Below are 72,089 nucleotides of genomic sequence, written 5' to 3'. Positions count from 1 at the left end.
TGTCTTTGGAAATGCTCTCAGCAATTTCCCTTTTTCTGGGTTGGGTTTCTGGTGCCAAAGTTTTGTCTCAGAAGCACAAACTGTCAATTATACCTTGTGCTAGAAACAAAAAGCCTTCACTGTGATTGATCTGATATTCAGGCGTTACGCTTTCCTTGTGTATTTTACAAGGGGGCAGTCATGAGAACATTTATCATGGCCAATAAAGACCTGTGTAGAAAATAATCATAGTTTTTTTAATGGGACCTCCTCCATCCCTCCACACACAAATGTATTTTGGGGTAAAAGATTTATTGCAACCCCATCCACAACCAGTTCAGGTTCATAGCAGAAGTAACCACAGGTAGTCCTCAACATGCAACCATAAAGGAACCTGCCATTATAGTCGTATGTCATAAAACAAGACTGACCTAATTTTACAACCTCTTTTATAGCAGTCATTAAGAAATGAGATTCTTAAGGAGCCAATTGTAAGTCAAGGACAACCTGTATTGCCAAATATCACAAAACCAGCCTAAAGCCCTCTGCTTCCAATAACACAGCCATTCTCTCTTTTTACTGAGGTCTCAGAAAGGTCAAGGAAAAAAAAAGAGTCTTTCCTCCCACTTCAGGGGATTGCAATTATAGAGCGAACTACAGTACCAGACCAAGTAGAAATCACAACTCAGCAAGATACATTCTATGTCTGGAAACTGCAGCTGCTATGGAAAGTAGCAATCATTTGGCTGAGGCAGCAGGATGAAGAATATCATTTCTGCGTTGTAATGGTTCAGAATTTTATTAGTACTTTTCCCCCTTTGTGGAAGAAATCAAGACCAGTACATTCATCTGTTCAGGCAGGGAACTTGTGGAATTCTTCCAGGTTGAATCTGAAGTCCCAAATATTCAGAAATATGGTTTCAGTGCCTAATTGGAGTTCTTTCCCCCCCCCCAAAACAGGCTACATTCCCAGGAGCCTCCATTGCTGGGAATAGTTGGGACTTTTTTTATTTCACCGATGCAGAAAGATAGGGATTTTCCAGGTGTTGGGTATCAGTTTTAAATGATTAGGGATGAAATAAATGATCATCTTGTAATTTTTTCTGTCAGATTTTAATTTTATGAATTCAAGTCAGTGTTTGACTTCTGGTGACTGCCTGGACAAGTCCCTGCAGTCTTCTTTGCAAAGTTTTCAGAAGTGGTTTGCCATTGCATCCTTCCTGAGAGAGAGTGACTGGCTTGAGATTACTCAGCTGGGTTGGTGCCTATGATGGAACTCATGGTCTCCTGATTTCTCACTTGGTGTCTTAAACCATTACGTTAAACTGGACATTCATATTTTTATGGTATATTTATCATCAGGAAATTTGTTTCCTTTATCCTCAGAGCCTTGATGGATTAGAAATCATAAGAGGGTCTTCACCAAAGTGTCACCAAAGTTATGGCTTTCATATAAGATAGACATTCTCAGTTTGCTTTGTATTATCTTTGTCTTTTTAAACTTCTTCACCCTAATTCCTTAGAGCCAAAACAGTAAATATTTGGAACTGGTGGCCATGCTGGAAGATGCACTCATGATTCATCTGAAGGACAGGTTGGAAGAGTATGTTCCCCCTGGACACATATGTATCATTCCAGAATCAGTTCTGTGATTTCTGAAGCCATGATAAGCAGCTGGGCCCATTTATTTCCAACTCAGGTACAGCATAATGAAAAAAGGTTGCAAGTCTCATTTTTCAGCCAAAACAATGTAGCTCCACAGAACTTAAAAGTAGACCATTTTCTTGCCTCTTCTTCCCCTAATTGAGATTTAGCCAAGGAGGTATTCTAACAAGGCACTGACATTTCACTATTCTTTTAAACTTGTGGGGGTGAAAGTATCAAGGTAATTTTCCCTCATTTTAGAACTGTGGTGACTATAAATCATTAAAGAACAGCAGAGATTTAGATGGGACAGTTGCCACTCTTTAATGGTCTCTCACTGGTCAGCTGGAGGATTCATGTGCAATTCCCAAATTTTCAAGACTGAGTACAGTGGGGAACATTGTGGGTCTGTTTGAAAGTTGGCTGGCTAATTTTGGGCTAGTCACTCTCTCTCAGTCCAACCGATTTCACAGGATGTTGGTATAGGAAACATATAAAGTTATAGAGGCAAGATGTCAACTTAATAAATAAATATGTCTACCAGCTCATCATTAATGTAATAAATATGAATTGGTTTCTCTAAAGACAAAAAAAATGTTTATTAATGGAATGGGATAACCATATACTTATTTAATTACAAGATGGGCAAGCTGTGTTCAAATGTCTGATTAATTGTAATAATCTCTCCATAGTCTATAGCCTCTCTGCCTTCTTATCCTCCCTTTGACTCACTAGGAAAAATACCATGAAGGAAGGTCTACAATTGAGCTTTTCAAGTTACAAATATGGGCAGCCAAAGAGACTCCAACGTAATGGAAAGATGTGCAACTATAACTATTATAATTGCAAGATTCCTATTGCCTTCTCCAGCAATAAAATAAGCTCACCAATGAAAATTCCAAAGAAATTCTCAAGCACTGGAAATAAAATAAAAAACCACATGCCTTTTGAGCATGTGAAAAACATTTCTGAGAAATTGCCAGGCAGGTTCATAAAAATTCTAATTCTGCTACAGTCAGAGAGCCCTATGGTGGTCTAGAAACAGAAACCTTCAGTGTAAAACCTCTTTCTCATTATCCCCAGTAAGGAGATACAAAATTCTGGCCAGAACTCACTTCATTTAATTTTTTTTTCTTGCCAGGGCTCCTAGGCTGAATTGCATTCTTCCACTAACTCTTGCTCACTGCTGCTATTTGTCTAATAGAAAATAATAATTAGGATAGTGATTCCAGAAAGGGGGTAATTGTTTCTGAATCAGAGCAGCCTTTGGTCTAATCTGGCACTGAATTAATTCACTTTCATGTGTTGTGAAAGTAGTTTGTTAAATATATTCTTAACCCTGTTGCTCCCCTAACTGGAGAACAGTGCAAAATGCAGCTTAACTCATTTTCCCTAACATTTAGGCTGCACTGCCCCCTGGTGGTGATGCATGGAACAATTTTCAGCCAGACAATATGGCTAGTTCTGTTTCTTGTGCTCACATTACTAACTTGGCAATTGATGTGAACCAAGATGATTAGGGGATTGGAGGCTAAAACATATAAGGAAAGGTTGCTGGAGTTGGGTATGTCTAGTTTAATGAAGAGAAGGATGAGGGGGGACAGGATAGCAGTGTTCCAATATCTCAGGGGCTGCCACAAAGAAGAGGGAGTCAAGCTATTCTCCAAAGTGCCTGAAGGCAGGACAAGAAGCAACGGATGGAAACTAGTCAAGGAGACAAGCAACCTAGAACTAAGGAGAAACTTCCTGACAGTTAGAACAACTAACCAGTGGAACAACCTGCCTCCAGAGGTGGTGAATGCTCCAACACTGGAAGTTTTTAAGAAGAGACTGGACAGCCATTTGTCTGAAATGGTATAGGGTTTCCTGCCCGAGCAGGGGGTTGGACTAGATGACCTCCCATTCCATCATCATCATCATCATCATCATCATCATCATCATCATCATCATCATCATCATTATTATTATTATTTCTAATTTCCTCTTCTGAGATCAGGTTTTATTTCACAGTTTTGAGAAGAAATAAAAATCCTTCAATACCCTTGCATATGATTATGGTCTTCAAGAATAATTTAGATTTAACTTAAGGCTACAAATAAATTCATAGAAAGACTGTACAGCTGCAAGGGTTAATTTTAACAATTTAAATTATCTTGATATTTAAAGCGTCAGCATTTAAGTACCAAAGATGATCTGATTATACAGCCTCTACTGACATCTTGTGGCTGGAAGTGGTTAGATGTAGGGAAGTTTATATCAGTTGACTTGCCCAGGTTTGAAGAGAAATGCATGTGATTATGTTGTTTTTTATTTTTATTTTCTTTAATTTTAATCACATTTATATCCCGCCCTTCTCCAAAGACTCAGGGCGGCTTACACTCTAAGCACAAATCAATGTGCTTAGCAATAGCCTTCATTCTATGTATATGCCTGCTTATTAGGGCTTTCGCCCCCCCCCCCAGCGGCATTATTACAAAGTCAGCTTAATTGCCCCCAACAATCTGGGTCCTCATTTTACCTACCTTGGAAGGATGGAAGGCTGAGTCAACCTTGAGCCTGGTGGGATGCGAACCTGCACTAATTGCAGGCAGCTGGTGTTACTTAAGAAGGCATTAGCCCACTGCTCCACCAAGGCTCTTTTGTTGTTATTAGCTGCGAAGTTGTGTCCTACCCATCGTGACCCCATGGACAATGTTCCTCCAGGCCTTCCTGTCCTCTATCACCTGACTGTCCTCTACCATCTGACTCTACCGCAAACCTAATTTGACTCTAAAACACATTAAGCATAAAATGGCCTCCTAGAAGTGTAGATTGCACAACCAAAAATTGTTTTCAAAGTTTGTGCTTTGAAGGTGTAGAAGGTGGATAGAAATATCGGAAATACCAAGTCAGACAATTAATCTATCCAGTCTAATATGTATTATATCCTTTTTTAACAGTGTCCCCTCCATATATAGTGAAAACACAATTCCCAGAAATACAGCAAGCAGCTGTAATTCAATTACAATAGGGAAAAGCCATTTGAAAAGTCTGGTGTAGTCAGAATGCAGTGACTCTCTTATCATGAGGCAAACCATCTTTCCTGTCACCTACATCCTGAGATCTTTTTAGCCAGGATACCAAAAATTACAGCTGGGATTTTCTGCATGCACCTAACTCCTGAGCTACAGACCTCCCAAATAAATGCACAGTGGTAAATGTACATAAGAGTCAATGGGTTAAAATAAATAGTAATATAGCAAACAGATCTTTCTCACATTCTTGTTACATGTGCATTCCTCCAGTTGTTCAGTTGGCAGAAAATCGTGGCAGATACTACTCTGGCTTATTTACAGGCTTGTGAGAGGTCCTATTCTTAGAGCTTTACTACAGGACAATTTAACGGCAGAGTCAGTAGATTTCCATGACTTCCTCTCCCACATAGCATCACCCAGAAAAAAAAAACAACCTTCTACATAACAGAATAACAGAGTTGGAAGGGACCTTGGAGGTCTTCTAGTCCAACCTCCTGCCCAGGCAGAAAACCCTAAAACATTGCAGACAAATGATTGTCCTATCTCTTCTTAAAAACCTCCAGTGTTGGAGCACCCACAACTTCTGTTTGTTCCACTGATTAATTGTTCTGTCAGGAATTTTCTCCTTAGTTTTAATTTGCTTCTGTACTTCTATCCTCTCTTCTTAACATGTGGAAAGTTTGGACTTGAACAAGGATAGGTGAGTTTGACTCATATTCATATTGCCCAGAAGATGGGTTGCCTATGCAGTGGTGTTTAGCTTTGATAAACTGTTACTTGGGCTATTGCTGAACACAGATCTATTGGTTTTCTGGAAGTCTTTTAGACTTGTATCCAAATTTAACCCAGCTGATAGGTATATGAGGTAAAGCAAAGAGATTACATTTCATCCTGGCCCATCCCATTTGTAGGTAAGATTTATTCATCTTCCCATCCCTTGATTTAGTAGTGGATATTAGCACGGCTTTTTTTCTCATAGAATGCTCAGAATGGCGTTCTCGTGGACTTTAACTCCCAGAAATCCTGAGCCAGCCATGCTGAGGGGAAAGGGAGAGGTTTCCAAGCTGAGCCATGCTGGCTCAGGAATTCTGGGACTTGAAGTCCTTGAGTCATAAAGAGCCTGCACTAGAGGAGGACATTAAAATTATTTACAGGATTACTTCTTTAGGAACTAAACTTTTAGAATCTAAAACAGCTAATTCAGAAAAGCCAACAGGAAAGAACCTCATATTTTTCATCTGCTTCTGTCTTTTGGAAGGTAAAATTAGATAACAAAATAATCTATTTCTTATGTTAACATCTCTGCAATGAAATCAAAGGTAACAGGAAAGAAATGAGAAACATTTTTCTCAATGTAATATGTCTAATATAGCTGATTCTAGAAAAAATAGTATCTTTTGTACACTCTTGAAAACTATTTTGAATCTAAACAATTCTTAAGAATGAAATATTCTTAATTTGGACTTTACTTTTACTGTTTGGACTGTTGTGTGTTTTGAAAAATAGATTATTTAAAATATAGTTATGTTGCACTTCAGTCTTTAAATAATTAACCTAGTATATACATAACAATATATGATGTTTTCCCTGGTGAGCTTAACATCAATAACAACATTTATTAAAAAGGCTAAAATAATTTCTGGGGGTATTATCTGTATAGTAAAATTTTGGACAAGCAGTGATCATGTTACATATGTGCATAAGCGTAGTCAGTAGCATATGCCTTTTTAAAAATATCAAACATGCAAAGAAACAAAAATAAGTCCAAAATATCTGTATTACATCCAGAAATGCCAACTTTGCAACCAGTATTTCTCATCCATAACTATGGCACCCTAAGGATACCTGCATACATGCAAATGTTTCTCTGGGATCAGTAACGCAACAGGGATTGCTTTTTCCTTCCAGTAATATATACCTAAAACCAGTTTATTGCATTTGGCAATTGTACTAAAAAAATCTCATTCATTTAATTTGAAATCAAGTGAAAAATTGATTTAAATTATTTTATTAAAACAAATTAATGGCAATTCTTTTATAAAAAGTTGCCTCAAACAAAATGAGTTTGACATGCCTGCTCTAGATAGTTGAATGCTCCAAAATAAATTATAGACCAGGCCGGTACATGCAGCCTACCAAGCACCCTTGGACAGAGCACAGACTTTTTTTTAAGTAATAAAATCACCACCACTGCCCTGAAAGTCATGTTGCCTAGTGCCTCCATGGCTTACCATGACCACAAGCTCCAACACTGTAGATGCTCCACTAGTCACCAAATCATTGATTAGCCCACCAGCATTCCTTTGCAGACAACAAAGATTTTTAATTTATCAGTGTGGGCCTTTCATTTCTACAAGATAATAATAATAATAATAATAATAATAATAATAATAATAAGAAGAAGAAGAAGAAGAAGAAGAAGAAGAAGAAGAAGAAGAAGAAGAAGAAGAAGAAGAAGAAGAAGAAGAAGAAGAAGAAGAAGAAGAAGAAGTTGTTGGAAGGGACCTTGGAGGTCATCTAGTCCAACCCCCTGCTCAGGCAGGAAACCCTATACCATTTCAGACAAATGGCTGGCCAGTCTCTTCTAAAAAACTTCCAGTATTGGAGCATTCACCACTTCTGGAGGCAGGTTGTTCCACTAGTTAGTTGTTCTGTCAGGAAATTTCTCCTTAGTTCTAGGTTGCTTCTCTCCTTGACTAGTTTCCATCCGTTGCTTCTTGTCCTGCTTTCAGATGCTTTGGAGAATAGCTTGACTCCCTCTTCTTTGTGGCAGCCCCTGAGATATTGGAACACTGCTATCCTGTCACCCCTCACCCTTCTCTTCATTAAACTACACATACCCAATTCCAGCAACCGTTCCCTATATGTTTTAGCCTCCAGTCCCCCAATCATCTTTGTTGCTCTTCTCTGTACTCTTTCTAGAGTCTCGACATCTTTTTTACATCGTGGTGACCAAAACTGGATGCAATATTCTAGGTGTGGCCTTACCAAGGCATTGTAAAGTGGTATTAGTACTTCACGTGATCTTGATTCTATCCCTCTGTTAATGCAGCCTAGCATTGTGTTGGCTTTTTTGGCAGCTGCAGCACACTGCTGGCTCATATTTAAGTGATTGTCCACTAGGACTCCGAGATCTCTCTCACAGTTACTACTATTGAGCAAGGTACCACCTATACTATACCTGTGCATTTGATTTTTCCTGCCTAAATGTAGAACCTTACTTTTTTCACCATTGAATTTCATTTTGTTGGATAGTGCCCAGTGTTCGAGTCTGTCCAGATCCTCCTGTATCTTAAGCCTATCTTCTGGAGTATTGACTATTCCTGCCAGCTTGGTGTTGTCTGCAAATTTGATGAGTTCCCCATCTATCCCCTCATCCAAATCGTTGATGAAGATGTTGAAGAGCTGCACAGACCTCTTCTAGATTTTCCTCTTGCCTTTCTGAGTTAACTCCTTGGTCTGTCATTGAGCAAGAATTGACTTTGTAGGGAAGCATATTATCATTTGATGTATATATAACATATGTTCTACCTAGTTCCGGTGGCTCCGTGGCGCCGGAGACAGCCTTCCCAGGCTGCCCGCGGCTCAGCTGTGTGATTTTTCACCCGAAACAGCGCCGATCAGCTGTTCGGGCGAATTTGAAGCCCCCTCCTTGGGAGAAGAGGAGGGGGTGAGCCCCCAGGTAGGGGTCGAGTTCTCCGGGGCCGCGTGAGCTTGGAGCTTGGGCGGCTGAAGGATTGAACTCCCCCGTAGCCTGGGCTGCTCCCAGCTGGCTAGCGTCTCTGCTCCGGACTTCATGGAGCAGAGCCAGGCGTCTGCGACCATCCCTGCTTGAAGGAGAGACTATGAAAGGAAAAGAGCAGGCAGAGCAGTACAAGAGGGAAAGATGAAGAGATGAAGAGGATTATTTTATTTTACTCTCGAGCTTGATGGACTTTGCTTAAAACTTAAAGTGAAAGTGCGTCACAATTGTAAGTAAAAGATGGCGGCTAAACCTCCCCCTAGAACTTTTCGGAGTGCTGGAAATTCTCCGGTGCAACAACAATCATTACTGCAGGCGTTGCATTCTCCCGATGTATTGACATCGAAGGACCTTGAAAAACATACCCAGTTAATTTTGGAGTCAATGGGTGTTAAATTTGTACAGATGGAGGAGAAATTGGAGAAATTGGAGCAGAGAATGGAAGAAAGGATGGAACAGAAATTCAGAGAGATGAAGGTAGACATTTTGTCCTCAGTGCATAAAGTAGCTAAATGTGTGGAGGTGCTGGATGACAAAGTGGAAGATCTGACTCAAAAGAATGCTATATTAGAAGCAAAAGTATTGGAAATTGAAGATTTAAAAGACAAAATGGATAGCGAACTGAGTCTGGCTCAATTTTACCAGATGCAGTTTGCCGTTAGAATTAGAGGCCTAAAAGAGAATATTAAGGAAGATTTAAAGCAGCTGGTTTCTGAGGCTTTTGAGGGGGTATTGAACCATCCAGCATCTGAAATAAAACAAGGCATGGACAAAGTGTTTCGTGTGAACTCGTGGATTGCTAAACAGAGAAAGTTGCCTAGAGATGTGGTGGTTTATTTTGTAAAAAGGGAAATTAGAGATGAAGTTATACAAGCTGCCTATGATACTAAAGTTGTGATTGCTGGTCAAGAAGTTTTGGTTCTAAAAGAAATTCCTCCAAAGATTTTAAAGAGAAGGAAGGACTTTATATTTCTTGTGCAAGAGCTCAAGCAAAGAGATATAAGGTTCAGATGGGAGATCCCAGCTGGGTTGAGCTTCATGTATGAAGGCAAAAGGTACTGTTTGGGTACTGTGAAGCAAGCGCAGGATTTTTACAACAATGTCTTAAAAGCAACCCCATCAACACTTTTGGAAGCTGCGGAGGGATCTGGAGAAGGAGAACATCAAGAGGATGAAGATGGACAGATAGACGAGAATGGTACAGGAGGAGATCAAGCTGCAACTCTTTTGGATGATCCTAGAGAACAGAGGGTGACGCGTGCTGCCTTAAAACGCTCAAAAAAGATAAAAAAATAAGACTAGTAGAAATCTATGGAACTTCCACAACATACTTACAGTCAAGTGGTAGTTGTGTTTTTAAGAGTTTTGGGATGATATGTATGGTAACAGAATCTTCAATTTGGAATTAATGGACAATTTACTACAGAGGAAGAGGTAGAAAGTTTTGTGGGTTAATGTGGGTTAATTTGTGTAAGAACTATCTATTATAGCCTATTTTGGCTAGAGAGGTTAATAGGGATAGGTGCTTGTGATGTGTAAATGAGAATTTGTTTAGGAAATAGTGAATTGTGGAAGAACATAGATGGGAATGACGCTAGTTTTTTTATTTTAGTTCTTTATACATATTTAGTATTATTAAGGATTGGTTTACTCTATATAAGCTAGAGAGTGATGGATTTTAGAGTTTATAATTGTTAGTATATGATTGTTTATGATTGCTTTTTAGATATATACCTTGTATTTTGCTCTGGGAAGTCGGGGGGGGGGGGGAGGGGGGGAGGAGGGGAAGTAGGGGGGGAGGCAGGGGAGGGAGGAGGGAGAGGGGGAGGGGGGGAGATAGGGGGGAGGTAGGGAGGGGAGGAAGGAGGGGGAAGGGGGGTTTTTTAAAGGAAAACTGTATTTTAAAACTTTTCAATAAAAAAAAAAAACATATGTTCTACCTTTATTTACCAATTATATAATATTTGTATACAATCCACATGGCGAGGTTTGGGGAAACTTACAATAGAAAAAATATATTTTTAAAATCATAAGATTAAAACATTGCCTGGCCCGCACCGCCTCCACTGCCCGCATTGCGCAGCCCTGCCATATAGAGTGGGCTCTGCTGCTCCCACAGCACCAGCTGCGCCGGCTCCGGCCCCAGGGAGGGGAGCCTGCACCCTTCGCACCTGTGACTGCAGCAGCACCGCCCCCCACCCCCACCCCACCCCTCGCCTCCTGCGCCTGCCAAGATGAGAGTTCCCGCACCTTTTTTTTTTAGAAAAAAAGCACTGGATATTAGCAAAACTTTGTCACTTTCACCCCAGCTCCTATTAAGTGTAGGAAGAAAATGGCACATGCAGCAGTGAATGACTGTAATCAGCAGTACATGGATGCACTCCACAGAATATACAACATTGTGTTAGAGCAGGGGTGTCAAACTCAATTTCATTGAGGGCCGCATCAGCATTGCGGTTGCCCTCAGGGGGCCGGGTGGGTGTGGCCAGGGTGGGCGTGGCCTACTGGGTGGGCGTGGCTAGAGTGCGTATGGCCTACTGGCTGGGCATGGCCAGCTCTACATCGTTCGCATCAAGGGTGCCTATGGGGGCCTGGGCAGGAGTGGGACAGATCTGAGGGTCTCTGGCAGAAGGAAGGTCTCTGGGCCAGGGCCAAGGCAGTGGGGGCCGTTCCCTCACTGTTTCCAGGATGGCTTCGCGGGCCGCATGAAACCACTTCGCGGGCCAGATCCGGCCCCCGGGCCTTGTGTTTGACATGTCTGTGTTAGAGTAAGCAAAGTCAAACTGCTCCTCTCCCAAAGTAACAAACGCAGCAGAAAGAACAACTGTACAAAACTCCCTGTTGGCAGAATCAACAACAGAAAATCTGCAATCCCTTATTTAGAACATTTTTCCCAGTTTAAAAAAAAAACACTAGCAGCTTTTTTTTCCCCAGACAAAACAACACAATTGGTTTTTGAAGACAATTGTTTTAAACAATTTATTTTTAAAGAGAGAAATAAAAAATAATCATACTGTACATCACCAACAGAAGAAAAAACCCCCAAACATTCTGTAGTGACTAAAATTAACTAAATATGACAAAATAGACAAAAAAACCAAATAATTCAAAACAGATCTATATAATTGCTGTAAATAATATAAAATTAATCAAACATCATTAAATCTTGTCAATACAGAAATGTGTCCCGAGTCATCTCATTTTTAGGAGGCAGAGATTTCTCAAAAAGCAGCTTATATCCTGGAGCCTCTTCTTAAAATAAGGAGGGTAAATTACTTTCCAAATATGCAAAATCATCCTCTTTGCCATAGCTCATATTTGGTAAACCAAAGCTTTTCATGAAATAAAATATGTTTTAGTAATATAGTTCAGAATACAATGATGTTCTTAACTATCTTTTCCCATAATTGTAGTAACATAGATAGTAATCTGAAGACAAAACAAAGATATAAGTAGAAAGACCAAATCATTGATTTTCAAATTTCTTCTGACACCAACATAAAAATGTTAATCCCTTTTTAAGCAGAATCCAAGGTAGGTGTGGAAATTAAAATGTAAAGATTTCAAACCCACTAATTCCGAAAGTCATAATCAACAGTTACCTAGGCAAAAAATGAAAGGCTCATTTATTTGCCAGCCAACAAAAAAAAACCTCATATAGAGCTTCTATTCCCTTCCCCTCTTCTTCACCATCACCATCACCATCATCATTGTGCTGACAGAACTGCTACAGGGAAGGCCGCATCTTTCAAAGCTGGTGCTCCACCTCCTCCATGCGGGACGATACCACCTTGCCATCCACCAGTTCTTCAATGACAGTCTTCACCCGTCGGCTTACAGAAGGTTCTGCAAGGAGTGACACAAGACACTATGTCAGGGATGGAAAGAGAGAGAGAGCATGGAGTATCTAAGAGAGAATGGATAAATCACAAAGGACACCTTTCAGGATTGCTAATATATGCAACTGATATTTCAGCTAAACATATGATTTATTTATTTATATTTCACATTTTTGAACTACCTATATCCCTCACAGAGGTAGTCTTTTTTATACCTTTTATGTTTTCAACTTGAACCACTGGGATTTTTAAATGAATAATACTTATTAAGAATCACATTTTGTACAGAGTCTGCTTTATACCGCTTCAGTCTTGTTAAACATAGTATATCGCATCTTTATTCTACTAGAAAAGGGCTTTTTAACCGGTGGTACACATACCACCTGTGGTACATTGGCACCTGGCAGGTGGTACGTGACCATCCTAGAAGTGGTAGCGGGGGAAGGGAATGAGCTGAACCGGTGGCAGCACCACACAAGCCTGAGCGAAAGACAACTGGAGCTGCAGGGCTCAGCAGAAGCGCCAGGATCAGCTCCAAACTCCAGCTGATCGGCGCTTCTTCTGGGCTCAGTGAAAGCGCTCAGATTGGCGCAGTGTTTGGGGGGTTGAAGCTGTCCCCTTTCCCCCCCCAAGCCACCAGCCGAGCAAGACACCCGCCTGCCTGCACTCTTCCCCATCTGAGGTTTTTGTTGTCATGAGCATTTTTGTTGAGAATTTTTCATGGGAGTGGGCTGTTTGGTTTTTATTCCCCACCCCCGTCTTCTGGGTGGTTTGTCACTTCTGTCATGCTGGGTGGTTACCCACGAAGCACGATTTTTTTGGGGGGGATCCCCACTCCAGTTGCTAAACTTGCTTAAACTCTCTTCTTCCTCCTTCTCATTGGAGCCTCCCTTTGTCTGCAACGGTGGGGCAGGAAGACCGCTGCCGGGCCGGGGATAATGGGGATCTGCCCTCTGCAAAGTGGGGGAAGGGTTACTATCCTCCCTGTCAATCAGGTTTGATTTCCTTTCTTTGCCCCCCCTCCCTCCCTGCCTCCCCTGCTTGTAGCTGCCTCTGAGCCCCTCATTTTTGGGAGTTAGCATTGCCGGCATCTCTTTCTCCTGAGCCCCGCGTGCTGGGTAACTGTTGACACCCAAGAGCTGTTTTAAAGTTAGGGAACCTTTGGTGGATAGCCATCTAGCACCCCAACACATACCCCATGCCCCCACTTCAATTGCAGAAGCCACACCACCCCCATCCAAAGCCCCTACAATCACCTATCAGCTTCTTTGAGACAACCAGGAGAGAAAGGGATAGAACAGTGCAAAGATTAATGCCAGAGAAACAGGCACAAGTTTCCCATTAAAAGTGTGGTAATTGGGTGTACAGATAGTCCTCAACCTACAACCACAATTGTGCCCAAGTGAGAAATTTGTTAAATGAGTTTTGTCCCATTTTATTACTTTTCTTGCCACATTTGTTAAGTGAATCACTGTAGTTGTTAAATTAGTAACGTGGTTGTTTAGTGAATCTGGCTTCCCCCATGGACTTTGCTTGTCAGAAGGTCACACAAGGGACACTGTGTGACACTGTGACCATCATAACTGACCATCAATTGCCAAGCATCCGAATGTAAATCACATGACCCTGGGGATGCTGCAACAGTCATAAGTATGAAAAATGGTTATAAGACACTTTTTTCAGTGCTGTTGTAACTTCAAACAGTCACTAAGCGAACTGTTGTAAGTCAAGGACTACCTGTACTTTATCACTTTTTCCCCCCTTTTCTTTTGGTCATCAAGTTTTTGACACCTTGCTAGGCAACTGGTGGTACTCGGATGTTGCCATATCCTAAAAGTGGTACAATGGGTGAAAAGGTTGAAAAGCCCTGTTCTAGAGAGCCTTAACCTTTCCTGAAACCAAATCAGTCCAAATATTCACCATCCACAGCCCCCATAATCATCCTATTGAATTTCCCCATTAGTAACTCAGTATTCTCAGCCCAGTTGAAAAGAGATACCAGCCTCTTTCCCAAAGAATCTCTATATGTGTACCTGCTGCTGAGCCCCAACTTTTTCCATACAGCTGTCAATCCAAATTTTTGATAGCCTGCAGCAGGATGCAAAAACTATATTGTACAGGTAACAGGTGATAGGCATTACCAGCTATCCATTTGCTGGACATGACTAGAGTTACCTACGCAGATCTCTATTATAGCCATCCACTGAAGGTCTTTTGAGAATCAATCCACTGTGACTTATTCATGTTCAAACAGTCTTTAGAAGAAATTTTCTCTTAGTTCAAACTGTAAAAAATCACTTATTATTTCATTGAATGACCCACTTCCTCAACATATAATCTGTATCAAAGGTAGATACAAATCTTTTTATATATCCCTTGGGAAATTTGCAATGATTTCTGACTTTTTTAAACACATCATTTTCTTTAATAAGAATAATAATCTCTTCTCATCTAAATTAAGGAAAAAAGGAATTTTAGCGCAGGGTTAATAATTGAAAGACTTCAAATAAAAAAATTGTAGAGAGTGGTTGTACTGCTCCAATAAATTTTGTCATCAAAATTTATTCTATATCCATGTTTTTTGCACCCAGTTCTCCTAATTTAAAAAAAATCCTACAAATTGAAATCTGTTATCTTTATGAGGATCTAGTAAAACAAATGGCCAAGATCCTTCCGTGTTATAATGGTTCTATGATAGTCAAAGACAATATGATAATGATAGAAACTATATTCCACAGTTAAAATTATCACATTATAATGTCTTTGAAGACTGACACAGCCTGGGATGCTTTATTTATGTCCCCTACTGATTTTTTTTCCAGTGGTTTGAAGAACATGTTTGATTATTCCACATATAGCATACATACTATACATTCATTTAGTATATTCCAATTTAACTTCCTTTCAGAGATGGAGCCCCTTCATGGATTACTGCCTTGTCGTGGCGAAGGGGCTTGCGTAATTTAATGAAGCTATGAGCTATGCCGTGCAGGGCCACCCAAGATGGACAGGTCATAGCTGAGAGTTCTGACAAAACGTGATCCACTGGAGAAGGAAATGGCAACCCACTCCAGTATCTTTGCCATGAAAACCCTATGGACAGTATCAAAAGGCAAAACGATATGACGCTGGAAGATGAGCCCCTCAGGTCAGAAGGTGTCCAATATGCTACTGGGGAAGAGCAGAGGGCTAGTACTAGTAGCGCCAGAAAGAATGAAGTGACTGGGCCAAAGCCGAAAGGACGCTCAGCTGTGGATGTGTCTGGTGGTGAAAGGAAAGTCCAATGCTGTAAAGATTTTTTCTCCATAGGAACCTGGAATGTAAGATCCATGAATCAAGGAAAGCTGGACGTGGTCAAACAAGAGATGACAAGACTGAACATCGACATCTTAGGTATCAGCGAACTAAAATGGACAGGAATGGGTGAATTTAATTCAGATGACCATCAGGTATACTACTGCGGGCAAGAATCCCTCAGAAGAAATGGAGTAGCCTTCATAGTCAATAAAAGAGTAGGAAAAGCAATACTGGGATACAATCCTCAAAATGACAGAATGATCTCAGTTCGAATCCAAGGCAAACCATTCAATATCACAGTAGTCCAAGTCTATGCCCCAACCACCAGTGCTGAAGAGGATGAAATTGACCGGTTCTATGAAGCCCTACAGCACCTTATAGAACTAACACCCAAAAATGATGTCCTTATCATCATGGGGGATTGGAATGCTAAAGTAGGAAGCCAAAAGATAACTGGAATAACAGGCAAGTTTGGCCTTGGAGTACAAAATGAAGCAGGGCACAGGCTGATAGAATTTTGTCAAGAGAATATGATGGTCATAGCAAACACTCTTTTCCAACAACCCAAGAGACGGCTCTACACATGGACATCACCAGACGGTCAACACAGAAATCAGATTGACTATATGCTCTGCAGCCAAAGATGGAGAAGCTCTATACAGTCAGTAAAAACAAGACCAGGAGCTGACTGTGGCTCAGACCATGAGCTTCTCCTTGCAAAGTTTAGGCTTAAACTGAAAAAAGTAGGGAAAAGCACTAGGCCACTCAGGTATGAATTAAATCATATCCCTGTTGAATATACAGTAGAGGTGACAAATAGATTTAAGGAATTAGATCTGATAGACAGAGTGCCTGAAGAACTATGGACAGAGGTTCGCGACATTGTACAAGAGGTAGCAAACAAAACCATCCCAAAGAAAAAGAAATGCAAGAAAGCAAAATGGCTGTCTGAGGAAGCTTTGCAAATAGCTGAGGAAAGGAGGGAAGCGAAAGGCAAGGGAGAAAAACATAGATATGCCCAATTGAATGCAGAATTCCAGAGAATAGCTAGAAGAGATAAGAATGCCTTCTTAAATGAACAGTGCAAAGAAATAGAAGAAAACAATAGAATAGGGAGGACCAGAGATCTTTTCAAGAAAATTGGAGAGATGAAGGGAAAGTTTAATGCAAAAATGGGCATGATAAAGGACCAAAATGGCAGGGACCTAACAGAGGCAGAAGAGATTAAGAAGAGGTGGAAAAATTACACAGAAGAACTATACAAGAATGAGCTTAACATCCCAGATAATCATAATGAGGTGGTAACTCACCTTGAGCCAGACATCGTAGAATGTGAAGTGAAGTGGGCCTTAGAAAAGCTGAGCAACAACAAAGCTAGTGGAGGTGACAGTATTCCAGCTGAGCTATTCAAAATCTTAAAAGACAATGCAGTAAAAGTGCTACACTCAATTTGCCAGCAAATTTGGAAAACTCAACAGTGGCCACAGGATTGGAAAAGATCAGTTTACATTCCAATTCCAAAGAAAGGCAGTGCCAAAGAATGTTCAAACTATCGCACCATTGCACTCATTTCTCATGCTAGTAAAGTCATGCTTAAAATCTTACAAGCTAGACTTCAGCAGTATGTGGATCGAGAACTACCAGAAGTACAGGCAGGATTTCGAAGAGGCAGAGGAACTAGAGATACTTTGGCCACCTAATGAGAAGGAAGGACTCACTGGAGAAGAGCCTAATGCTGGGAAAGATCGAGGGCAATAGAAGAAGGGGACGACAGAGAATGAGGTGGCTGGATGGAGTCACTGAAGCAGTAGGCGTGAGCTTAAATGGACTCCAGAAGATGGTAGAGGACAGGAAGGCCTGGAGGAATGTTGTCCATAGGGTTGCGATGGGTCGGACACGACTTCGCAGCTAACAACAACAGAGATGGAGCCTGCCCTGCACACCATTGAGGATGGAATACTGATCCATACAACATATGTTAACATTGCAGTTCATCAAACAAATACCGTATTTATCAAACAATTTGCTATAATAGCAATAGCACTTAGATTTATATACTGCTTCACAGTGTGGTTTACAATCCTCTCTAAACAGTTTACAGAATCAACATATTGCCCACAACAATCTGAGTCCTCATTTTACCGACCTCACAAGGATGGAAGGCTGAGACAACCTTGAGCCGGTGAGAATCAAACTGCTGGCAGTCAGCAGAATTAGCCTGCAATACTGCATTCTAATCACTGCGCCACCACAGCTAATAATCAGCATCACTAGCAAATAATCATGGGAAATGGAATTTTGTGTCAATGCTGAAGTCTTTATTCTTTCTTTAGGAGACATGATAATTAAGTTAAACTCAAACTAATTTAAATTTAGAATGTAAGTATATTCATTAATCTGCAGGATCTGCTAAAGATGAGTTGAGCATAACAACGTCCAGTAAAAATCATTGTAATTTTTACAGTGTGTGATGTAAAAACAATGCTGAATAAAAGTGTTAAACTTGAAGTCCAACACATCTGGAGGACAGCAAGTTAAGGAATGCTGGAATAAAATCTGAGAAATGCAGATGTGGAAACTGAAAGTATAACTTGAACCACTGATCATGCTAACTGGGTTTGATGGCAACTTAAGTACAACTTTGGAAGACTATAGGTTTCCTGCCTATGGTTAAGGGAAGGTAAACAGGGATATCCAAATCATTCCAAGACCCATTCAACTCTAGAAAAGATTCGGAGAATAAGTGAAATTTTCTTGTTAACAGTTTTCTTGTTATAGGCCTCCATAAGAGTCTCTGTCTAAAATTGCTGCAAAATTATGAACTGATTTTCATTTTGCAGATTCCCTAAAAAGCAGCCTGAATATCAAATTATTTAGCATACCTGGAGTAGTCAGTGGTTCAGATTCAGACCTAAAAAAAAAACAAGAACACCAGGTCTGTGAGCAAGATTCATGATTTTCCAAATTGCCTAATACAGAGTTCATGTGAAATATTCAATTCCTACTTGAATCCTGATCCATAGCACAAAGAAATAGCTCATCCTGGCTTAGTATTTTGGGAGTTTCAATACAAATGAAAGGTTGGGAAAAGTTTGAAAAGGTTGCTTTACATTCACATTACAATCAATTAGTCTCTTCACACGATGCCTCTAGTAAACCTTTTTTTTTTTTTGCTTTATGCCTTAGTGCAGGGGTCCCCAACCTATGGGCCATGGCCCAGGATTGGGCTGCAGGCTCTTGGCCAGCAAGCCATGGAAATAGCTGGCCAGTGCGCGCACACATGGGTGTGTATTCCTCCCCACTTATGCTAGCGCCTGTGGCCCTGTTTGCGTATGCACATGGGCCCGAATGGGGACGCTAGCACAGGGTGGGTATCCGCTAGCCTGGTTGGGTTGTGTGCCAGTTTGCACATGTGCAAGCGAGGCTGCTAGCCACCGTGGGGGGTGCATGGCCATTTCCACATGTACATGGTGCCAGCACATGCCACATGCGTGAATGGGGCCTCTAGTGCCGCACCAGTGTGCATAGCCTAGTGTGCGCATGTGTGCACACACACACACCAATTTTGAAGCTGCTCTCCTTCCCTCCAGTCCACAAGCCCAGAAAGGTTGGAGATCTCTGCGTTAGTGTATGTAGAAAACACTAATTTTTTTCATTGCAAGATTTTTTTTGCTAATGAACTCAATATGCACCAATGTGCTTACAGAGCAATTGTCACTTATTTTCATGGATAAGATAGTAATGATTTGCACAGTATTTTCTTTATTAGCAAAAATGTACACTTGAATGTAAAACAAGATCAGGAATGTATGTATCTAAATCAAGGAACGGTTTTATAGTCCTACATCAGATTCCAAAGACATACCATGCAGCATCTCATAAGAGTGTTAGCCATATATGTGCTGCACAGTAAAGGCACATCTTCCTTCCCCTGTTCTTACCACTTTCTACAGAGGGATGATTGAGAGCATCCTGTCATACAGCATTACAGTCTGGTTTGGAAGCATCACTGCTTCAGACAGGAAGGCAGTGCAGAGAGTGTTGCTTGAGCAGCGTCCACAAGATTGTCTGGGACACTACACATCCTCTTCACAATCTGTTTTCCTTGTTACCTTCTGGGAAGAGGATTTGGGGTATCCGAGGCAGAACATCCAGATTTAGTCAGTTTTGTTCCATACAGTATTAACTTTGTAAACTCTAAACTTCCTTTTTCCACAGTGTATTTGTTTGGTTCTGATAGACGAGGACTCAGAGTAGTTTAACAATGAACGAGTTTATTGAATACACAAAAGTCAACTGTCAACTGTCAAATGTTGCAACCTTTTATAGGGGTAGTGTTTGAACTGTAACCAATCAACGGAGTCTATTTTCCCGCTTCTAGTTTATTGCATCCAATGATTGCACCTGAATCTCCCGCTCAAAACCCTGCTATAATGCAATCTGCTAATTCCCTTGTTAGCAACTATTTACATACACAACACCCCTTACCCCCCAGTTGTTATTTCTGTATAAAATCCTTTAAATATTTTGGTGGCCTATGTATTCTAGTAGGGTATCTATTACTCTGGCTGCTAGGGACCCCTCTTTCTGATTGACTGCTTGGCTGATTGTCTCTGTTGGACCTGGGCTCTTGGTTACCAGACTCTGATGTTTCCCTGTTGCTGTTTTGTGTATTAGTTTGTGTTTGAAGATCAGCGGTCACTGGCCTACTTCGCAGGGGTACCTCCCAGTCAATTTGACTAAATTGTTGTTGTTGGGTACCAGGGGATGAGTTATTTTGCCTTTCCTCTACCTCACTCTCTGGCATGTTGTTATCACTGAACCTGGATGTACTGTTTCCCCCAAATATACTTTGGTCCCCATCTACTGGCAAGCATCCACTAGATCTCTTCCTCAGCTGATCTATGTGTCTTTTGCTGATCCTATTCCCTTCCCCCTCAATAGTGTACGACAGGGGACCTAATATTTCAGTAACCACCCCTGGAATCCATTTGTCCCCTTGGGCATAGTTCCTGGCCCAGATTAAATCCCCCACTTTAAATGTTCTATTTGGAATGTCCAATTCAGCACTTGGTAGAAGTCTGTCAGGGTGTAATCTGTCCAATTTGGTGGTTAGTCTCCTTCCCCACCTCATTTCAGCTGGACTTTTGCCTGTAGCAGAACATGGGGTCGTATGTTGGGCCAGCAAGAATTCGGCCAGTCTTTGATGCCAGTCGCCCCGAATGATTCTTTTTAAGGCGTCTTTCGTGGTCCTCACATTTCGTTCAGCCAAGCCCTTGGTGGATGGGTGGAAGGGTGCTAATGTCTTGTGTTTAATCGAGTTGGCCTTGAGGAAATCCTGAAATTCAATAGATGTGAATTGTGGCCCATTATCAGACACGATTACATCCGGTAACCCATGAGTGGCAAAGAGGCCCCTTAATACCTGTATTGTTCTTCCTGAAGTTACTGAACTGACTGGTACTACCTCTAGCCATCTAGAGAAGCTGTCAACCACTACCAGAAATGTTAACCCTTGGAAAGGTCCAGCAAAGTCAATATGAATCCTGGACCAAGGATTTCTAGCTAACTCCCACTTATGCGTACGGATGTGTTGTTGTTCTGGCCTAGAACATTGGCACAAATGGCAATTGGCAACACATTCCTCAATGTCGTTGTCCAGTCCTGGCCACCACAAGTGACTCCTAGCCAACGCCTTCATCCGTACTATTCCTGGGTGTCCTTCATGTAATTCTAATAAAATAGCTGATCTGTGGATTCCAGGAATAACCACACGATTTCCCCACAGTAAGCATCCCAAATGAACTGACAGTTCATCTCTTCTTCTAAAATAGGGAATGTATTTTGCATCCGGGTTGGCGTTTGGCCACCCACTCAGGACCCAGGCCATTATTCTCTTTAAAGTGTGGTCATTATTTGTTGCCACAGCTATGTCTTTAGCAATTAGAGGCCAATCAGGAATGTCCTGTAGGGACATTATTTGTCCCACAGGGGCAGGGTCTTCCTCCGTGATGTTTAAGGGCAGTCTGCTAAGGGCGTCAGCATGTCCCATGTCCTTGCCCGGTCTGTATTGGAGGGAAAATGAGTATGCTGAGAGGAAAATGGACGACCTCAGCATTCTGGGCGACATGATTTGGGGAGTCTGTTTATCCGTGGTAAACAGTCCCAACAGGGGTTTGTGGTCAGTCAGTATGGTAAAGTTCCTACCATAAAGGTAGTCATGGAACTTCTTTACTCCTGCCACAATTGCTAATGCCTCCCTGTCTATCTGAGCATAATTCCGCTCTGCCTTGGTTAGTGTCCGGGAATAATATGCGATTGGTCTTTGTATACCTTGGTTGTCTAAGTGGCTGATCACAGCCCCTACACCATAAGGCGAAGCATCGCACGCTAGGTAAATTGGTTTATTTTCTATAAAGTGGGTTACAGTTGATTGGCTGGAAAGAATGTCCTTTAAAGTTTGGAAACTAACTCTATGTTTGTTCAGCCACTGCCAAGGAGTCTTCTTATCTAAGAGTCTGTGGAGGGGTTCTGCAATGGCAGCCTTGTGTGGCACAAACGTATGGTAGAGGTTTACCAAGCCAAGGAAGGCCTGTAGTTCAGCCTTGTTCCTTGGTTCAGGGGCCCATTTAATTGCTTTAATTTTGTCAGGGGTAGGGTGGATTCCATTTTTGTCAATCCTGAACCCCAAAAAATCAGTGGACTTAACCCCAATGCTACATTTTTCCTTTTTTAGTTTCAATCCAGCCCTCCTAAATCTGCCCAATACCTGTTCCAGCCGCTCTACTAACATTTCCTCATTTTTTCCAGCTATCAAGACATCATCAAAGTAAGGGCATACTCCAGGTATGCCCTTTAAGGTCCTCTCCATCACTTCTTGAAAGATGCCTGGAGCTGTTGCAATACCAAATTGCAGTCTGTGGACTCGGAACGCCCCCTTGTGGGTAACAATCGTCTGTGCTTCTGCAGCCTCTTCAGAAACAGTCAATTGTAAGTACGCATGCGCCAAGTCTAGCTTGGCAAACATGGCGCCGTCCTGGATCGTGGCGAGGACCTGCTTCACCGTCGGGACCGGGTAAGCATGCTTTTTCATTCCAATGTTCAGGGTGGCCTTGTAGTCAGCGCAGATTCTCACATCCCCATTGGGTTTGAGGGGTGTGACAATCGGCGTTTCCCACAAACCACCCTCAACAGGTTCTAATACGCCTTGGCCTACAAGCCTGTCGAGCTCGGCCTCGATTTTTTCCTTCAGGGCGAAAGGTACCCTTCGGGCCTTAAGCCTGATTGGTTTTACTGAGGGGTCTAGATTAAATTTAATTGGGGGCCCTTTGTATTTACCCAGAGATCCATCGAATACGTCTGCAAATTCATTGCAGACTGATTCGAGGGTCTTATTTTTAATTACTGAATTTATTCCCCCGATCCAAATGCCCAGGGCAGGGAACCAGTTAAGGCCAATTAGACTAGTCCTATGTCCCTCAGTAACTATTAATTCTAAGACCCCCTTAAATCCCTTGAATTTAACGCTAAGGCTAATCTTTCCTTTTATTTTTATGGGGCTTTTTTGGAAGTCAGTTAATTGAATGTTTGTTGAACTAAGTGGAATTTTTCTTCCACTTATTTGTTCAATCCTCTCAAGGGTTTCACTGGAAATTATTGACACTGAAGCCCCTGAGTCTATTTCCATTCTGCAAGGAACCCCTTGCAGATGGACTATGATTTTTAATTTTCCTTCTGGAAAATTGCAACCTTTCCCATTTCTCCTGCGGTTGACACGCGCCACCTCCCCTAGATTTGGAATTTTAACCCAGGGTTTAGGGGTCTCCTTGCCACTGAAATAAGGGGTTACCTTACCCTCGGGCCACACATCGACTTCGTGAAGGCGGTTGTCGCGAGCACGGCTCCTACAGATGGCCTGGATGTGGCCGGTCTTTCCACACGCCCTGCACTTTGCGGTACGGAATCGGCAAGAGGCGCGGGGATGGTTGCCTCCGCAGCTGCCACACCGGTTCTGGTTGTCGTTGTCGCGCGGTCTGGTTGCGGTGTCCCTCCATGGTCGTTGTGCCCCCGTCGCTTGTCTTTGCGGAGTTGCGGGTTGTTGACGGCGGTTAGGTTCAGGCCCTTCACTTCTGGGTGGTCTTGGCGTCAATTTCCCGAATCGCCTAGAGACTTCAGCAATATCTTCTACCCACTGCTGGTCCGCCTCCCCGCAGTCCACATAGCCCTCTTGGTTGATCTCGGACGGCGCTACCATGCTGCTGCGGGGGGGGGGTCGCGATACCCGGTGGATTCGTACGTTAAAAGTTCATCGATCACTTCCTGCAGATCGCCAGTGGGTTTGGCGATTATTCTGTTTTGTAGCTGCTCGTCACGCAAGCCCAGTACTACTCGGTCCCGAATTCTTATTTCTAAATTGTCGTATTTACATCGTACTGCGGCTTCCCTGACGGCAGCGACAAATTTTTGTATGGATTCTCCCGGTCTCTGGTTCCTCTTCTCAAAGATGCGCCGCCAGAAGAGTTCGGATCTCCTAGGTGTAAAGTGGACCTTTAGTTTGGCTAGGAGGTCGGCATAAGGCACGCTTGAGACCGGTTGCGGTTGACACAGTCCGACAGCGATTCGATAGACCGGTGTGCCGCAAATCGTCAATAATGCTGCCGCCTTTTTCCGGTCGTCTGTGATTCCGTTCACTAACAGGAACCCTTCGACTTGTCCGATGTATTCTTCCCAATCCTCGGGGAAGTTTGGGTCGAATTCCTTCAGTGACCCAATTTGCGCCATTCGGAGAATTTTTCTTATTCTGCCGCAGCCGCTCGGTTGACTGTGACTCGTTTCTGAATTTGCCGCCTTTGCGCGACAATTCCGCCAATTCTCTGGTCTTCTGTCTATCCCACCTTCGTCGCCAATTGTTTGGTTCTGATAGACGAGGACTCAGAGTAGTTTAACAATGAACGAGTTTATTGAATACACAAAAGTCAACTGTCAATTGTCAAATGTTGCAACCTTTTATAGGGGTAGTGTTTGAACTGTAACCAATCAACGGAGTCTATTTTCCCGCTTCTAGTTTATTGCATCCAATGATTGCACCTGAATCTCCCGCTCAAAACCCTGCTATAATGCAATCTGCTAATTCCCTTGTTAGCAACTATTTACATACACAACAGTATTCAAAATGGACCCTGTTATGTACTGGGCTTTTGTGTTACACCATGTGGGTTGCTGGAGCAGCTAACGGCTCTCCAGCAACCCAGACTAACTGTCTCCTGTCCTGCAATTGGCTAGCTCCAGGCGGCAATGGGTGGTTCAAACCTATTGGCCACCGCCTAGGGGCTAGACTATATATTGCGGCTGGTTGCAGCCCTTGCCCCAGTACAGTTTCCAGCAAGAAATAAAAGTATGAGTTTTCCTGTACTCAGCCTTGTGTCGTCATTCCTGCACCCAAGAACCCACTATTTAACAGACCCTATATATTATTTTTATGTAAGGGTGTAGGTTTATACATGCCCCAAAAGTATGTCCTACCTCAAAAATAAGCCCTAGCTTGATTTGGGGGGCTGGGCCTAAAAATCAAGCTAGAGTGGTGGTGGTGGGTGGAGCTGCCCCACATGCCCTGCACCCACTTACCTTGCAGCCAGGCCTCACCTCTCCTCTCTGCGGCATCCCCAGACCTGTATTTTGCAGTCAGAGCCCTTACTAGAAAGCCACTGCAGTCAAGAACTGAGCTATGGATTCAATCCATAGCTCGGTTCTCAGCTGCGTTGGCCTTCAAGAAAGGCCTTTGACTATGAAATGTAGTCAGAGGTCCATTCTCAGCTGCAGAATGAAGCTGCTCCTTCAGCCACAGAAGAAGTGGGCTCACTGGACCAGAGGTGAGTGAAAAAGACATACATATACCTCAAAAATGAGACCTGGTGCCTCTTTTGGAGGCAAAAATAAAATTAGACCAGGTCTTATTTTTGGGAAAACATGGTATGTTGTATATAGCATATTTAAATGTGTGTTATGTACTGCATATGTACACTTTTGAGATCAAGGAGCAAAATTTAATTTTTAATGTATGCCAATGTACCCACAGTAAAAAAGGACAATAAAGGTTATCTGTTCTATTCTCTATGTTTAAGCAGACAGATGAGAGAGCAGGCTGTCCAGAAAATGGATGGTACCTATGCTACTTTCAGCTCTTCTCTTTAAGCCCTCTCACCAGCAGCAGCAAGTTGTCTATAAAAGCTTTGCTGTGAAACAACTGAAGATATATGTGGGGGAGAGAAGGAGATGTCTTTGTGTGTGGAAGTAAAGCAACTTAAAGTAGTTGGAAAGGAATGTTCTTCTCTAGCAGCATGCACAAAGAGGAATAGCAGGAATAGCAGTAGCAGCAGGAAGAGTAGCAGTGGGAAGGAGTGGAGATAGTGAGTAGTGAGTAATAGTATGTGAGAGCTTGTATGTATTGTCTAGGGACGTGTGTTGTTGCCTATTCTGTTGGAGTCTTGAGCCAACCAAATTGGATATAAATTAAAAGAATTCATCACAGGGAATGAATAAAAGTGGGATATCCAAAACAAGATGAGATATCCAACATAAGATGGCATCCACATGGGTGGAATTGGCTCAAACTCAAGGAGTTCATTAAGTACTCTTTGTCAAAAGAAAACAAACCATAGCTACAAATGGAAGAAAGTTTGGCCCTTGCAGACTTCAGACTTTGCAGATAATAATTAACATCCTGACTTCAGAAACCATACTTGCCACTAGAGTCTACACCAAACAGGGATGGAAAAAGTAGACCAGAAAAACACTGTCTCCCTTAGACACAGAAGAAGCTACTGCTTTGGTAGAGACAGGTATCTACTTCATGCCTGCAATTAAGCAAAGAAGACAGACCAGCCAGGAAAGGGGCTAGGCTCAGATATTTGAAGCAAACGAAAGAGGAAAAGTTTCTGTTAATTAAAAAAGAGAAAGAAGAGCAGCTTTGGGGGGAGAAAAAGGAAAGGTAGGCAAAAATGGGAAGAGTGAGAGGCAAGAAAAGAGTTTAGGGATCTGATAAAGGAATCCAATCACTAGAAGGGGCATAGTCACATCTAGGGTTTTCAGAACATGTTGAGAGGGAAGGTAGTCCCAAAGATATAAAAATCCCTAACTTAACAGAGGAAGAAGATATAGAAGCCTATTTTATTGTATTTTACTATATTTGAAAGATTGCTACCTCTTGCAAATGGGAATGAAACTTGGGAGTGACCTGAGAGTGAACAGGTGGCCAGATGAATAACAGGAAATGCTGTAAAGGCCTATAATTTATTTTATTTTATTTTATTTATTTGATTTATATACCGCCCTTCTCCCGAAGGACTCAGGGCGGTGTACAGGGCAATAAAATAAGAATACAGGATACAAGATTTAAAGTTAAATGATTGTGCCCAATGTAGTAGGTTAGTTAAAATAATGTTAAAACCCCAAACCCATCAGGCCAGGCCGGCTTGTTCGAATAGATAGGAGCGAAGGTCGGGGGCCATCCGGAGTTCAGCCGGTAAGCGGTTCCAAAGGTTTGGTGCACCCACCGAGAATGCTCTCCCCCTGGTCTTCCAGCTAGGAAAGCAATGGATTATTATCATCATATTAAAGAAGTAATTCTTATACAGGTACAATATATCTCCTTATAGGTAGAGTTTTAAGAGCTACGCGTATGACAAACCTGAAGGGTTTGTGAATTGTGAACAAGATTGGAAGAAAATGTTTGAGGCCAAATAAAAGGAGCATAGAAAAAAATGGTAAAAGAAGTAATTTTAGAACAGTTTCTACGTGTACAAAGTCCATATTGCCTTGCATTTTATTTTATTTTACATTTATTTGTTTATTTGTTTGTTTATTTAATTAATTTGATTGATATCCTGCCTTTTTCAAAGAGGCTTGCATTGTACATAACATTTCCCCTCCCAGCTTTTCCCACAAAAATAGTAGCTGGACTGAACAATAGGATGGTTCAAAACTATTCACTGGGTTTCCATGGCTGAGAGGTGATCTTGAAGCTGGGTTTTCCCAATCCTAGTTCAGCCAAATAACCACATTGTCTGGCATTCTAATCTTACAGTGGCCAACCAGATTTCATGGTGAAGCTCACAAAAACATGGCGACCATAGTTTCCAATTTAATTTCTCCAGCCACTGATATGCTGGGGACTATACTTGAGATAGCCTGTAATTATCAGGACTAGTAGCCATCGATGCCTTGTTTTCCAGGAATTTATGTAATTCCCCTTTGAAGTAATTCATAGCTATTATCAAGCTCCGTTGCCTTCTCAATTGCTTGATCTTTTTAAAAAATCTAAAAAGTCTCTCAAACGTATAACTCTTCTTCATAGGGCAGGGGTGTCAAACTCAATTTCATTGAGGGCCGCATCAGCATTGCGGTTACCCTCAGGGGGCCGGGTGGGTATGGCCTGGGTGGGCGTGGCCTACTGGGTGGGCATGGCTAGAGTGCGTATGGCCTACTGGGTGGGTGTGGCCAGCTCTACATCGTTCGCATCAAGGGTGCCTATGGGGGCCTGGGCAGCAGTGGGACAGATCTGAGGGTCCCTGGCAGAAGGAGGGTCTCTGGGCCAGGGCCAAGGCAGTGGGGGCTGTTCCCTCACTGTTTCCAGTATGGCTTCGCAGGCCACATGAAACCACTTCACGGGCCACATCCGGCTCCCGGGCCTTGTGTTTGACATGTCTGTCATAGGGGCTTGATCCAGCCTATAACTATTTTAGAAGCCTTGTTTACATATTTGTCATTTAAGTATGTATTTATTAAAACATTTGATAAGTAGTCATCCACCTAGATTCTAAGGATGGTTTATAAAATAGAAAAATAATGCAACAATTTATATACTATTTAAAAAACTTGCATAAAAATATGTTCCATCATTTCCAGCTTACAGTTTCTTTCCAAGTTGCATTTCATATGGGTTCATATAGAAAATTTATATAACGCATACAGTAAGGACTTTCATACCATGTGGCGACTCCTGGTCAGAGATGAGCAAAGATATTTTTTCTGTTCCATACTACAGTTGGCCAACTAGCTTTCCTCCAGGAAATTCTGTTTCATCCCTCTCACTCACCGGTTTCCTTTCTCACTCTTCAACTGTCAACCAACAATCCATGGCTGTCAGTGAATAGAGGAAGAAATTTCTCTTACAGATAGATCATTTGTTTAAAAATCAATTCTTCAGATTCATTCAATCCTTTCCAAATCTCCTGATATTTCCCAACTGAATGCAAATGTTGCTGTTTTAAGTTACATAAATATCAGCACTCCCTTATAAATTGTAGGAACAGAAATGAATGGATCAACAAGCTGGACAGATGGCACTCATCTTCCACACTCCTTACCCTTCAAGAAGGCACTTGTAGGTTGATATCTCCTGTTCCAGTCTGTTTTTAATATCCATCAGCCACTTGTAATCCTCAGCTTGGTTCTGGGCATCCGACTTCAGTTGTAGCAGCTCTGCCTCCCAGGCAGCCACAAGATTTTGTAACTGTGATAATTCCAACCCATAATGGGATTCCACCTCAGCCAGGGTTCCCTCAAGGGCTTCTTTCTAGGAACAAAAAAAAGATTTTTGTTTTTCTGAAGACACTAAATCCAAAGATGCTTTGTGGGGCCCAGGAAAAGCAGAGGGTAGATGGAGAGAATAGAAACTTGGGTCCAGCTTACAAACATGAACTTGCTTTCAAGAAGATATTATAAAAAGTCTACATAAATGTTTAGTTGAGAATACCGGCTAATGATATCCGGAGTAAGCAGTCTTAGACTTTTTTAATAAAATAATTTAGAAGCTTGCCTATTACAAGGAAAGTATCTTGTACATAATTTTTATTTAAAGGAACCTTTCAAGGCATTCTTAAAATGTAAGGAAGGCTGCCAGTCTCATTCTCAGAGAAATGACAGACAGCATCTTAGGAGAGATGGGGTGCAAATCAGCCTCCTAAATAGTAACTTTGTGAAAATGTTCATAACCTGCTCTAAAACTTCCAAATAGGTCCATTGGTCCCTAGTATTGAGACATTCCTTCTTTGGTCATGAGAGAACTAAGTTCATACTAAACTTTAGTCAGTAACACTACTTCTACATTTGAACTTATAGCATTCAGTCCACAAATTTGAAAATGACTGGAACTGACCATGCTCCAAAGAGATTGCAGCTCAATCTCCAAAGCCTGGGCCAGCCGTTTCAACTCCACCATCTTCATCTGAGCACTCTGCAGAGCCTCAGTGCTGACAGAAACCTCCTGATTGAGTGCATCACACTATGAAAGAGAGGAGAAGTTATACATTAGATATTCTAACCCATATTCCCCATACCTTTCTGTTCAAACTCGACCAGCATCTGCAAAAGATGTTCATATGCATGTGTCTATAATTAAAATGAATCAGATCAAAATTCTCTACTAAGATCACTCAACTTTTGATGCAATCCATCCAACATTTTTATGGTTTAATAATCCAGCCTAATGCAGATGAACACTATGCTTGTTCATAGAATCATTGGCTTGGCTTCAGTTGGCTATGAGGCATTTACAAGTGCCTTGATTGCAAGACACTTAATCCTGCTGCAATTTATTGCCAATTTGCCCCTTAGCTGGATTTTGAGATTTCATAAGTCTTATTATCATCCAAAAATATTTGATACCTAATCTCAACAGTTATGAAAACTAGAAACATGGATTTTTTGTTGTTTGAATGGAAATGTTTTTGAATATTCTAGATTTGCAAAGTAGGACTGGAGAAGTTGCAGAAACTGCTCTTCCTGGAAACTGCATGTAAAATATTTGTCTTCTTAAAAGAGAAAAAAATATCTGGTTTGGGTCTCAAGGTTGTTTCCCTTGTCAACCTTGGTTGCTACCTCTGTCTTCTTCTTCTTCTTCTTCTTCTTCTTCTTCTTCTTCTTCTTCTTCTTCTTCTTCTTCTTCTTCTTCTTCTTCTTCTTCCTCCTCCTCCTCCTCCTCCTCCTCCTCCTCTTCCTTGTCTTCTTCTTATCATCATCCTCAGCCTTAGCCTATATGCTTCATTTAAAAAGAAATAGCTATTTGAATCTGAGTGGAAGGAAAGAGTGCCTAAAAGTATTACACACAAGGATCTATGTGGTCTCCATGATTTCTGGGCACACTACTGTTGAAGCAAGGCAGCATAGCTTCGCCTTCCATTCCATATACCTAAACAAAGACTGTGTTTGGGCAATGAGACCACGTCTTAGTTATACCTGAAGGCAACTGAATAGAGTGTGAGGTGGAATGTATTCTGGAGTCCAGGGAGGGACAGGCTCTTTCCCAGAAAGCAAAGACAGCAGTACTTGAATGTCTGGCAGGCAAGAAGAGGGCAAGCGTGGACTCTCCCTAGCTATTCACAGAATATATATATATATATATATATATATATATATATATATATATATATATATATATATATATATATATAGTTATGCAGATAATTGCTTTAGTCTGACAAGATTCTATTTGTAAGTGAACAACAATAAAAAAACTATTCAGAAGTTATACTTGGTTTTTTTTGGACCTGACAGATATCAGCTGGACCATTACATAGTACACAGCAGTATCCCCCAAAATCTCAATTCCTACCTCTTCACATCTTGCATCAGAGGAATTGTGCATACATATATGATTAAGAGGAAAAACAGAAACTTGTATTTTCCCTTATTTCTATCAACCATGTGGTCTCTTTCTGAGGACACTTTTCATGTGGTAGTGTAAAAGTAACAACATAAAGAGGAGGAAATGGAAGTATTTAGGGTAAAGGCCTAACAAACGGTATAAATAAAAAGTCTTTACTATATCAGAGAAGGGAAATACTTGAGAATGAAAGACATGTTACTATGATATGAGAATTCAGCCAAAACAATTTTTTTCTATTTTTATATCATGCTGTTTCTAGCTCCTACAGACATATATAAGCTCACTTAATGTTTGCATCCTCCCTCTCCTGAAAAGGGAGAGACATTTCAGTGTTTTGCTTTGCCAAACTTTTCCTCACCTGGGATTGATGCAAAGCTTCAGCTTCCTGGCGGTTCTTCTCCATGACACCCTCATACTGGTCACGGACCTCACCCAGGACTTTTTGTAAATTAATGCCAGGCATGGAGTCAACCTCCACATTGACAGTGGGCCCTAGATGCCCCTGGAGAAAAGCCACCTCCTATGGTGTGAAAAAAAGTTCAGAATTGATTAGTTCACATGTATAGGAAACCAGTCAAATATCATCAAGGAACGAGCTGGATGGCAATATACAGCACCCAGCAGTGCCACAAAATATTAATTACATGAAATTAAATAAAAATGTCATAGGTGGGCCCTGCAAAAAAAAAAGTTGCATTGGAGTCCTGGAGTCACTTCCTGCTTCATCACTGAAAGGTTTCAAAGACTGGATACTGTGAAGGAATGTGCATTCTCTTCCTCCTGGGAATCCAGATCACATTGCATCAGATAGTCATTTGTCTGGGATGGCCTAAGGCTTCCTGCCCTGGACAGAGGGTTGCATTAGAAAACCTCCAAGATCCCTCCAGCCCTAGGATTCTGTAATTCTGTGATTCTACAAAACAATCCCCAGCAGCATTCCAGTCTGCAACATGCCTTGTTTTAGCCTTAATTATATTTAAAATGGGAAGATAAGCAAGAAAGTGAAAGTAAAGCAAGCAAAACAAAGTAGAAAGAAAAATCAGGATTATACTGAGGTTCTAGAGCATTTTGAATTTGATTCCAAGATGCTTCAAGAATTGGGGGGGGGGGGACACAGCCATCTGAAATGCTTTAAGGGACTGTATCTTTTCCCTGGAAGTTGACTCCAGCTGCCACATGCAACTGAAATATAAACTATGTAATTCAGCTATGGGCTTCTTCACATTGCATATTTAAGCTGCAAAACGTCTATACCATCTGGAAATGAAATTGGCTGTCAAACCTGCCCCAAATTAAACATTTATAAAAGAAAGGCCCTTGACTTCATTTGGTTAAAGTGATAAGTTCTTGCCCCCCACCTTAACAGGGACATCAATAATGCAGGAAAAAGGGAGAGAAAACTTAGAATGATTAGTTAGTTTTCAGTGGGGTTTATCTGGATATTTCTTGTGAAAGAGTTTTGGGGCTTGGACATGCTGAGCATCTACCCATTCTGTCTCCGAAAGAGGAAAGTCCTTCCATGCAACCAAGTATTGGATTTTTCCTTTGTGTTTATGAGACTCTAAAACAGACATGTCAAACACAAGGCCCGGGGGCCAGATCCGGCCCGCGAAGTGGTTTCATGTGGCCCGCAAAGCCATCCTAGAAACAGTGAGGGAACGGCCCCCACTGCCTTGGCCCTGGCCCAGAGACCCTCCTCCTGCCAGAGACCCTCAGATCTGTCCCACTCCTGCCCAGGCCCCCATAGGCGCCCTTGATGCGAACGATGTAGAGCTGGCCACGCCCACCCAGTAGGCCATACGCACTCTAGCCACGCCCACCCAGTAGGCCACGCCCACCCTGGCCATACCCACCCGGCCCCCTGAGGGCAACCGCAGTGCTGATGCGGCCCTCAATGAAATTGAGTTTGACACCCCTGAATAGATTGATTACAAACAATGGCAGGACAGAGTAGCAAAAAAGGTGCATTGGGATATCTGCAAGAAATTGCACTTGCCTACAGGCAAGAACTGGTGGGAACATAAAATAACAACGTAATAGAAAATGAAGAACTAAAGTGCTTTGGGATTTTAGAATTCAAACAGACAAGCATCTGCTTTAATATTATTAAACAACAACATCTGCCTATCCCAGGACCTTAGGAAAGACTCAATAAGTGGACAAAACTGTAAGATCAAATATAAATGTTTGGTTGACTGTGTAACCCACAATAATATTAAATTTATACGCTGCTCAATTTCCATCAACTCTAGGGTGGTTTCTAGATCTGCGAAACACTAAACCATAATATGATTAGCCTAGTTGTGGTTTACCTATTATTTTCATTATATCTTTTCAGAAAAACACTTAATTTTTCCAGATGTTAAAAGGTACATAATTAGTCACATTCATCGCCTGCATTGTGCACATCAACGTCCTACTGAGACTGACTCTCTAATCCTTTTTCAATAATTTCTGCCCAAACCTAGAACCAAAATTGGAAATGATTATAAAACAATCACAGCAAGCACAGAACAAACAAAATAAAGGCTAAGGACATAGAACATAGAATAACAGAGTTGCAAAGAACCTTGGAGGTCTTCTAGCCCAACCCCCTGCTCCAGCAGGAAACCCTACACTATTTCAGACAAATGGTTGACCAGTCTCTATTTAAAAACCTCTACAACTTCCTGAGGCAAGTCTTGATCGTTCTAACTGTCAGGAAATTTCTCCTTAGTTCTAGGTTGCTTTTGTCTTTGATTAGTTTCCATCCATTGCTTCTTGCCCTGCCTTCAGATGGTTTGGAGAATAGATGGGCCCTCTCTTCCTTGAGGCAGTCCCTCAAATATTGGAAGACTGCTATCATGTCACACCTGGTCCTTCTTTTCATTAGAATAGACCAGACATGTCAAACACAAGGACCGGGGGCCGGATCCAGCCCGCGAAGTGGTTTCATGTGGCCCACGAAGCCATCCTGGAAACAGTGAGGGAACTGGATGGAAGGGAGGGAACTGCCAATAATCTTTTCAGCCATCCTCACCACTCTCTGCACTGCGTTCCTGTCTGAAGCAGTGATGCTTCCAAACCAGACTGTTATGCTGTATGACAGGATGCTCTTGAGCAGACATGTCAAACACAAGGCCCGGGGGCCAGATCCGGCCCGCAAAGTGGTTTCATGTGGCCCGCAAAGCCATCCTAGAAACAGTGAGGGAACGGCCCCCACTGCCTTGGCCCTGGCCCAGAGACCCTCCTCCTGCCAGAGACCCTCAGATCTGTCCCACTCTTGCCCAGGCCCCCATAGGCACCCTTGATGCAAACGATGTAGAGCTGGCCATGCCCACCCAGTAGGCCATATGCACTCTAGCCACACCCACCCAGTAGGCCACACCCACCCAGGCCACACCCACCCGGCCCCCTGAGGGCAACCGCAATGCTGATGCGGCCCTCAATGAAATTGAGTTTGACACCCCTGCTCTAAAATCTCCTTAACTTCAAAGTGTTGCTCACTTTCAATCAAAATGGGAATAGATGCCAGTTTTGTTGCAGGGTGTAGGGGAGAAATGATTGCCAGTTTCTATAGGCTACAGTGAAAATGAGGCCAAGTACTGGCTTCTGGTTTGCCAACAGCCGTAAATGGATGCCTGGAGGACGGCTCCCGTCTACCACATCCAGATTCGCATCGCTGGGGGGTCCTAAATGGACCGAAGAGTAGCCCTGGAGGGGTGTCCAGACAGAAGGGGCTTTTGCAGAAATGCGGGGGGACAGCAACCCCCCCCATTAGTGCCTGCATTCCCTTTGTACTAATGGACAAAAGACTGACCATAGGAATATGGCCAGCTCCTAGGCTGCAGACAGCTGAAGTCAAATCACCATCAGGCAACATTAAAGCAGCGTGGAAGAGACAAGGGTAAGATTCCTCTCTTGTACCTTAATCATCTTTTTTTCACCTAATTAAGCTGCTAAGTACTTCCCCCCTGTGGAGAGGGAGGGGGATTTTAACCCTCCCTTTGGAAGGCTGTGAACAAATTCAGGGGTGTTTTTTGGAAACAAAAGAACGTTTAAGAAAGAAATAACAAAAGAAAAGAACTTTTAAAGTACTTGGGGGACACTCAGTGGCTAAATTTGAAATTGCAATTCTGACTTTTTCTTTAAAATAAACCAAGAAAATATTTAAGAAAACAAGATAAAGAGTAACCTTGAACATCAGATGTGAAAGCTTACAATGGAAGTTTCAAAAACAAATTCATGCTCTGTGGGAAATATCTTACCAAACTTATCAGCTCCTTTGTACAGCTGGCAATGAAATAAGAGCTTTTGGGAAGGAACTAGAAAGCATCTCGACAAAACAAACTCAAATTCAAACTGTGACCACAACTAATATTTTACTGGGACAGAATTCAACAGAAGAAATTGAACAATTAAATACATTGGCAAAAGAATTAAATAGTCAACAAATACAGATTTTTGAAGATGGTGATGGAGAAAATATGGAAGGAAGTTTATTTGGACCAGAACCATTGTATCTAGAGGTGAAAATAATAAGACTTGGTGTTGTTGGCAGATTCTTTAAATCTTCAAAGGGGGTCCACTTCAATATGATATAGTAATACAAGAAGGCTGTGATGACCCTGAGGCAAAGAAGCATAAATTGACATGGCAAAGGAAGAAAGCAAGAATAAGATTGAAGAAATATGAACATTTTTAAGAGGCCTGAAATAGATAATATTAAAATAGACAGGATGGTACTGGGATTATGAGAATGTTTTGATGAGTAGATAAAAATATTAACTAACAAAAAAATTTAAAAAATACAAATTTATTTATTTATTTATTTGATTTGTATACTGCCCTTCTCCCTAAGGACTCAGGGTGGTGAACAGTGACATAAATAACAGAATGCACAAATACAGACATTGAAAACAAATTAAACCCTAATTTTGCCCAAATGCAGAAGATAGTTACCTTAAAACAATAATTACAACAGAACCCGTCAGACCAGACCGGATTGCTCAAACAGATATGTTTTTAGGTCGTGTAGGAAGGAGCGAAGGTCGGGAGCCATCCGGAGCTCAACTGGTAAACGGTTCCATAGGTCAGGCGTGCCCACAGAGAACGCCCTCCCTCTGGGAGCCACCAGACGGCATTCTCCGAACGGCGGAACCCTTAGGAGGCCCTATCTGTGGGAACGCACTGGACGGAGGGACGTTGACGCTGGCAGCAGGTGATTCCTAAGGTACTCCGGACCCATGCCATGTAGGGCTTTGAAAACCATTACCAGCACCTTGAATCTTACCCGGAGGACAACTGGGAGCCAATGCAGCTCACGGAGCAGAGGTGTAACATGGGAGTATCGGGAGACTCCCAACACAACTCTCGCGGCTGCATTCTGTACCAGTTGGAGCCTCCGAGTGGTCCTCAAGGGCAGCCCCATGTAAAGAGCATTGCAGTAGTCGAAACGAGAGGTCACGAGTGCCTGAGTGACCGTACGTAGGGCATCCCGGTCTAGATAGGGCCGTAATTGGCGCACCAGGCGAACCTGGGCAAAGGCTCCCCTAGTCACAGCTATTATGTGGTCTTCCAAGGAAAGCTGTGAATCTAGGAGGACTCCCAAGTTGCGAGCCCTATCTGTGGGGGGTAATAACTCACTCCCTAAAGAAAGAGATGGAATGTTCTGAATATCCCGAGATGCTGGTACGTACAGCCACTCAGTCTTGTCAGGGTTGAGTTGAAGCCTGTTCCTCCCCATCCAGACCCGAACTGCTTCCAGGCAACAGGACATCACATCAAGGGCATCACTGAGGTGGTTTGGGGTCGAAATAAAAAGCTGGGTATCATCAGTATACTGGTGATACCCGACTCCAAAACCACGAATGATTTCACCTAGCGGTTTCATGTAGATGTTGAATAGGAGAGGCGAGAGGACCGATCCTTGAGGGACTCCACAAGTGAGAGGCCTCGATCTCGATCTCTGCCCTCCTGTTAATACCGACTGCGAACGTCCCATGAGATAGGAGGAGAACCATTGGAGAACCGTGCCTCCCACTCCCAATCCTCTGAGACGTTGCAGCAAGATACCATGGTTGATGGTATCAAAAGCCACTGAGAGATCTAGAAGGACTAGGACAGAGGAACAGCCTCTGTCCCGAGCTCTCCAGAGATCATTTATTAGTTCGACCAATGCCGTCTCTGTGCTGTGTCCGGGCCTGAAACCCGATTGGTAGGGGTCCAGATAGTCAGTTTCCTCCAGAACCGAAGGGAGTTGATGTGCCACCACACTCTCAACAACCTTAGCAAGAAAGCGAAGGTTGGAGACCGGACGAAAGTTGTTTAATATAGTTGGGTCCAAGGTAGGTTTCTTGAGGAGGGGTCTCACCACTGCTTCTTTCAAGATGGAGGGGAAACAACCCTCACTCAGGGAGGCGGATATCACCGCCTGGAGCCAGATTCGTGTTCCCTCTCAAGCTGAATAAACCAGCCAAGAAGGGCACAGATCTAATAAACAAGTGGTGGAGCTCAGCTTCCTCATAATTCTGTCCACTTCCTTTGGGGTCACAGGGTCGAACTCGTCCCATATAACATCGACAAGACCACCCATGTTCTGATCGTTAGACTCTGCCCAGTCGGAGTCTAAGCCGGTCCGAATCCGAGTGATTTTGTCTGACAGATGTTGGCAAAACTCCTCGGCACGACCCTGTAAGGGATCCTCCTTCACCTCTTGATTAAGGAGGGTGCGAGTTATCCTAAACAAGGCGGCCAGGCGGTTATCTGCGGATGCAATGAGTGTAGCGAAGTAATTGGACCTCGCCATCCTTATTGCTGCAAGATAAGATCTAGTAAAGGATCTTAGTCGTGATCGGTCGGATTCAGATCGGGTGGATCTCCAACGGCTCTCTAGGCCCCATCTCCGACGCTTTATCTCCCGGAGCTCCATGGAAAACCATGGAGCGAACTGGGATCTGCATCGGGTCAGGGGCCACAAGGGAACAACTAGGTTAAGTGCATCTGTGGCAGCCTTTTCCCAGGCTTCCACTAAGGCATCAACTGAGTTGTGAGCAAAGGAAGCAGGTGGAGACCCCAGTGCTGCCTGGAACTTCTCAAATGTATGAACATTAACATTGAAATATTGAGTTTTTCTAAATAATATGGGTTAAGATGTATATATGCTAAGAATGATAGAATGTAACTAATATATTTGGATGCAGAGACATGAAGGATGTACTGAATGTTAAAATGGAACAAATTTTGGTTAATTTTTAAATATGTGGAAACTATAAATGAGAAACAAGAATATTTTATTGTCCTCTTTTCTTTTTCTTTTTTCTTTCTTCTTTTTCTTTCTCTTTGTTTCCTCTTCTTTTTCTCCTTCTTGCAATTTGTATCAATGACTATTACTTTAAATATTGTATAATTGATAGAGATATGGAAATGAGATAAATGAGAACTGGACTACATTACTAAGTATTGAAAATTGTATAAAGGAAAAAGAGGTTATTTAGTAATATGAAATTGAGAAATCTTAAAATGTTTTAATTTTAATATTAATGTAAAATTAAAGCTAGAAAAAATAGATAAGGTGTTTGATGTTTTAAAGATGGAATGTTAAAATATGACATATACTAAAAGATTGATGGATATATATTCAAAAAATAAAATAAAATAAACTATTAAATGATTGATGGATAGCAATAAGAAATATGTTAATCTAGATAAGAGATAGTATATAGCGAAGAAAAAAGAGAGAGAAAGTATTGGTTATAATAATGTGGAGATTTGTAATAATAGGTATTTGTCTGAAATGGAACTATTGTAACTCGGACACCACGTTGCTTTTTAAAGATACTATTGTAAATATTGGAAAACTAATAAAATATTATTTAAAAAAGAAAATGAGGCCAAGTACTGTGTAGTTGGGCAATCCATTCAGCCAATGATGTGGTTTGTGGTTTGGTTTGGAGTATTCGAGCATAGCTACTATCTCAGGTACTGCTCCAAGGTGCCATTCATATGTTCACACACACACACATTCATCTGAGGATGATGGGAGGAGCTAAGCCCTTGCACTATGCCAAGTAATTTTAGGAATTCCTGCCAAAATTGCAAAGTAAATTGAAATTTTGTAATCTGAAATGATGCATTCTGGGGCTCCATAAGTCTAGACAAGTGTTGCACGAACAGCTTGGCCAAAGTGCGTTCTGAGGAATTTTACAGCATGGCACAAAATGTATTTGTTTAGAGAAAAGTTCCATTATCACCCAAATTACTGAATTTCCTCAGCTTTCCAGCAGTTCCACTATAAAATCCATAGAAATTTCCTTCCAGGGCACTTGGGGCTTTGCCACTGCTTGGAAGAGACCTGGGATCTTCCCCAGATGCCTTTTAGCTGATGCACAGTTAGGGCAGCTAGTCATGTAGGTTTCAATGTGTTTTTTCAGTGATAGCCACCAGCATTGACATCTCACAAGGTGTAGGAGTTTTTACAAAGCCAAAAGTGTCCCACCATTTTTGAGTCGTGGCTTTTCTGCAGGACCACAATCTGTTGGTTTTTTAGGATGTACAGTTTGGCCCCCCACCCAAGCCAGGCCATCATGTAAAATGCAGTTAGCTTTAGGGGCTTTGAACCACTTGTCTTTTTCTAATGCCACTTTTAATGCTGTAAGCAATTCATCTGGCATCTGCAAAGTGAGTTTCCCTTGCTCTCTAGTGATGGCTGGTGCTGCTAACTGTTGGGAGGAGATGACTGGTCTGATGACTTCAACTTCAGAGCTATTATATTGGGGGGTAACCTCCAAAGGGCGTCACCTAGCATCTTTTCTCCTTCAAACTGGAACTTTGTGTAGGCCCATTAGGGGGAAAAAGATAACTTGTGTTCCTTATTACCGTACTTAGATTCCAAACTCAGATAGCCTAACAAAAGGAAACAACATGATTTGTATTCCAGTAGACATGTAATTACAAAGTACTTATATTAAAGCACCATGTGGTAAGATTGATCTAGGAAGTGTTATTATTTAACATGCATGTTTAATATCATGGTCAAATTTTTCACACAGCTAAGTCCATACTTACCTGCTTGTGGTTTCTTTTGAGACAGGCCAACTCCTCTTGGAGATTGTCAGCTTGTACCTGCAAGCTAGCTCGGCTTGCATTCCATTCTTCTAGGGCCTTTCTCAATCCTCCAAGGTCTCCCTCCAAAGTCAGGCGCATGGCTACCTCAGATTCCAGTCTACAAAAAGCAAAAGAGTCCACACAGCACATTTCTATCCATGGCTCTTGATGGCTACATAACCGAGAACATCAAATGCTTGAGTCAACAGTCACTGCTGGGGCAAGGATCTAGGTGTTTGAGCTAAAAACAATGGTCCTACCCAGATCTCCTCTAGTTAATCTCTCTTGGCTTGACTTCAGATGATATTAGATCTAGGGACAACTAAAGGAAGATTACATCTTATTGACATTCTGAGCTTCTTTCTCATTCTTTCTCTGTTTCCCAAGCTTAAAACCTATTTCAGTTTTTGTAACTGTTTCTTCATACCACACAATATTTTTTCCTAAGGCCATCTTTAGAGAAAGAAAGCTATAGGATATATAAAGTCTTCATAAGTCCAATTAATAATCAATCATGTTAAACATGTCTAGTTAGATGTTCATAGGACATGCAGAAATCAAGATTTTCTAACAATTATAAATATAATGCCATATTTAGTTCTGGTTTGGATATCCAATCAATATTAGCTGCTCTCAAAACCCAACACAAAGAAAGAGAAAGGAAAAGAAAAAGGAAAGCATTAACAGAAATGTATTAGCTATTATTTTTCTTAAACAGTCTTCAAAAAACTGAAGAATTGGATTGGAAGAAAAATTGCTTTAAATAATTGAGTAGATTTACAAACTAAAGGTTTTTGAGTGAATTATATTTAATACTAGACTATCTGACCATTCGGTCATCATTTCAGAGACATTTCTTTATCAGATTCCTCAATACCTTCAACAATTTTAATATACTTGAAAAGTTCTTAAAAATACAGGGAGATATTCAGATACCTTGAAAGTAGCTCATGTTGAACTGTATAGCACAGCCAAGCATCAGAAGTTGACCATAGGGAAAGTTTTATGACATTCTGCATTATGTCATAAAATGCTTCATAAAATTAACAAGTTTCAATTCCATGTGAGTCATGGATCCCAGATTCTGGATACATTCTGTAAATTAGTCCCTTTGAGTTACCTTGATTGAAAAGGTTTTACACTATGATGCACCATTTCACTCAATTACAGACAGTTTAATATTATATCTTGCAAGCCAGCCATGGGAGACTCTGGTACTCCATTTATGAACAGAATAGAATTAAAAGGATATAAAGTCCAAAACATGGCACTTAGGACCACCTGCGTGTTTATGCACACCCTCTGTGTTGTTGTTGTTAGTTGCGAAGTCGTGTCCGACCCATCGCGACCCCATGGACAACGTTCCTCCATGCCTTCCTGTCCTACACCCTCTGTAGGCTGTCTGATTTATCTGATTTATGCATTGGCTTCCAGTTCCCCTCCGGGTGAGATTCAAGGTGCTGGTGATAAAGCCCTAAATGGCATGGGTCCAGATTATCTCAGGGAGCACCTGCTGCCAGCATCAGCCTCCCATCGTCCTGTGCGCTCCCACAGGGAGAGCCTCCTTAGGGTTCCGTCGGTTAGGGAATGCCGGCGGGTGATTCCAAGGGGGAGGACATTCTCTGTGGGCACACCTGCCCTATGGAATGAACTGCCAGTAGAACTTCGGACTGCCCCGGACCTTCGCTCGTTTCGCCAGGACCTGAAAACTTGGTTATTTGATCTTTCTGGCATGGACTGAGGGGGTTTTAATTTAACTTTAAATTTTAAATTTAAATTTGTTTTAATTGTGGGCTAGTCTTAATTTAATTCTATTTTAATTGTATTTATTTGTATTGTTTTAATTCACCCTGTAAACTGCCCTGAGTCCTTCGGGAATAGGGCGGTATATAAAATCAATTAAATAAATAAATAATTTTACTCTCAAATACACACTTTTGTACATCTTTGCTTGGTTTTTTTTCTCTGAAAAGTATATACAGTGCTGAATCCCAAGCATAACCGTACTGTGATCCATATATAAAAGAGGTGTGAAACTGGCTGATTTGCTTTAAAATGTAGACTGGATTAAAATATGAGCATCCTTGCATAGAATTCTAATCAGTAATTTGAGTGAGTCATTTTAATTTTAATTCTTTCCTATTGGTGATATCTTTTCAATATTAAAATTTTCTTTAAGGTCACATTATTCACATTAGCTAGTCTATGAGTTGGTAGAAAAATATGTTACTATCAATGATAAATGATAATTGAATAAGGAAAAAGGAAAATTATCATTTTGCAAATTCCTTTTTGCAGCCTGTATAGCCAGCAGCCCTGGCTTTGCTTGTTATCAACTGTAATTAAGGTGCTCAAAAGGAGGGGGAAAAGTTAACCATGTTTTTACCTTGTATGTTATCTAAATTGTTGATTTAAAAAAATTAATATTTGCATCATGTCAGGAGGCCAATAAATAAAAACACAGGTACATGGATTTATTTTTTAAAAAAAGTTAGGAAACCAATAGTAAGACAAATATGGTTATGTGTGTGATGAAAAAGTAAAGGACAACATCAGTTAACTAAACTTACTTCACCCTGAAATCAGCAGCAGCAAGTCTGGCATTATCAATCTGTAAGAGCAGTCCAGCATTTTTCAAAGTCTCCTTCTGAATCTACCAAAAAAAGGGGGGGTGTAGAGTTCAAAACATCATCATGGAGAACACCATTTAGCAAGGAAATTGTTAAATAAGTGTACAAAATTTGTTTAATTTATTTTGGATATTGTATCTATAAAGGTCATGCAATCACTGATATATATAACACTAACAAAACACATTATACATACAAATACAAATATAAGATTAAATAAAGTACCAGCATAGAGGTAAAAGTAAAGGTTTCCCATGTACAGTTGTGTCCAACTCTAAGGGACAGTGTTCCAGTTCTTGCTGAGGGAGCCAAACTTCCATGGTCATGACTATACACTGAGATGCATGGAATGCTTTTATTTTCCCACTGAAGTGGTACCTATTTATCTACTCGCATTTGCATGCTTTCAAACTGCTTGGTTTCCAGGAGCTGGGACAAGTAAAAGGTGCTCAGCCTGTTGTGTAGCTTTTAATTCTTGAACCTGGCCTGAGAAGTTCAGCTTCTTTAACTGCTGAGCTATCAGGCTATATATTGAGAGAGAGAGACAGACAGACAGACAGACAGACAGACAGACAGACAGACAGACAGACAGACAGAGAGATACATAAACATACATATATATATATATATGTATATATATATACATACAACTATATACATGTATGTAAAGTGAGTGGACAATACAATAGATAAGATCAAATGTAAAATTAGGATAAAACCATGATAAAATTGCTATAATATGGTGCCACAGAGTTGCAATAGCATAGATATTATAGCTAACCATCTAACTCCATGGTGACGAACCTATGGCATGTGTGCCACAGGTGGCACGCAGAGCCCTCTCTGTGGGCACACACACCATCACCCCAGTCCTAGGTCTTCAGCTGGGTTTTATAAAACCTTTTCACTTTAGGCCTCTGCCGCCATGTGCAAAAAAAAAAAGGTTCAACCAATCAATTTCAACTTCTCGCAGGGAAAAAAAATCTCACAAAGTTGGAATTGATTGATTGAACTTTTTAATCCCAGTCTGCCGTTACCACCACAGCCATACCCACCCAATGGGCCATGCCCACCCAGTTGGCCACATCCACCCAATGGGCCACACCTGCCAGGCACCCGATGTTACATAAGTGGGTTTTGGGTTGCAGTTTGGGCACTCGGTCTCTAAAAGGTTCGCCATCACTGATCTAACTGCTTCTGGTATGGCTGTGATGAGATCATCCCAGGTGCTTTGAAATCTCCTGGAGGGACATTCTCAAAGTTTATGAATTATCATTTGTTCTGGTGCAATACATTCACATCGCTGACTCTCAGCAATTCCCCTCTTAAAGACCTTTGCCTTAATTATGGTATGGCCTGTCCTGATTCTGTTCTGGTGGCCCCATATTTTTATGGGCAACTGTATTCCTGGGAGTAGTTTTATTGTATTTACATGACCTATTTGACTGTAGTTATTAAAGTCGCCCATTTTGATCGCAATTCTTCATCTAGATCATAAGACTGTGATATGTTATCCCAAATTGGTTTCCTAGACTTAAGCCTGGTGAGAGGTAGAGAGTCTAATATTTTATGTGTTGGAAGATTTCTAGGAATCAACAGCTTGTTTATCTTATTCCAATCTTGAACTGTCTGTCGTTATCACCTGAAATCAGGAATGTTAGTACTTTCATCTGAGCACAACTTTATGGTACTGCAAGTAATTTTGTGAGACAAATAAAGCCACCAACTCAAAAAGCAAATGTTGAGGGCCAGAAACTGATATAACTTCACATGCCACATGGCTAGTTCTTTGCCCTGAAGTCTCCATCTTCAGCTGCAGTGCAGGACAAAATAGCATGACTCATGTAAAATAAAATATAATCTGTTCAACTTCTGTATATACAATGGGAGGCATCACTTTGACGTCTTCCTCAAAAACAAAATATCTCGAGACAGTCCTGTTTCATGTCACTAATATATCCTATGTCTAAGTATAGATGCCCTAACAGAAAGAAAAAGAGAAAACCATTTCAACATAATACCTCAGACTTCATCTGGGTCATGGTATTGAAATAGGCACTCATATCATGGGTACCAGTTGATACTTGTTTTGTGTAAAACTCTTGGATGTTCTGCTCCAATTGCATGTTAGATTTCTCAAGGGACAGCACCTGTTTTAAGGAAAAGAAAATGAAATTTGAATTTTTATCAGAATAAAAAACAGCTCGCAGAATCATAAAACCACTAGATGTGCTTAAGTATCATCATTAGAAGGGACTACTGTCAGCTTTGGAGCTAGATTAATAGATACATAGACACATATATAGACTGACCTGAATGAATAATTGATTGACTTCCCTAACTGGTGCCCTCAAACTATCAGAATTCCTCACTCATATGGTCAACATCAATAATTAGATTTGAAAGACTGAATTAAGGGCAGAAAAAAATCAGCCCCTCCTTCCTCCTGCAATTCCTGCCTTTCTTGATCACACCTTTAATAGACTATACATTCTTAGAATTGACATAGGTACTTGGCCAGTTCCTCACTACATACCATCGTCCCTCAAGTCTTTGGAATACTGTTGTGCTGCTATAGCTATAGGGAGAACAGGATTTATTTTCTCCAGCAATTTCTGAGTGATGTTAGAGGACATTGGAGGCCCTCAGTGGGGAAATGGCTTTAGTCAGATTGAAAGGAATACAGGAGGGAGAAAGTAAGAGAAAGTGACCTCAATCCTGCACTTACCTATTGGGGAAGCCTAGATTGGTTCCAGTCCGAAATGTGGATGTAGAAAGAATGATAATGGGAATACTTCAGCATTTTTAAAATCAACAGAGGAAATAGAATAGTGAAGCATGAAAACTAGACATTTTCAAAAGTTATATTGGCAGAATCCACTAGGACATTTCCTAAAAGATTGGGAACTTAGAAAGATATGGTCTGAAAATCTCTAGCGGGCACTAGATGAGGGAAAAGTTGTTGGAAGCTTATTTGCTTATGTATTATATTTAAATGAATGAAAATGGTGTAATACAGGTAGTCCTCGAGTTACGAGTTTAATGGAGCCTGCCCATTCCATTGGTAACGTGAAAACTCGTGGGAGTGAATCTCGCACCTCAAACAAGATCACTCCCTTGCTTATTAAGACACACGCTCGTTAAGTGAACATGAGGCATCTCAGGGTGGGGAAGGCCATGGAGGGTCTAGTAATGGAACAGACCCACTAAGATACCTCATGCTTCCCACTCCCTTTATGTCGCGCCAGACTCACCTTGAAAAGATCTGTCTTCTCTCTGCCGTGGTTCCTGCTGCCACCCGGATGTGAGGCTGGGGATGCTTCCGCATGCCTCTGGAGGCTGGAACCAGATGTTGGAGGCTTTTTCCAGGCTGCTGCCGCCCAGTTCTGAAACTGGAGGATGCTTACGCGTACCTCCAGAGACTGGATTTGGGCATCTAAGGCCTTTTCCAGGCCCCTGCTGCCTAGAAGTGAGGCCAGGGGATGCTTCCGTGGCTCTCTGGCAGTCAGATCCAGCCTCTGGAGGGCCGCGGAAGCATCCCTGACTTCAGTCCCTGGCGGCAGTGGTCTGGAAAAGGCCTCCAGGGCCCAGATCCAGCCTCCAGAGGCATGCGGAAGTGTCCCCCAGCTTCAGTTCCATTCTCTGTTGCAGAGGCCTAAAGTACCATGAAATCATGCAAGATCAGTAGAGTGAGATCTCACCCCACTGATCTTATGTGATCCTGTGTTACTTTAGGCCTCCATATTCTGTGAATGCACCAAAGGCCTGGAGCAGCCAAGAAAGCGAAGCATCTCGATCTTTGCAGGGTGAGTATTGAAGGCCTAGGGAGACCTGGGCAGGGATGGGGAGGGAGGGAATAACCAAGGTTAATGTTGCAGTACCACTGTGGTCGCTCATAAGGGTGAACAACAGCCGTGGTGCAGCAACATTCATAATTTCTGGTCTTGCTCGTAAGCACTAGGGCTTGCTTATTGCGTAACTTCAAACATTTGCTAAGTGAATGTTCACAACTCGGGGATTACCTGTACTGCTCTTGGCTAATCACATGGTTATTGCCATGGAAGGAATTGGAACCATTTCTGTTCTGCTCTGCTATATCTTGTTATGTCTAAAGTCTGAAAAGAAAAGTCATTTTAATTTGTCTTTGCAAATATGGTTCCATGTTCTCATACCGAGAAGGTGGATTACAACCTATTCAGTTGTTTCTGCACTGGAGGATTTAAAATCTTCTGTTTTCTCTGTTAAACATTCTGGGTTAATTATTGTCTTCTAAACCCTTGTTTAGAATTATAGATCTTAAAGAGACTCATAAATTAAGAGAAATGTCAAGTTAGAGATAAAGGCAGACGTTGTAGAAGAGTAAAACAAGAGATTCTAATTTGTGTAGACAGAATATTCATCTTCATGGTGAGAGGACAATTCCATCCTGGGTGTTGTCATACTAATGATACATTGCGCCAAAGTGCAATTAAACCATGTTTCTGTGATACCAAACATATGGAGTTGAAGGTAAATTATACCTTGCCTACCCCACTCCCATCCCAAAAAAGATGGTGTATCAATCCCTATAGCTATAGCAATGACTGATCATTGCACATAACCCACAATTAACCGTTTCCTATGCTAACTTCCAAATCATTTGAATTCATTGTCTGTTACAACTTTCTGACATTGCAATATAAAGCAAGAAAATAAATCTTCCATAACTAAAGCATTTTTTCCTCAAAAATAAATACAATACAGAATATAATCAGTTATAGAAATGCATTTATTTATTGTTAATCCATAAACTCAAATAATTATCACTGTGCTGTGTTCTGGAATACCTGTATTGTACTGTGAAACCTATTTCACACAAAATAGGATGAGGTTTTCTAATGCAAGGTAGAAGGATTGCTTTGACAGCATATGTATGGGGGGATTGTTGTCTTAGAGCACCATGAAATATGATTTTACTGTTAATATTCCTGTTTTCTTTTTTCTGATTTCTTTTTATATTGTGAGCTGTCCAGGGTTATATTCCCCCCAATAGCATATAAAAATAAGTCCCCTCAATAAATAAAACCATTAAATAAAGCAGATCAGGATGCTTCAAAAAATTTAAAAAAAAACACTTCCCAGGCTCCCAGTGTAAATCAGGTACTTTGTATTTTGTTTTAAAGTATTCACCAGCATGCTTGAAAGCCCTGAACAGATAGAGCACTAATGATAGAAACAGTCCCATATGAATCTTCCTACCAGAAAAAAATGCTAAAAGGTTTGTCACTTAGACAAGCACCTTCCTTGTCAAGTACCAGTCTTATATCGTTATTCTCCCATATTCCACAAAAATGCCCCAAAGACAGAGATTGACATATCTTTATAGTATTATTCTTTCTCTGACTTTGCCATTAGCTAAACATTATCTGATTACTTACTTTGTCTAGGTAGGCAGCCAGACGATCATTCAGATTTTTCATGGTACCCTTTTCATTCACGTCCAGAATATTTGTGTCCATAAATGCCTGCCCATCACCATATGGCAGCCCAGCCTTGTCCCTGATAACCCTATGGATACTTGGCATTGCCTGAGACCTGCCTAAGGTAAGCAGGCATCTTCTTCTGGGTCCCTGGATGCTTCCAGAGGACAGGCTGTGGCTGGAAAAAGTCGTAGGCATGGTTTCACCTGCAGAAGCAGTGCAAGTTGGAAGAGTGAGAGCAAAGTAAATCTTTGAGAGTCTCCTTATATAGGCAAGTTAAGGGCAAAACTAATCTTTAGCCTTCCCCTTACTGGACTGTCTGGTTGTACCTCAAGATAACATAAAGAAAAGAGTTTGGAAACCAAGCCCAAGGTCATTCATCCCTTCCCCCCCTCCTTGAGGCTAGTTTGCCGTGCCATTGCAAAATCCTCTGATTGGATCTCAATCTCAGCCACTTCATCGAAATAACACCAAACCGAAATGTTCACCATGGCCTTAATTTCCAAGCCAAATAAGCACAATGATTCAAAAGATAATAGGGGGCGGGGGGGGAATGGTCCAAAATTTGTTCTTTTAATAGGTTGGGAATGTTTCCATAAAAATGGAAGAGGTTTGGTAAGAAATCCACCGTGGTTTCATGTGAGCTCTTGTGTGGAATTGCTATGATTCAGTCACACACATTTTATGGAGGAACCACATGATACTGGCATTCATTGGTAGTACTCCCACATTTTCTCATTCCTGCTTCTACAGTTTCCTTACTAGAGGAATTTTGTATTTTTACAAAACTAATAGTTTTTACAAGTAAACATGGCCTTAATGGTGCTTTTCCAATGTTCCTAATATAGGCAAGTTTTGGTTCTTATATTATTGTGCCAGCATTTTAATCTTTCCTTTTTTTTAAAAAAAAAGAAACCCAACAGATCTTTATAGTAGTCTTAATACTATATAGTATAGTCCTAATTAGCCAATTTTGTCTCTCCCTCTCCCCCCCCATGTATATGAAATATATTGAATTAATAGCCAGGCAATATATTTTAATGCATCAAAATACTACTTATGGGATTGGTCCTTAAATGCGGCTATGCAAGCATCATCTTTAAATTCTTTGGAAAAAATCATTTACAGTTCACCCATCAGGTTAAACATTTTTGATGATCCCCCATTCCTGTTCATTTTGAAAGCATCAAAGGCACTTACAGGTTGAGAGGATTAGCCAGTGACATCACAGTTGCCCAAGGGACACCTGGTTGGGAGCTCTTTTCATGTCCCTATTAATGTGCCCACAGAAGCAGCACCTTTCTACTTATTTGCAATTACTCACTTTTGGAATGTTATGTTGGCAGAAGCTGGAGCAAATGACAGGAGCTCATCCCATTATGCAGCAGCACCCAGGGCTCAAACACAGCTTGCTGATTGTCAACCCAGCATTCTAACCTCATGAGCCACCGTGCTCTATAATTTTTGATGATTTTTTAAGAAAAACATAATTTAAGAATGTGCTAGAAATCATTTTCATTCATATTGCATAGCATATTATTCTCCAATAATGTGGAAATTCAATTTCAATTTATTGAAATTCAATATGACTATGAAAATCAATTCTAGTCAAGGGTGTCCGTAACTATAAAGAAAATCTAGTTTAATTCTGGACAGTAATGGGGTGAGTAAGGTTTAGACATGTGTCATTTTTGTTTATTACCGTAATATAATATGAGATAAATACTACAGTACCTCATTTGCAGATATTGACCAAGCAGAAAGACAGTAAATCCCAATGTGATGGGAGAGTGTAGCTTCCATTGAGCAGACTAATAACAGAATAGGGTGAAAAGACAGAGGAGAATTCATTAAAGCAAACTGCCCATGAAATCCAAATGGTATTTTGTACATATATAGATAGGTTTTTGTTTCCATTGACTCCAAAGTCTACTATACCACAGTCCCAATTTTCTGACAAGGATTAAGTTTCTAAGTTTGTTCAAGGCATTAGATGCAAGTATTTTACTCCTTAAGACTCCTACAATCAACCTACACCTTGAGATATTTTCTGTTAAATGAGTTCTAGGGATCACAATTCTCATTCAGCTATGCCAGAGGTCCTCAACCCCTGATCCGTGGACCAATACCAGGCCACAGCATACTAACAAGTGATACACACAAACAAGCAAAGTTCCACCCGCAGGATTCAGTCAGAACACAAAACCACACACCCTCTGGCCCGCAGGAAACCTCTCTCCACAGAACTGGTTCCTGGTGCCCAAAAGATTGGGGACCTCTGAGCTATGTCTATAAAACTATCAGATTTATTATCAGTTCAGCGTGCTGTATGAGGCAGATATTGTTGTTGTTGTTAGCTGCAAAGTCGTATCTGACCCATCGCAACCCCATGGACAATGTTCCTGCAGGCCTTCCTGTCCTCTACCATCTTCTGGAGTCCATTTAAGCTCACGCCTACTGCTTCAGTGACTCCATCCAGCCACCTCATTCTCTATCGTCCCTTTCTTCTATTGCCCTCAATCTTTCCCAGCATTAGGCTCTTCTCCAGTGAGTCCTTCCTTCTCATTAGGTGGCCAAAGTATTTGAGCTTCAACTTCATAATTTGGCCTTCTAAAGAACAGTCGGGGTTGATCTCCTCTAGGACTGACTAGTTTGATCGCCTTGCAGTCCAAGGGACTCGCAGGAGTCTTCTCCAGCACCATAGTTCAAAGGCCTCAATTCTTTGGCGCTCAGCCTTTCTTATGGTCCAACTTTCACTGCCATACATTGCAACTGGGAAGACCATAGCCTTGACTATACACACTTTTGTTGACAGGGTGATGTCTCTGCTTTTTAGTGTGCTGTCTAGATTTGCCATTGCTTTCCTCCCAAGGAGCAAGCGTCTTTTAATTTCTTGGCTACAGTCCCCATCTGCAGTGATCTTGGAGCCCAGGAAAATAAAATCTGTCACTACCTCCATTTCTTCCCCATCTATTTGCCAGGAATTGAGAGGGCCAGATGCCATAATCTTGGTTTTCTTAATGTTAAGTTTCAACCCAACTTTTGCACTCTCCTTCTTCACCTACAACAAGAGGCTCTTTAGTTCTTCTTAACTTTCTGCCATTAGAGTGGTATCATCTGCATATCTTAGCTTGTTAATATTTTTCCCAGCAATCTTAATTCCAACTTTTGATTCATCTAGCCCTGCCTTTCTCATGATGTGCTCTGCATATAAGTTAAATAGGCAGGGTGACAGTATACAGCCTTGCCGGACTCCTTTCCCAATTTTGAACCAATCAGTGGTTCCGTGTCCAGTTCTCACTGTTGCTTCTTGACCTGCATATTGGTTTCTCAAGAGACAAATAAGATGGTCTGGTACTCCCATCTCTTTAAGAAATTGCCACAGTTTGTTGTGATCCACACAATCAAAAGCTTTAGCATAGTCAATGAAGCAGAAGATGTTTTTCTGGAACTCCCTAGCTTTCTCCATGAATCAGCATATGTTGGCAATTTAGTCTCTAGTTCCTCTGCCTCTTTGAAATCCTGCCTGTACTTCTGGTAGTTCTCGATCCACATACTGCTGGAGTCTAGCTTGTAGGATTTTAAGCATAACTTTACTAGCATGTGAAATGAGTGCAATGGTGCGATAGTTTGAACATTCTTTGGCACTGCCTTTCTTTGGAATTGGAATGTAAACTGATCTTTTCCAATCCTGTGGCCACTGTTGAGTTTTCCAAATTTGCTGGCAAATTGAGTGTAGCACTTTTACTGCATCGTCTTTTAAGATTTTGAATAGCTCAGCTGGAATACTGTCACCTTCACTAGCTTTGTTGTTGCTCAGCTTTTCTAAGGCCCACTTCACTTCACATTCTAGCATGTCTGGCTCAAGGTCAGTGACCACCTCATCATGGTTATCAGGGACGTTAAGCTCATTCTTGTATAGTTCTTCTGTGTAATTTTGCCACCTCTTTTTTTTATTGAAAAGTTTTACAGTACATTTTTAAACAGAAAAAACTCCCTCCCCCTCCCCTCCCCCTTACCCTCCCTTACCCTCCCCTCCCCCCCCCCCCCCCGACTTCCCAGAGCTGAATACAGGGTATAAACTTTACAAACTTAAACTAAACTATTCTAACAAGCTAAAATAAAACATTAAATTCTATCGCACTTTAACTCACCTTAAACATACTAACAAATAACAAATAACTAATAATACTTCATATAAAACCAATACTTATTCAAATGCTAAATGAAACTTTTTAGTCCCATATTTATTCTGAATATATTCAATCCATCTTCTCCATTCCACAATATATCTCTGTTGCGATTGTTCTTTCAAATATGCTGAAATTTTTGCCATTTCCACCAAGTTGGAAACTTTCAAAGTCCACTCTTCTATAGTAGGCAGTTCCTCCTTCTTCCAATATTGCGCAACTAAAAGTCTTGCTGCCGTAATTAAATTCAGCATCAATTTAGTATCTATGACCATAAAATCTGTAATAATACCCAACAAAAACAACTGTGGAGAAAACCTTATCTTTTTCTTAAATATCTTCTGCATGTTCCACCAAATTTTAATCCAAAAAGCTTTAACTTTTTTACAAGTCCACCATATATGATAATACGTTGCATCCTCACAACCACACCTCCAACATTTAGGCTGGCAATTCGGATACATACTTGCTAATTTTTTAGGGTCTAAGTGCCACCTATAAAACATTTTATAAAAATTCTCTCTTAAATTTTGAGCCTGTGTGAATTTTACATTTCTGACCCAAATCTTTTCCCAAGTATCCATTGTTATAACCTCCTGAAAGTTCTGAGCCCACTTTATCATACAATCTTTAACAAGTTCCGTTTCTGAGTTAATTTCTATCAGTGCATTATATATCCTTCTCAGGGCTTTTTTTTTTCTCATAGAACGCTCAGAACGGAGTTCCAGCACCTTTTTTGGATGGAACCTTTTAGGGTAGGCAAGGCGGGTTGTATGACATGTGTGAGTTCCAGCACCTTTTTCTTTTACAAAAAAAGCACTGATCCTTCTTATATGTGCTTGACCTTGATCTCTAATTTGTTTTATCAAATTTCCATCAGTTATCGAAATACCAACTTTCTGATCTTCTTTCCATCTTGCTAATAACTGCTCATACTGAAACCAAGTTTGTACAATCTTTTCTTCTTTTAAAATATTATATGGCTTTAATTGCCATACATTCCTTTCCATCCTTAAAATTTCTTTGTATGTAATCACATCATGTTTAAATCCAACATTTATATTTTCTATTGCAGTTGGGCTTAGTTTTCTTTTTTTCCCTTGCCTTTCGCTTCCCTCCTTTCCTCAGCTATTTGCAAAGCTTCCTCAGACAGCCATTTTGCTTTCTTGCATTTCTTTTTCTTTTGGATGGTTTTAGTTGCTACCTCTTGTACAATGTTGCGAACCTCTGTCCATAGTTCTTCAGGCACTCTGTCTATCAGATCTAATTCCTTAAAACTATTTGTCACCTCTACTGTATATTCAACAGGGATATGATTTAATTCATACCTGAGTGACCTAGTGCTTTTCCCTACTTTCTTCAGTTTAAGCCTAAACTTTGCAACAAGAAGCTCATGGTCTGAGCCACAGTCAGCTCCTGGTCTTGTTTTTACTGACTGTATAGAGCTTCTCCATCTTTGGCTGTAGAGCACATAGTCAATCTGATTTCTGTGTTGACCGTCTAGTGATGTCCACGTGTAGAGCCATCTCTTGGGTAGTTGGAAAAGAGTGTTCGCTATGACCATCGTATTCTCTTGACAAAATTCTATCAGGTGCTGTAGGGCTTCATAGAACCGGTCAATTTCATCCTCTTCGACACTGTTGGTAGGGGCATAGACATGGACTACTGTGATATTGAATGTTTTGCCTTGGATTCGAACTGAGATCATTCTGTCATTTGGGGGATTGTATCCCAGTATTGCTTTTCCTATTCTTTTATTGACTATGAAGGCTACTCCATTTCTTCTGAAGGATTCTTGGCCGCAGTACTATACCTGATGGTCATCTGAATTAAATTCACCCATTCCTGTCCATTTTACTTCACTGATTCCTAAGATGTCAATGTTCAGTCTTGTCATCTCTTGTTTCATCACATCCAGCTTGCCTTGATTCATGGATCTTACATTCCAGGTTCCTATGGAGAAATTTTTTTTACAGCATCAGACTTTCTTTTCACCACCAGATACATCCACATCTGAGCGTCCTTTCAGCTTTGGCCCAGTCACTTCATTCTTTCTGGCGCTACTAGTACTAGCCCTCTGCTCTTCCCCAATAGCATGTTGGATGCCTTCCAACCTGAGGGGCTTGTCTTCCAGCGTCATATCGTTTTGCCTTTTGGTACTGTCCATAGGGTTTTCATGGCAAAGATACTGGAGTGGGTTGCCATTTCCTTCTCCAGTGGATCACTTTTTGTCAGAACTCTCTGCTATGACCTGTTCATCTTGGATGGCCCTGCATGGCATAGCTCATAGCTTCACTGAATTACGCAAGCCCCTTCGCCACGACAAGGCAGTAATCCATGAAGGGGCAGTAAGGTATATAATAATCACACATGGGGCAAAATCCATAGAGAGCTGTCTATGAGTTTCAATAAGACTTAGAATTTAGTAATACATTCATCACTCAAATGTTGGAATCTATATGAAAGTAATACCTTACAACATGTTTCAAATTGTATTTATCAAATTAGATATAAATTTTCTCCAATACTGCAAAGACATTGTTATTACCTTTTGATTTAAATTCAGTGTTTTGTGAAATTTGTCCTTAGGTATGCTTGTTTTAAAAATTAGAATGAAAAAGGGGTATGTGGATATTCCAGTAAGTAATCATAGTGGATTAATGCAACAGGGGAAATTTCTAGAAACAACAGCAGAAGAATGTGAAATCTTCAAATGCCTGGGATTTTCCATGGCTTTATCCCCTACAAATTATATTTTACAAGCAAAAGAACTGAGATGGAAAATCCCTAGTAATACATTAATAGTTTCGACAAGAGATTCCAACTAAATCTCTGAAAATACATTAAGCTTACAATGAAATATAAGACATTGGTCAATACAACAATCAACATCTGAGGCTTACAGACCAAAAGCAAGGTAGTAAATTGCACTGAGATTTAGTGACTCAAAACTTAGCTGCTATTATACTGTGTCATACATACTACTGCTTTCCACATTATTTCTGGCATTCTTTAAGATAGATGTGTGGGAAGGAAAATAGCTGCCCTACATTGTGATGTGCCATGTGTCAGAAAGGCAGTTAAATTATGGCTGAACCTCTGGGGGGGGGGAAATTAGGCTGTACATGTGAAGTGGAAACTGGATAAGGAATAGCAACAGCAGCTTAAAGTGAAAGAGCCACGGAAGAAAGAACCTCTCAAAGATCTTGGGCAGAAATAAACGTATTGTCACTAAGAAAGTGGGCATACATGGGAGCCAGAAAAAAACTTAGCTATCTGGGCCTTGAATTTTTTTTGTACAGGAGCCTCATTCATTCCTGGTCTGCTACCCTTTAAAACAGACAGCTACAGAGACAACTAAGGCTTTTCTGGCTTAGAGAATATACTCTCTCCCTCCTCCCAGCCCACATAAAAAGCAAAGGTATGCACGATGAAAAACTCTTTGAGAACTGATTATTTGCAATTTCATAGTATTGCCAGCTTTAATTTTGGAATTTTATTTTTTGTGTACAGACTAAATAGGAGTAGAATGGGAGAGGAAGGAGAAAGATATGAGAAGCCGACAGTAAGAATCCATTTCAAATAATAGAAGGGATGTTTCTATTTGTTGAATAGGATTGGTAATCCTTTTATAATGAGAACAATTCAAATTAATATCATAATTTGATGGCATCACACCTTCCTTGTTCTCTTGATCTCTTGCAATTTTGCCTTATTCCATTACTTCTCGGTTTATAGTATCATGTACAATGATAAAGGCCAATGGTGTTTAAATAGCTGCCTGGTTGACAAACATTCTGTGTGCAGATTTATAATACAAGATGATCCAGGAAATCATGTCTATAAATTTATGCCTTTTAAAAATGTAAATGATGAACCGAATTCCTGGTGACCCTATGAATATATAAATGCTTTATTAATATTTAAATGTATGTTGCCTGACTCTTAGCAACTCTGGGTGACAGTGTAGTTTTTTTTTTTGGCATCACTATAGAAGTTGGAATTGTTTTGCTTTGGGGTTTCTGTTTTTGTTTTTCTTTGCCAAGTCAGTGTTGACTCCTAGTAATTGCGGGACTAGATCCTGCAGTTTTCTTTTTGGAAGAGGATTGCCATTGCTTTCTTCCTAGGACTGAGAGAAAGTAGCTAGGCCAAAGTTGCCCAACTGGTTTTGTGTTTAAGGCAGGAATAAAACGCATGGTCCCTTCGGTTCCAGACTGATGTTGTAACTACTGCACCAAATTGGCTTTCATGGAAGTAACATATCACTGCATTTTTCGGGAATTTTTTTAATATCCCAATCTGGGCTAAAGTATCACCATGATATTCCCTGGTGGTCTCTTGTTCAATGTTTAAATTTGACTTGACAATTTAAAAAAACAAAAAACCAAAAAAGCCAGCCAGATGCTGCCATGTGCCAAGACTTGTTAAGTCCACATTAAAAAGTCTTGAAAAAGAAAACATCCAACAGGCGAGGATTAGCAGATCTGCCAAAGACAAAATACAGGCTGTATTTATATGACTTCCTGATTGTGTGAATTCACAATTTTAATCTAGCCCGGTAACTTGGCTTTATAAAAACTATTTCCCGTTCAAACGCCTAACAGCCCATGGATAAAAGCTGTTCTTCAGCCTGTTGGTACAGCTGGCTATATTCCTGTATCTCCTACCCAATGGTAGGAGAGTAAAAAGGTACCGTCCAGGGTGTGAGTCATCCCTGAGAATTTTCCTCACTCTTCCAAGGCAGCGAGCCCTGGCGATGTCATCCAGTGGTGTCAGGGGACAGCCCACAATGTCTTGTGCCATGCTCACCACCCTCTGTAATGCTTTCCTATCCGTGGCTGTCAGACCAGCATACCAAACCACAATATGAGAGGACGCTCTCTATAGTAGACCAGTTAAAGAGGGTCATTAGCCGTTTTTCTACCCTGTTCTTCCGCAAGACCCTGAGAAAGTGAAGTCTCTCTTGGGCTTTTCTGGCCACCTGGGTTGTATTAACTTTCCAGGTAAGATCTTCACAGAGGTAGACTCCCAGAAATTTAAAGGAGGAAACTCTCCACACAGTCCCCCCCCCGATGTAAAGTGGGGCAGGTTCCTCCTTTTTCCTCCGGAAGTCTAGCACCATCTCTTTCATCTTGCCGATGTTCAGGTGTAAGTTGTTGTTGCATCACCATATGGATAGTTTTTGTACCTCCCCCCTGTATGCTCTCTCATCCCCACCTGTAATAAGACCCACTACGATAGTATCATCTGAGAACTTAATTATCGCAGTAGATGGGTCGGATGATACACAGTCATATGTGTACAATGAGTACAGGTAGGGGCTAAGCATGCAGCCCTGTAGCAAGCTGGTGCAAAGCTTCAGGGAGGTGGATAAAGCAGACCCGAGCCTCACTGTTTGTAACCAGTCCCTGAGAAAGTCTTGAATCCAATCGCAGATGGAGGGGGAAAATTTCAAGTCAGTCAGCTACAACATTACTACAACATTACTCAGTTACTTGAAGTTGTACAGCATCTAGAAGGCATTAAGCTGAAGAAAGATTCCTTATCTACTATACCCAGCTTTAATACAATTGTTATATAGACTGTGGCTAGATAGTATAACATTTTAATTTGTTTACATGTTATGAATAGTATTTAGAATAGAATAGAATAGAATAGAATAGAATAGAATAGAATAGAATAGAATAGAATAGAATAGAATAGAATAGAATAGAATAGAATAGAACAGAACAGAACAGAACAGAACAGAACAGAATAGAAGCTGGAAGCGACCTTGGAGGTCTTCTAGTCCAGCCACTGCTGCCTCACCTCCACCTGCAGGCCTCCCAGTCTTCCACTGCTGCCTTGCCTTCATCTGCAAGCTTCCCGGTTTGCCACTGCTGCCTTGCCTCTGCCTGCAGGCCCCCCGGTCCACAGAAAAGAACACTATCTCCTGCAGGCCTCCGGTTAGCCACTGCTGCCTCACTGCCACCTGCAGGCCTCCCGCTCACTGCTGCTCCATCTCCGCCACCTACAGGCCTCCCATTCCACCACTGCTGCTGCCTGCCACCTCTGTGCTGCCCCAGCCGCCTCATCAGTCCGTTGCTTCGCATTGCTGCTGGCTCCCTTCCTTTTCGCTTCCCCCAGCTGTCTCACTGGTCCTCTGCTTCACGCTGCAGTCAGCTGCCACCTCTCCACCTTTTGAGCTGCCAGTGCATCACGTGGCTATGCCGGTCTCTGTTTCGTTGTGCTGGGTTGGGCTGCAGGGCCACAGGGCCTTTTCAGGTAGGCCTCCGTTGGTCTAGCAGTCCTCCAGTGTCCCCTTTATTTTCCTGTGTGGCCGTTCTGTTGGGTGGGGGTTCAGGTTCGCTGCCTTTTTTCCCCCAGCATTGAGCTGGGGTGTTTTCCTCCTTGCCTCAATTTCTTCTTTTCCTTTATCCTTTCTATCTTCCTTATTTAACTTTCTGCTTCTTTTTCCTTCCATTTTCCCCCATCTCCTAGTTTGGTTACTTCTCTCCCTGTGATCTGATGCTGCTTCTTACACTGCCGCCCTAAATGCCCTACATGGCATGGGCCCGGATTATCTAAGGGAGCACCTGCTGCCAGCATCAATTTCCCATCGTCCTGTGCGCTCCCACAGGGAGGGCCTCCTCAGGGTACCGTCGGTCAAGGATTGCCGACGGGCGATCCACAGGGGGAGGGCGTTCTCTGTGGGCACACCTGCCCTATGAAATCAACTGCCAACGGAACTCCGGGCTGCCCCCGACCTTCGTTCATTTCGCCGGGACCTAAAAACCTGGCTCTATCTGGTCTGGACTGAGGGGTTTAATGTTTTTAAATTGTGATTTAATTTTTGTGGCTAGACTTTTTAATTTATTTTAATTTTATATTGGATTGTTTTTAAATTTTGCCTTGTAAACCGCCCTGAGTCCTTTGGGAATAGGGCGGTATATAAACCGAATAAATAAATAAATAAATCTTGGATAATGTATATAATTTAATCTCAAGAGCCTAGCTGAATCTTGAGAATTTTAACTAGGAAGGTCTCTGCTATGTTGAAAACTGATTTTAACCAGTTGCTGATATGATACTCTAGAAACAACCCCTAGGAACTAGTAGCCATAAAAGATAATTTTTTTTTCTTTCCTGCACTTTACTAAAAAAAATTTAATTCATCCAGTGCGTGCAATGAGCAAGTAGAGAATGTCAAGCACATTTCATTCACATGCTCACATATAGTCTTCGACATAAAACTCCATCCGGGATCAATTTTACAACTGTTTTTACTGCAGTCATAAAGCAAATTATGTAATCTTAAATTTGAATCCATTCATCCAAATGGGCATTACAACTCAATGACCACAACCCTCACAAATTGTGGTTACGTGACCACAGGACATTGCAACCAACTGCTAAGTGCCCAAAACGACCATAGGAGAAACATTTGCTGATGATCAGAAATGCTTTACAGACCATAAAACACTCTTTCTGAGGTCATTGTAATTCTGAACTACTGTTAAACAACCATGTGAGAACTGCCATACTTCTTTGCATTATTTTATTTCAAGCAGCAAAAACTATCACCTATCTAAATCTATTCTAAACAGAAAGAGTTAATTCATCCTTACACTTTAACCTACAAAGACTAACTAAGCTACATTCTTCTGGAAAAAAAACTAAATAAAAGGTCAGTCAATTGTTCTGTCTAATGACTTGTTGTGCACCCGCCACGCTATACAAAATAAGAATCAAGTTTTAGCAAGTTTGCATTCATTGTGCTGTGATAGATGGTATTTTGCAAAATAATGCCCAGATGTCTCTGTTCTTTGCTCTGTCAAGCAACCCCAGAATCAAACCCAATATAAGAAAAATTACAGTGGCACTTGGAGCAAATCATGATTAGTTTAAAATAATGCATGTCCAATGACTTCATCAAATGAATGCCCCAACCATATACTTATGTTATGATGCCCAATGCAAGCACCTAGGACACTTTATTTGTATGATTATCTCATAACAGGCATGTCCCCTTTTCTCTTTATTCCATAGAAGACAGCAATTGTCTGTAGGAAACAAGTTGTGAAGTTTAAGCAGTAGCCATTCTAAACTACAATACACATGGAAGTAGAATATACGTAAAACACAGCATGGCTAACATGGATCATGCCAGGTGAGGCACTCCCAGACCACAATGGAAAGCCTACTTAATAATTTTGAGCAAATGATTCAATTTTTTGAATGATTTACACATTTTTCAGAAACTTAAAATTTCATCCCAGGGATAAAGTGCAGTGTGTAAACATGTGATGGTATCTCCAGATGTGATGGTGTCTGATTCAGAGACAGAACACCCGTTCAGAACAATTGCATGGAAGTCAGTTCAGGAATTCTAAGTTCCCACAGAGATAAAAGCAGCAAATTGTTTAGGAATGAGAACACATTATATACTCTTTGAAATTTAATTTGAAGTGAGTAACATTATTAGTCATAAAAATATGTTGTGGTACTATACTTTGTTATTTCTGGCCTTACATTGCATCATTCCATCCACTACTTATTATTGACCAAGATGGTATTTATTTGAGAACAAAGTATGCATCTGTTATTTTCAACTGCTTAGAAAATGTCCTTGTGATTAGGTTAAAAGAACCATCCAATGTGTTCATATTTCAGGTATTTGCCCTCTGGGTGGATCATCATTGGGTTGCATACATTGATACTTACTTATCAAACTTGTATGCTGCCCATCTCACCAAAGGTGATTCTGGGTAGCTTACAGACATTAAATAAAATGTACTATAAAACATTAAAACAATAAATAAAGAATTTAAATTTAAAATTCAATTAAAATAAAATTAAGGATGGAGAGAGAGGAAGCAAAGATGACACAGAAAGGAAGTGAGGTGTTATCTACTCCATTAGCTACCTCCAAAAGCCAAGCCCAGACTGACACTGCAAGCTAGTTGGCACAGTCATGTCTTCAAGGCTTTTTGTTAGACAAAAAGGATGGGAGAGGACATTTCAGAGAGTAGAAGCCACAGCAAAAAAAAAGCTATTCTGGATCCCTCCAGCCAAATATCTTTGGCTGATGGAGTGTGCAGCATGCCTCTTCTGCTGGCGTGCATGGGGTAAACTAATCCCATCAGTTGAGCCAGTTTCTCAGATAGGCTGAACCTATGCCACAGAGAGGGGACGTGGTGGCTCAGTGGGTTAGGACGCTGAGCTTGTCAATCAGAAGGTCGGCAGTTTGGCGGGTCGAATCCCGAGTGCCGCGTAGCAGAGTGAGCACCTGTTACTCATCCCAGCTTCTGCCAACCTAGCAGTTCGAAAGCACGTAAAAATGCAAGTAGAAAAATAGGGACCACTACGGTGGAAAGATAACAGCGTTCTGTGCACCTTTGGCGTCTAGTCATGCCGGCCACATGACCATGGAGACGTCCTCAGACAAGCGCTGGCTCTTCGGCTTTGAAACGGAGATGAGCACCGGCCCCTAGAGTCGGAAACGACTAGCACACATGTGTGGGGGAACCTTTACCTTTACCTATGCCACAGAGGGCTTTAAAAGAGATAACCAACACACTGAATTGGACTCCGAAGCAAATTGGTAGCCAGTGCAGCTCACGGAACAGTGATGTAACATGAGCCAGGAGCCCCAAGAACTGCACTAGCTGAAGCTTTCAGATACTCTTCAAAGGGTAGCCACACATAGAATGCATTGCAGTAGTCCAAATGTGAGATAACCAGGGCTAGAGTGACTGAGCCCAGCGACTCTGAATCCAAAAAAGGGAACTGGCATACAACATGAAGTTGGGCAAAGGCTCACCTTGCCACAACTGCCACCTGCCCATAAGCAAGAATCACACATCCAAGAGAACTTCCAGATAACACATCAGGGCTGTCTGGGGAAGTGTAACTCCATCTAGATCTAAAGATGATAATCCCAGAACCAGAAGACACCCAAAGACATGGTTACCAAGGTTCAGCCAAAGTCTGCTGTCCCTCAACCAGACCCTCACAGCCTGCAAGTGCTGCAAGAGGGCAAACGACAGCATCTCTCGGATCACCCGATATAGAAATGTATTTGAGTATCATCAACATTTAGATGCTACCTCATCCCATGGTAACAAATGAAAGGAATGGGGAAAGTACTGAGCTCTGTAGCACACCACGAAGGAGGCTGTGGACTGGACCTTTGACTTGATATCAACACCAATTGGGACCAGGCTTGAAGAAAGGAGCCAACCAGCACAAGACAGTGCCACCCAGCCCCAAACTCTGTAGCCCAAAAAGATACCACAGTCAATGGTATCAAAAGCCATTGGGAGAGGTCAAAGAGAGCAAGGATGGATGCTCTATCCCTACTGCATTGTTGTGACCAGTGCTTTTTTTGTAAATGAAAAAGGTGCAGGAACTCACACGTCATACAACCCGCGTTGCCTACCCTACAAGGTTCCATCCAAAAAAGGTGCCGGAACTCCATTCTAGGCATTCTATGACAAAAAAAGCCCTGGTTGTGACAGAGACTATCCAAGTGCAACTGATACTGCTCCTGTTCTCTGAAGCTGCCAATATTACAAGTGCAATCAGTATAATACACCAAAGTTAAAGGCTACACTGAAATCTTCCATAAATAACCGAAAGGGGCTATTTAAACTACTCTTCAGTTTTCTCCACAAGAGGCACCACAGGAAAATTTTAATATATTTTGAAAATACAGTTCAATTATAACAATTCAAGAGATAATTTACTGCTGTATTTAACGTTTTCATTGAAAGGCTGAGAACTGTTGCTACAATTCCCACTTCCGGGTTTCAAAGCAGGCTTGACTCAAAACGCCAAAATACATTGTTGGTTGAACAAAATGGGTTTTACTTCATACTACATTTTGTTCAAGTATTCCCCCAAAAAACGGACAAGAAATTTTGTATCTGTGTGCATACTAAATACATGTTCTTTGATAAATTATTACGTATTTAACTTTGGGGAGGATGTCGAGACCCCACTACTTTTCATTTTAGAAATAAAACATTTGTTAACGTAATTAATCCATATGGAAAACACCCAGGAAGGGCGGCATTAAATCTACCTAATGCGCATGCCCCGATTATTCGCTTTCCTTTGTGGAAGCGTTTGAACTGCCCCTCCCATCTCTTGAAAATGGTGCAGACTCCCCATGTCCGCTGCAACGTACACGGCCGTTTCCCCTCCCTCCGCGCTTTTCAGCCAATCCCCTCCAACATCCGTGGCGTCACAAGGAAAGCCAGTTATGTCCAGTTTGCGCTCGGCTGCATCATAAAATGCGGAAGCTGGGGAAGGGAGGAGCTGAGCTTGACGGACCTACACCCGCAACCCAACCTCTCCCATCCCCCCCTCAATTTTTCCTTTTTCTAGCCAATCCTTGCGCCCGCCTCCCGATGCGCGTTGACGTCATAAACCCGTAACTGCTATATAACCCGTTGGACGTTTTAAACCCGCCCTTCCTGCTGCCTTTTCCTTTTTTAGGCGTTTTGGAGAGGCTAAGGAGCCGCCGTCGCTGTTGTTGTTACCGCGCCCCGCCTTTTGCTGTCGCCGCTGCTGTTGTTGCTTCCGACCCGGGGAAAAGGGAAGCGAAGCGCGTCGTATGTCCGCTATCCAGAACCTCCACTCCTTCGGTGAGGGGGCTCCGGGAATGGCGGGAAGCGACCGGGGAGTGGCGGACTGCGGGGGGGGGGGGGAAATGGACAGTGGGGAAGGCCGCGTCAGGCGAGAGGTGGAATTTGCTTGGGCAGCGAGGGGGAAGGTCGTCGGAGAACTCGGGGAGGGGGGGGAACAACTGACCCAGAGCTAGGGGGGGGGAGTCGGAAGGCGGGGAGCTGCGGCGGGAGGCGGAGTTTGGACATGGGGGGGCGGCGGGGGGGGAAGGAGAAGACCTGACAGGAGTCGTTGTTTCGGGGGTGGGGGGGGGGCGAGGAGCAGTTCGGCGGGGGGGACCGATTTCATTGGTCGAACCCAAGATAAGGAAGCCAGCGATTCCACGTTTGGCCCCCGGGGGGGGAGGGAAGAGACCTGGCGCGTCTGGCCTAGCTTGGCCTAAAATGCGCCTCCTAGAAGGGATAGGAAACGGGAACAGGCGCCCGCAAGTTGGATACTGGTAACTATTGGGATGACTGTAGGAAAACGGCATTGTTAGGGGGATCCGCCATCTTGTTGCTCCTTCTCTATCCCCCCTCTTGTTGACGCACTTGCGAATTCCTGACGGTTGCGTCACCCTGCAAGTGGGAGGGCTCACTCGGATCACGTGGTAACATGAATGTCTCCGTTTGGGTGCCTGATGTGGAAGCAGCCTTGTTTCAACATCTGCAGCCTGCTTTAATAAGGGTGAGAACAAACAAACAACAAAGTGATTTAAAAAATGGATGCCAGGGACCTTCAGGCGGTTGAACTTGAAATAAGTAGATGAAGATGCCCATTTTCATACCTTAACATTTCTCAGTCACTCACTTTAGGAGGGTGATTTGGTTTCACAACATTGATAATTCCTTAAACTGACAGGAATTGTACCTTTCTCATGTTAATACATATAACATTTCAACTTTTCCCAGACCCCTTTGCTGATGCAAGTAAGGGTGATGACTTACTTCCTGCTGGGACTGAGGACTACATCCATATAAGGATCCAGCAGAGGAACGGCAGAAAAACCCTCACCACAGTCCAAGGCATTGCCGATGATTATGATAAAAAGAAACTGGTGAAGGCCTTTAAGAAGGTATTTGTGAAATTTTTAATCCCCAGTAATGCTTTACTCTTGGTAAGTGCTTAGAAGTAACTAGTTAATATCTTTTTGTTTCTGTAGAAATTTGCCTGCAATGGTACTGTGATTGAGCATCCAGAGTATGGAGAAGTGATTCAGCTTCAAGGGGACCAACGGAAGAATATATGCCAATTCCTCATTGAGGTAAACACAGCCATTTAAAATTTATGGGTTCTATTGCTCAGTATAGTTGAATGTGCACACAATATTTTATATATTTGATTTCTGCTACTAAATTAAAACCAAAAGATTTTATTCAGTTGTAGCTGGTTTTATCTTGCTTTCAGGGTAAAATATATGCAGCTATTAATTTTACTGGTATAGGTCAATTTTTACAATACTTTTATCTAAGTCATACATTTCTTCTTTTTTTTCCTCTTCAGATTGGACTGGCTAAAGACGACCAGCTGAAAGTCCATGGGTTTTAAGTTTTGTGGGTCACCGAAGTTTCAAGGGCGATGACTTCCCTGTGATGAAAGATTCTTTGTGTCCTTCCTCATTAGTTTTAACCAAGCCAGCTTGCATAATGTAATCACATCAGGTTCCCTTTAGTCTGGACTAGTGTAACTTGGCAATGTAATAAACTGACAAGATCTGTGTCGTGTTGTGTTGCTGTCCCTCATTTAAACCAGGTCCGGTAGTGTTGGTGTCATGCCAGAAGTTTTATTTTATAGACATTGCTGATTTAGAATTTAAACATTCTGGCTGTTTTAGGGACATCTAACATTTTAAGCCACCTTTGTCACGGAAGTTGAGGCTAAATAACTACAAACTGTGAAAGATTAAGTCTCATCTACCTTTGTGTATCTGAAGGCATCTTTGTGCAAAGGTATTGGGGCTATAAATCAAAGTCTCTTCAAAATTGACAGTAAGGTGACTGAATTCAGGCAAGGTGGTGTTGGCTTAGTCTCACACTTAAAGGTGCAGTTTTTAAAGAATGTCATTGCAAAGTGCTGCTTTAGCAACTAACAGCTGTGTGAAGCAACAGATATCTCAGTTGGAATCCTGATGTTCTGTGTAATGTATTTAAACTTGTATTTAAATAAAAATGATTTTCAGAAATACTTGCCTTGCATTTTAATGAACTATTAAAAGTACTGGGTTGGTGGGTGTTTCAAAGTAAAAATGTCCTCTAAGCCAGACTCAAAATGGAAAGTGCTTCTAAAAAGAACAATTTGGTGGATAAGATCAGAAAGACATTTGCAATTCAGCTAGTCTGAATGCTACAAAATAGTGCTCTACCTAGTGTGATTTTTGTTAATCTTATAGCTGCATCGTAATACTGAAAGTATCAAAAACCAACAATCATGTACCTTTGTCTCTGACTTCTAGCAATCGCATACAGATTCTCCATTATCTATCCCCTGCTTGGTCTTTCTGGTTCTTCAATCTCAAAAAATCATGCATCATTAATCCACTAGTCTTGGTTACAATTTTATATAACAATTCCCAAATGTTAGGTATGTACTTTAAAAATGGTAATATTAAAATATTCAATACATTCCAAGTTCGATAATTGAATATTACTTTGAAAGTATCCATTTTGCTTAAATTGAAAATTTTATTACTGGAAAATTATATTTCCCAATAAAGACAAAAGCACTTTATAACCACCCCGCCCCCAAGTAAATCCAGCAAATTGCTTTTGAGAAATTCCATGCATTTTATATATGTGTGAGAGAGAGAGTGAAAAGATTCTTATGTGCAGGTAGAATAGTTGGTAAGTAAAAAAAATTAAAGAATTCTGACAGTCCTGCAACTCTTAACAATGTGAAACAGTTCATCATAGGGCAAAACTTTTGAACCAAGCTCCCTTAAACTTTCAGAATGCGTCCAAAATTCAGGATTCTTAAATTGAAATTTGGCAGATTTTGTAAAGCATTTTGTGATATAAACCAGGCGCAAAACATTTCCTGTGGTCAACTGATGTTTTGAGTGCTACACAATTCACCATGGACTACTTTCAATACAGATACATCTCAGTATCTTCAAGTACATTAGAAGCTCTGCCATTGTTGAAAGCATTGGGGGAAAATGACCCAGTGAATCGTAGGTTGCCTAGTTGGAATTATTAGGTATTAATTTCTAAACACATTTTAAGAAAACATAATTTATGTTAAATTGCCCAAAGAGATAACGCATTCGCTTGTGATCATTTTTCATCCTAATCCTTGTTATAGAAAGGAAAGATTTAAAAATGATAATATGGCTGCCATGAAACTAGCAAAGCATTTGACAGCAGAAATTAAAAACATTTTCTTCATTTCTCAATAAAGATGGGCATAGACATAGACCAAGTGTTTTGTTTCTTTAATGTGGGGGCCTAACCTAGAATTCTTTGAGCTAATGGGATAAAATGGCCCTCCAAACAGCACAATTAACACAGGGACCAGTGAATTGTACTTTCCTATGTATATTTTCCAGGTTATTCTAATCAGATATGCAATGCATTTGCACATCACAAATTTTGGACAGAGGTGATGGTGAACTACCATAAGGAAATATTTGACAGGCTGTAATCTGGAAAGGTTGGTAATGCAGCTGTAAAAGGGCTGAAAATTGATTTGGCTGCCAAGTATATTTATTGCATCTACCTCTGGCTTTTCAACAGACTTTCAATAACTGATTGCTTGTTAATACTTTTCTAAAGAAGAAAAGCTTTTCTCATTAAGGCTTTTCTCATCTATTGGTGTTTGCATTGATGTCATCTTTTGTTTCTATTAGCAAACCAATGGGATTTTTATATCTTAGCAACCAACTATGCTTTCCATTATAAATCAACCTGTTTGTCTAATGGACGGATGAAGTTACTTTTATTCCAATTTTATTAACTGTAATACTACAATTTTTCAACTCCAGCCAACAATTGTGTGCCTTAATCACTGGGATGATGTAGCTGTGATGTGGCCATTTTATATGAGTCAGCAAGATTAAATATATATTGTTAGAGTGTTATGATTTGAGAGATAAGGATAATCCATACCAAGAAGGGAGAAACTGCATGCAGAGGTAATTTTGTGTTTAGAATTTTTCTCTTTAAATTGTTAAAAGAAAAAAGAAACTTGACTTCATCTTTAAACTATTTCTCAAACAGTTTCTACTACAGGTAGTCCTTGACTTACAATCACAACTGAGCACAAAAATTCTGTTGCTAAGTGATACATTTGTGAAGTGAGTTTTGCCCCATTTTGTGACCTTAGTTGCCACTGTTGTTAAGTGAATCACTACAGTTGTTAAGTTAGTAACATGATAGTTAAATGAATCTGGCTTCCCCAATGACTCCTTGTCAGAAGGTGATCTCATGACCCCTAGACACTGGAACCATCATACATATGAATGGCCACGCATCTGAATTTGGATCACATGACCATTGGGAGTGCAACGATAGTGTGAAAAAGGTAATACATCACTTATTCCGGTGCCATTGAAACTTTGAACAGTCACTAAACCAACTGTTGTAAGTAGAGGACTACTTGTAATTCTGTATTGTTTACAATTGCATATCATTCTTAACAACAGTTGAGAATGATATGCAATTGGAAACAATACAGAATTGTTTTGTTTGTTGTTTTCCCTGAATTTTGGGAGTTACTACTGTAGGAAGACAGAACATACACACACCACGAGAAAGAAATATTTTGGGGAATATTAAAAAAGGCAGAATATCATATTTCCCCAAAGGAATAATGGAGAAAATCTTAGGAAGGAAAAAAAAACCAAGTCTCTCTGCCCCACGCAGAAACTATTTTTTTATTTTTTTATTTTAATTCCATTTATATCCCGCCCTTCTCCGAAGACTCAGGGCGGCTTACAAGCTTAGCAGTAGCCTTCATTCTATGTATATGCCTGCTTATTAGGGCTTTCACACACACCACAGCGGCATTATTACAAAGTCAGCTTAATTGCCCCCAACAATCTGGGTCCTCATTTTACCTACCTCGGAAGGATGGAAGGCTGAGTCAACCTTGAGTCAACCTTGAAACTAGCTCTGTAGAAATGCAGATTTGATTATCCTTTCAGAATGTCTGGAGCTAGGAAGCTTGGAGCTGATGAGATTAGAAAGACAAAGATCCCCTAAAACCTCACCCAAAAATCCAACGCAGGACATAGCCATCAGCCACAGCATTAGGGAAACAGGACCTTTAGGACATAATAGGATTAACCCACCATCATCAGAATACAAAAAGGGCACACTGAACCTCAGGTCAAAGTTCATGCCACAGGAACAGCTCCAAACACAAAAGCCCAAGAAGGTATAAAAACCCACCACTCCCAGATCCATGTGGTCAGCTACCCCAGAGCCACATACTGTTGTGGTTCTGTTCTTCAATAAACAAGAATCTTCTTTCAAAAGCAGCCTCCATTTTATTTATTCCCAGCTTGGACTGGATCCTGATGATGATTTTTCTTTCAACACTACAAAACAATATTCTTGCAAGAGTGAAAGATCCCTGAAAGCAGGGTGAGTTTTTCCAGACAGCAGCTACAAAATTAATGCTGCTTCCTTCCATCCTTCCATTATGGTCTTAAATTCAGAGAAATTCCCTGCATTCAGAACCTAGACCGGAAGCACATGTGACTGTTTCACAAAGCAAAAACAAAAATTCATAGAGTTTAAACTTTTAGGCTGTAATCTGTACTCCAAAAAGTGTCATGTTAAAATATCATTTTATTTATTTTTTATTTACAGAAATAGCATAATGTTTCCCAATTTATGGGTGGTGTATATTAAAATAATTTAAAATCTGGCTGTCACTGCTCCATCCTAAAATGTTAAACTTAAAAGGATTGTACATTTTAGGATTAATATTGGCATTTCTGCTCCCTACCCTGTTCTTAGGTGTTAAGGGATGTAACATCACATATCTCAGTTGCCCAGGGATGCCGTTGATCCTGAATAATTAAAACATTATTTAATGATGATGATAATGATAACTTTATTGTCACTTTGAATGTACACCAATCGGCATACATCAAAATGAAATTTCGTTGCATACAGCTCTCAAAGGGTCACCACATCCAATATATACTTCTTGTTCGTGGCCCGTTCAAATTTCACATTGTCCATTTTAGTCTCTAGGGAGTGAACGATGGCACACAGGACAGATGGAAATGGGGCTCCATGTGGATTAGCCCTCAAATTCGCTTGTATTCTGACAACCTCGCCTTCTTTCCTTTTTCTGATCCTGACTCTTCCACCTTTTCCTTAAAGAGGCCTTGCTTCTTTTCGCCCCTGGAGCACGCTGCCGCCGCTACCAACTCCTCCAAAAGCCTCTCTCTCTTCCTCTGGGCCTGCCGACAGCCTCATCCAGTTCCTTTGCTCCATAAGCTCCAGGTCCTCTCCTCCTCTGCCTCCTCTGGAAACAGCCCTGATTTGCAATACAATCCATCACTGGGCCAGCAGTCAGATCTTGCTGCTGGTAGAACAGTATCAGTACAGCAACAGCATAGGGGCAGCATAGATTTTGGAAGCAAAAAAAAAAGATTTTGGTACCTATTCCAACTAATTAATTTTATTTAAAAGCTTTCATGGGCTTCAACTCATTTTGTTTTTAAAGTGCATTGAAGCACCTACAACACAGATGTAGTGCAGATGACATCATTGCAATGCCATTGTTTGAACACAAGAGGGTGCCTAGTGCTCTGGGCTTATCTTCTCACCTTTCTGAATACTGTAGGAAATCTGGGACACTTTATAGCAATGTCTATGGAGATTCTCAATCATCCAGGTCATTGTTGTCCCAAAGGTGCTTTTCTAAAAAGTAACTGGATTTCCTTGTTTTTTTTCCCTTGAAAACATTTCACTTCTTATCCAAGAAGCTTCTTCAATTCATTGGATGAGAAGTGAAATATTTTCAAAGAAAAAAACCAAGATAGGCCAGCTGCCTTTTGAAAGGCGCCTTTGGGACACTTTATAGCAGGGGTGTCAAACTGCCAGCCCACGGGCCGGTTTCATCATACCAAAGCCGTGTTGAATGCAAAAAGAGTCGTGATACGTCACGACACATCACATGATGTGGTGAGTTTGACACCCGTGCTTTATAGCAACGTTTCTTAAACTTGGCAATTGTCTGAGGAATTCTGGGACTTGGAGTTCACATGTGCCAAATTTGGGGAACACTACTTTACAATTTTAGAATCAGTGTTTCTTATAATTCCTCAAGTCAAAATTAATTTAATGTAGGAAAGAGTTTCTCTGAAAACTCAAAAGGAATCTCTTAGCACCTTTGCAACTAATATATTTTAATTAAAGGCATAAGCTTTCATGAATTGCTCTTCATCAAATCCCATTGAGCTGAACTTTGCCCTTCATGTTATGGACATTGTAAAAAAAAGAATTGTGCTAGTCAGTAGTCACACAACATAAATAATTCAATAACATCTTTTCAAATAATATTTTTTTAAAAAAAACCTATACAGCAAGGTTTTATAAACTGCAGTGAGTTGCAGAAATGTACAACTGAAAGAAATAACAAAGAAAAATAAATAAATGAATACTATAGAACCAAATGAGAAGAAATAGGCTATAAAATAATTAGACCACAAAAGGTTTTATCTACTCCATCAGATTAAAAAGACACAAAGTTTAACAACACCCACAGTTCTAGAAAATTCAATACATTTTTTCTAATGGTGTAAGAATGTTCCATTGTGGTTCATTCATTGTGCATATCTTTCAAATTCAGAGAATGCTTTTGTCATCACTTTGAAAAGGAAATAGTTCATTCTAGTGAACTATGGTTCAGAACTCTTGAGATTTTTTTTTCTGGTTGGTTTC

General features: G+C 41.2%; 2 protein-coding genes across 2 annotated transcripts; one reads left to right on the top strand and one right to left on the bottom strand.

The window, feature by feature from the left end:
- Positions 1-12,036: 12,036 nt before the first annotated feature.
- LOC310648454 (keratin, type I cytoskeletal 17-like) lies at positions 12,037-48,426 on the bottom strand. Its single transcript, XM_083376291.1, has 9 exons — positions 48,311-48,426; positions 44,915-45,043; positions 42,834-42,916; positions 40,225-40,381; positions 31,538-31,699; positions 29,671-29,796; positions 28,880-29,088; positions 18,398-18,426; positions 12,037-12,225 (listed from the first exon to the last, which is right to left on the bottom strand). The coding sequence occupies exons 1-9, from the start codon at positions 48,389-48,391 to the stop codon at positions 12,128-12,130; spliced, it is 1,074 nt and encodes a 357-aa protein (XP_083232417.1). The 5' UTR covers positions 48,392-48,426; the 3' UTR covers positions 12,037-12,127.
- Positions 48,427-63,939: 15,513 nt separating this feature from the next.
- On the top strand, positions 63,940-65,908 carry EIF1 (eukaryotic translation initiation factor 1). The gene is made up of 4 exons (XM_083378380.1): positions 63,940-64,172; positions 65,103-65,266; positions 65,354-65,455; positions 65,695-65,908. The coding sequence occupies exons 1-4, from the start codon at positions 64,142-64,144 to the stop codon at positions 65,737-65,739; spliced, it is 342 nt and encodes a 113-aa protein (XP_083234506.1). The 5' UTR covers positions 63,940-64,141; the 3' UTR covers positions 65,740-65,908.
- The last annotated feature ends 6,181 nt before the right edge of the window (positions 65,909-72,089 follow it).

This window comes from Vipera ursinii (genome assembly GCF_947247035.1).
Source record: "Vipera ursinii genome assembly, chromosome: Z".
NCBI classification, from domain to species: domain Eukaryota; kingdom Metazoa; phylum Chordata; class Lepidosauria; order Squamata; family Viperidae; genus Vipera; species Vipera ursinii.
Note: the sequence above shows the minus strand (reverse complement) of the source record. Positions and strands in the feature narration are given on the sequence as shown.

Excerpts from the sequence above, each read along its gene's own strand:
- LOC310648454 (XM_083376291.1), bottom strand. The coding sequence starts at position 48,391 with ATGGACACAAATATTCTGGACGTGAATGAAAAGGGTACCATGAAAAAT. Across the intron at positions 45,044-48,310 it reads TGGCTGCCTACCTAGACAAA|GTGCTGTCCCTTGAGAAATC; the intron begins GTAAGTAATCAG and ends TCCTTAAAACAG. Across the intron at positions 40,382-42,833 it reads GCTGCTGATTTCAGGGTGAA|ACTGGAATCTGAGGTAGCCA; the intron begins GTAAGTTTAGTT and ends TGCTTTTTGTAG.
- EIF1 (XM_083378380.1), top strand. The coding sequence starts at position 64,142 with ATGTCCGCTATCCAGAACCTCCACTCCTTCG. Across the intron at positions 64,173-65,102 it reads CCAGAACCTCCACTCCTTCG|ACCCCTTTGCTGATGCAAGT; the intron begins GTGAGGGGGCTC and ends AACTTTTCCCAG. Across the intron at positions 65,456-65,694 it reads TATGCCAATTCCTCATTGAG|ATTGGACTGGCTAAAGACGA; the intron begins GTAAACACAGCC and ends TTTCCTCTTCAG.